This window comes from Lycium barbarum, chromosome 6 (assembly GCF_019175385.1).
Source record: "Lycium barbarum isolate Lr01 chromosome 6, ASM1917538v2, whole genome shotgun sequence".
Lineage (NCBI taxonomy): Eukaryota > Viridiplantae > Streptophyta > Magnoliopsida > Solanales > Solanaceae > Lycium > Lycium barbarum.
The window spans coordinates 20493420-20565508 of NC_083342.1; the positions used below are offsets into that span (position 1 = coordinate 20493420).

General features: G+C 36.0%; 2 protein-coding genes across 2 annotated transcripts; one reads left to right on the plus strand and one right to left on the minus strand.

Annotated features, from left to right (window-relative positions):
• Window positions 1-14429: 14429 nt before the first annotated feature.
• On the minus strand, window positions 14430-17876 carry LOC132643579 (chaperonin-like RbcX protein 2, chloroplastic). The gene is made up of 5 exons (XM_060360040.1): window positions 17274-17876; window positions 15345-15436; window positions 15103-15160; window positions 14860-14925; window positions 14430-14740 (listed from the first exon to the last, which is right to left on the minus strand). Exons 1-5 carry the CDS (start codon window positions 17547-17549, stop codon window positions 14618-14620), a joined length of 615 nt encoding a protein of 204 aa, XP_060216023.1. The 5' UTR covers window positions 17550-17876; the 3' UTR covers window positions 14430-14617.
• Window positions 17877-46745: 28869 nt separating this feature from the next.
• On the plus strand, window positions 46746-58762 carry LOC132643580 (uncharacterized). Its single transcript, XM_060360041.1, has 3 exons — window positions 46746-46904; window positions 47793-48563; window positions 58214-58762. The coding sequence occupies exons 1-3, from the start codon at window positions 46819-46821 to the stop codon at window positions 58527-58529; spliced, it is 1173 nt and encodes a 390-aa protein (XP_060216024.1). The 5' UTR covers window positions 46746-46818; the 3' UTR covers window positions 58530-58762.
• Window positions 58763-72089: the final 13327 nt, after the last annotated feature.

The following is a 72089-nucleotide window of genomic DNA, read 5'->3' on the forward strand; positions in this document are numbered from 1 at the left end:
CAAATTTGAAGAATTGAAGCGACACGACTCTTTAGTTTACATGCGCTTTTTTCCCGGAATAAAAACCTCAGATATCTCAATTTTGCTGAAATCCTAAAAAGGACATTCAAATTATCCCTCCTGTATCCCAAGATTTTAATGTGCACCTAAATTACATCAGATGCACTTACCATAACTTATGTTATGTTTTTACCTTTTTTTTTTTTTTTTTTTGGAGCAAACCAAAAAAAATTAGTTTTAGATTCCATTGAGTGCAATCCGTTTTTTAGATTTACAGTCTTTTTTATGTAAATTTTGAATGCAAGTGAACCTTTAAGGTGACTGCACCACTTGCGCATTTTTAACCACATGCTCGAGTGATAACTTAATGTTGCATTCTTCAATTGCATTTGTTTTCACGATTGAATCACCAACGCTAATGATAATAGTAACTACACTTCAATTACAAGCAAGTTGGGATCGGCTAGAATCACCAAGATCAATGTTAAAATGAAAAATTACCAAGGCAAACAGAAATGGGCTAAGAGTTGAACCCTAGTACAACCCCATCACAACTGGGAAGTGTTTCGAGTCTCCTCCCGCTATATTTACCCGGTTCTTGGCTCATCATATATGTCTTTGTTCGTCTTAGTGTCCGCCACACGTACACCTCTAGCCTCTAAGCATCCCCATAGAACCTCGACTTTGTCATATGCCTTTTCTAAGTTGAGGAACACCATGTGTAAGTCATTCTTCCTCCCCATATATTGCTTCACCAGTCTCTTTACAAGATTAATTGTCACACCCCAATCCTGATAGGGCATGATGGGCACCCGACCCTTACTTAGGGCCGAGCGAACCCGCTGGTTCTCGTTATACTCATAATCTCACATGACTCTTAAGTCATGAAATGAAGCGCATAATGGAAGCTTTTCGAACACATTCTTTTCGTCTTTCTCGAATCAAATAAAATTTGTAATCATATGAATCTGTAAAGTAATGCATACTGATACATCGGCTTAAATAGCCGCTTACAAGACTGGCATACTGTATACATGACTCTGTCTGCAAAGTCTCTAACATAAATCAATATACCGTAACATAGATACTCTGACTCGGCAACACTCCGGAAAGAAATGGAGCTCGCCAATCCAGCTGGAACATCTTCTAGCAATATCCTCTACTCATCTGTATACACCTGCGTGGCATGAAACGCAGTGCCCACAAGAAGGGGCGCCAGTACGAATAATGTACGGAGTATGTAAGGCATGAGTAACAACATAACATAAATATGAAAAGTAACAAGGAATAAGAGAGATAACCTGTACATCTGAATGCCTCGTAAGGCGGATGTCATGCATTCTTAGCCTTTAAAAAAAACATTTCTATACATATACATAGTACCATGCCCGGCCATTAAGGCTCGGTGTCATATATATAGTATCATGCCCGGCCATTAAGGCTCGGTGTTATCATCATTAGCCCGCGTCCGGGGCAATATCATAACATGCCCACTGTAGTGGTGTGCACATCTACGTGCCATGCCCGGCCGACTATAGCACGGCGCGGTGTGAGAAAATACATACGTATATATAAAGCATGCATGAGAGCCAAATAAAAGCTGTGAGTACATCGGAGTGACGTAAGGTCGGTAACCTCCGATTATATTATGGAATAATCATCGTCGCTTTGTCTCACCTTGAAGGAACAATTATTATAAGGTGAGACTATCAATAAAGAATAGCATTAAGAGAAAACATAGAATAAGATCATAAATCTCATAAGGCATCAATTTATATACTTTTGGAATCTTAAAAAAAAAAAAATAGTCATCGTCCATGAATAAAATTGAGACATCAAGAAATAGTTCAACATTCTTATATCGTCATTGAAATCATAAACTTGGAACCTTTACACATGAAATTATTCTCATCATAGTCATCATAGAAATATTCTCACCCTTGACATCATCGTCGTCATTGTAAAACATATCCATGGTTGTTGTCATAAAAGCTTACGGAGTCATAAACCTCTGGTTTAGGAAATACGAACATTTTGGAAACATTCATGAATTATTAGGAAAGGGGTTATGCCTTGGAATCATGAACATCTAAATTTTGGAAATACGGAGGCTATGAAAACATTTATGGAATTATAATCATAGGAATCATGCCTTTGAAAGAAAGGGACGAGCCTTAACATACCTGGAAGATAATTTCTCGGCTTCCAACTTACTTCCTGTCTTGCAATTCACTTAAGATTATTCGTCGCCTCGTAATCTACATATATAACCATTCATACCATTGTTAGGCTCGTCATCATGCTCGTCTCAAAACTTTAATTAAAATCCTTCTAAATTCTGTCGAAATTCAGGCAGCATCTCCCCTGTTTATATGCCTAGCCCGAAATCATAATATCAACAACCAATCAACAACAACAATACCAACATCATCAATACCATTATCCATGCCAATATATCTCCTAAAACATCCCACACGATGTTTTCTAAATTTCTCAACTAACCAACTTGTGATACGACTATTTAATAACTTTATTTCCGTAAAGAAGCCGAAATTAATACCAATAATAACAACAACAATATCCTCAACATTCTACAAGATAATTATATATTTTCATCCAAATTCTCTTCAAACTCAATCCATAAATCAACAACATCAACACAACAAACTATAACCTTTATTCTTGTAAATATTCCTTAATCAATGTTAATAAGGAAAGAGATTCAATGATTCATACCTTATGTTTACTAAAGTGGCAAGATCTCCAATATCCACTTGTTTCCAAGCTCACTCCAACACCAATTGAAATTATAATCGCGTCTACACGTCGCCCGGACTTCGATTAGCATTTCGTAGCTTGAATTTCACTCAAAATCCTCACTTTTATGTGAGATTTAAGACCCCTTTTTGGCTGCTGAATTTTCTGGAAATTTTGAGAGGTTTTTGATGAAAAAAAATGGGATTTTAATCCCTTTTATAGTGGCTAAGTCGGCATCACTGTAGCAGTACTGTGCAGCCCTGTTTCTGCTTTGACAGCTCAGTTTGTAACGCTCATAATTCTCTACTCCGATGTCCTATCAATGAGAGGTTTATTGCATTACAAACTAGACTCGACGAACTTCATTTTAGACTTTTGTTTCACCTTAAAACTCCTAATATACTAGGAGATATTCCCCTCCAAAGTTGATTAAAAACCTACCCAACATTTCTCAAATTTCGTCAAACTTATTTTCTTCAATTTGCTTGATCTCGAAATCTTCCGAAACTCTCCATACATGATATTTATCATTTATTATACTTGATAATGACCATTTTCTTGTGTTTCAAAATAGTCTTTCCCGATTACGACTTACGAGATCATAATCATCCTTTACTTAAACAATATACTTAATAATGTCTCGTTCCTCATACTCCAAAGTTGTTTTACCTAGTCGTACTTGACATACTTACATTCAAATTTAACCAGTGCTTCTTTGAGGTACGGGGTGTAACATTAATGGCTTCCTAGTTGAGCATCCAGACATGAATCTGAACTGGTTTTCGAAAATAGACACGCCGCTCCTCCCCTCATCTCCACCACCCTCTCCCAAACTTTCATAGCGTGGCTTAGTAGCTTGATACCTCTATAGTTGTTACAATTCTGAGTGTCACACTTGTTCTTGTACGATGAAATTATTGTACTCCACCTTCATTCTTCGGGTATTTTAGCCGTTTTAAAAACGACATTAAACAACCCAGTCAACCACTCCATAGTTGTCTTGCCTGCGCTCTTTCAAAATTTCACCGGATCTCATCTGGCCCAGTTGCTCTTCCATTGAGCGTCCTACTCTTCAACCTTAATACACCTATATATAATACGCAAAATCACGAAACCTCCATGAGTGTTCCAAATCAGCAGCACAATGTTTTTGTCCCCCTCCTTATTCAAGAGTTTATAAAGGTATGACTGCTATCTCCGTCTAATGAATGTCTCTTCCCCTAGTACTTTACCAACTTCATCCTTAATGCACTTCACTTGGTCCAGGTCACAGGACTGCCTCTCTCTAGCCTTGGCTAGGCTATATAACTTCTTATACCCGCATTTGTCCTCTACTTTTACACACATGTGTTCAAAAGCTGTCGTTTTTGTTGTCGCAACCGCTAACTTTGTCTCCTTCTTCACCATCTTATACCTCTTCTTATTCGTTCACTTTTCCTCCCCGTCCTTAGTTTCCACGAACTTCGGATACTCTACCTTCTTTTCCTCCACCTTCCCATGAACTTCTCCATCCCATCGCTGGTCCCTTCGATGGCCACCAAATCCCTCAGCATCTCGCTAGCCACTTCCCTAATATAACTAAAAAACCTATCCCATATATTGTTCGTATTCCCACTACTCACCTAAGCCCCCATAGCCATTAACTTCTCCTTCATGCCCTAAGCACTGGCTATTATCAAGCTACCCTATTTAGTCCTCGACTGGTCATCCACAACCCTCTTCTTCCTCTTCCTTTTGATCACTAAATCCATGCTTATGTTGAGTCGTAAGATTCTCACTCGGGATAATATTGCATTATACAAAGACTTTGATCATCCTTGTTAGGCTGCACAACCTACTTCTTATCCTATGCAGTATCCAATTTTCGCCTATAGGATGAAACACGCTACTTTACTTGTTCTATGCTTGCGTCTTACAGAATATAAATTACAGGTAAGTAAAGAACACAATGATTTTAACGTGGAAACCACCTGGCTCACAAGGACGATAAAAATCACAACCTGCACCCCCGTAGAATTTACCCCAAACTCCACTACAACGGTGAGCCTCTGTAAATTCAAGTTACAGACTCTATAACTTAGGAACTAACCTCTAATTTATATCTCACTAATCTCCCTAGACTAGTAAGAAACCTTCACGTCGATCCCCAACTTGAAGTTGAATTTACAAAGTTTTTGTATCTTACTGTAATGCCTTCTAATAAAGTGGATAAAGATACAACTCGATAGCCCAACCTAATACAAGTTTTCAGGACTCAAGAACTATAAAACATAATTCTATTCTACAACTTCTTCAATCTGCTTCTCGTACTAGGGACGCAGGCCTAGATTCTGAATATTCTTGATATATTCGTTGATTGCTCAATATTCTGAAATCTCTCTTTGTGGGTGCGCAAACCTTCTTCTTGGTAAGACTTGGATATATATAGCATTCAGTGCACAGCAGGTCGGCAAACATGATGTTCGGCCAAAAATGCATATATTTAGTCATTGTTGCCTCTCATTTTACTACATTTAATCGTCATTGAGTATAATTATACAACTTTGTGCTTAATATTATATTTTTATTATGTAAGAATAAAGCGTTGTGAAGCTGAATAAACTTGGAGCAAAATTGAATAAATTGTGGAAGAAAAAGAAAGAAGAAAAGGAGGGAGACAAAGGGGGGACACCATTTGGTGTTTGTCCTCCAAAATAAAGACAAGAAAAAAGGAAAGAAAGAAGTAACGAATTGAAAATGGAGAAAAACTTACCCGGTAGTGATATAAATTGAGAAGCGTCAATTTTGGAAGCCACGATTGAAAGCAAAGAAAGTTGACAAGGTGGACTGAATTCTTTTGGGCGAAAATAATATACTTCCCAATTTGTTTTGGATTTAATAATTTTATTTGGCTCTTTTTCTATATCTATAAATAGTGCAAAAGACAGGGTTTTCAGAGAACTTTGGACTTAGAGAGAGCTAGGAGTCGCCGTGGAGGCTGGAGTTACAGGATTTTATCTTCTCTTCTCTTTAACACTTATTTTTACGTTTTTTTTTTTTATTTAGATGGTTTATTTTTCCTCCATGTCTATGTGGAGCTAAACTCTTTAGTTCTAGGATTGTGGCAAGACATGAAAGTTGTAGTTTGATAATTGATTCTATCTATTGATTTTCATCTTTTGGGTTGCTTATTTATTCTTGTGCTTAGTTGTTTAATTACTTGATAACTAATTAGACACTATCTGTGGTGCGTGAATTGGACTCGAAAGACCGAATTCACGTACATAATAAGAATAAATAAAGTTTGTTCGATTAATCGTTTCGCTACTGAAGATAGAAATACACCTTTAGCCCTACTTAGTTGGTTATGGAAATATAAATGCGTTCTTGTTATTTCTGGCGATCATAGAAATATAGGCGTTAAAAATAACATCTACAAGTTTGTGAGTAGTTCGAAAGAATTTCATAAAGTTAACAAAAACCCGTCAACTAGTAACTTGGGAAATAAAATAGATGTACAATTAGACGACTCAACTGGATTGTTAGTGGTCATATCCCTAGATTTATCTCTTCTCCGATAAAAATATGTTCTTTCTTGGTTGAAGTTCATTATTTGCTTTCTTTTATTTTTAGTTAGTTTATAAATATAACTTCGGATTTTATTTCCTGTTTAGATAATTAGCATTAGTTTAATTTAGTAAATAGTTAATCATAAGTCTCTGTGGGTACTATATCTGGACTTTAATTCTATATTACTTGTATGACCGCGAATACCTGCGTGTGCGTTTGGGAGCAACAAAACACAAAACCCTCTCCAAGTAGGCCCATGATATATATTGGGGTTTGTGTTGAATTAGGATTCTTGCCTTTTGGATCGACTTTATTGTCCTTGTAGGATTCTGAAGAATCTTGATTAATTATGGCAAGGAATCCTATAACTTGACCGCCAAGTCTTTGCCGTAAATCTGCAAATCCTAGTTGTTGTAGGACTTGCGCTGGAACAAGTTAACGAACTTGTTTCATCCACCTGGTCCGTCCGCCTCTAAATCTCTGCACTGTCGGAGATTGAACATGTTTATGAACTTGTTTCATTATCCCTTTCTCGTTCATTCCGCTGACTCTATCTTGAGCCTGTTTTGCGATGGATGATGGAACATGTTGACAGACCTGTTTCATAGCATCATGCTATTAGCTCTGTGTCTGTATTCTTCACTTGGATTTATTCATTGTTGTAATAAATCATTTCTTCAGCCTTGTCTAGCTCTGTGACTCTGATCACGTTCTTGCTCTGTGTTGGAACATGTTCACAGACCTGGTTCATGTGCTTTATCTGGAACTCTCTTTATTTGAACAAATTACTTTTGAGTCATCTTTGTTACACCCCGTTTTAACCGGGTTAAATTAGAGTGCAACATATTGGAGATTCCTATTTTGCTTATTTTTTAAGGAGTCGCCACCTAATTAATTTAACGGTGAATTAGGACACCTAGATGTTAACTAAGGTAAAGTTAAAGCTAAACCTCCGTTAATAGTCTGCTTAACCACTGTGATTTCAGGTAAGGGCTCTATATTATCCTAAAGGGAAGGGGTTAGGCATCCTTTAGAATCCGCTAACTACGGTTATCCGACCAAACTTAGGTTAATTAATTTAGATTAAATATAATGCTTAAATTTTAAGAAAATGGGTTGCAAATGTTATTAAGGTTTTAAAAGGAAAACATAGTAATGTTATTTAGACTAACTTGAAGAAGCACATGGTAGTCCACTCAAAAATAAAACTTATAAATGTTGTTAAGCTTTAAATGATAATTTTATTTTAAAAATGAGACTTGCAAAATATAGTGATTTGTATATAGATAGAAGCTTTTTAAGAGAAATCTAGACTTATCTTTTTAATAAAAATGCAAAAGGTAACGAGTTTTCTTCCTCTTTTTATTATTTCTCATTAATTATGCTTAGCTAAAATATGCATGATTGATTCAAACTTGAAGAGTTATTTATAACATATACTTGAGTTTATACTTGCATATTAGTGACGTTTTGAAATGTTTAGGATAAAAGGATATGATTCCCTTTTACTTAAAATGCATAGTCATGCCATTTTGCAAATCAATTATTCCAAATAATAAATACTATGAATAATTTTAATATAAAAGAAAATGAAATTTATGGTATTAATTGAGTTTCTCTCTTAAATTTAATACCTATTATACTAAAGCTAACCCACTAAATTCGCTAAAGTTCACCTAAATAAAACAAAAAAATAAAAGTTAGTCACATAATACAAGTTAAATGCAACAACATAAAACAAATGTGTAAAAAGAAAAAGAAAGGTAACGAGATGGGCTTAGCCCATTTTGGGGCTGCTGTGAACAGTGGCGCAGCCCATTTTGGACTGCTGAGAACTGTTCATTCTATTGGGCCTTGGCCCAGAATTTCCGTTCCTTTTTGTTTTGTTGCGGATAAAGGCTGACAAGGCTGACTCGAGAGAATTACGCTGGGCTGCCTCGGACTCGTATGCGATGGTCATGCACAAAAACGAAAGAAAAGGATTAGCATACACTCAACGAATAAGGTAAAACATGTAAAATATACACTCAAAATAGATCAGTAGATGATACATAATGTGTATTTTAAGTATACTTCATGTATACACAGTTATATGACTTCATTGCTTCAACAACATTAGAGTGTTTATAACATAATAATGTACGCAATTTGCCCAGCTGTGCAGTGGGCATCTCAAGAAACAACTACACAATACACCAAGGCAAATAGCATCTACACAGCGATAACAGTTAACTTCACAAAACTACCTAACACAACATATGCTAAGGTATAGAAATCTGCCCAGCAGTGGCAGTGAACTTCGCAAGCTGACCATAAAAAAATGCTTAAGACATAAAATCAGTATAGCCAGGACAGTAGCAAGGGTCTGCAGATTATGGGTAATTTCTGAATCATGCAGTACCACACGCGAGCATACAAACAACGAAAAACGAGGCGGGATGTTAAATTCCTTGGATAACCAGTCACATAAAGTTAAGCAAAAATGAAACTAAATTGTATTCATGTGTGATAGAATCAGCAAGCTCAATGTTTCCAACAACCTCAATTATATATGATAAGGCATTCAAATAAAGCCACAATTTCCTAACTTGAAACAGGGCAAACATTTAGCACATAAGACTCCGATGTTTTAGCCTCAAATAAACTGCCGAAGAGTCAAAACAAGTATAAAGTAGTTCAAACAACACGTAGGAGCAAACCACACCTTCAACTACCATTGATGTATCATAAACCATGAAGACATCAAATAAGTGCACAAATGTTAATTAATCGTTTGAATTTGAGGCAGTTTTATGCTTAACTCCAGATTGACATAAGATAAGGGATATAGAATGTTTTGTTAAGAGACTAAGGCATATTATCTTATTATGAAACAACTCAATGCAATTTATATATCAAATTGGATGAACATAAGCTTGAATAATCATACTAGAGTCTTAAATGCCAACTCAAATTCATTTTTTACGTGTAAGAACTTCATGCTACTAATTTGAAACCTTATCAGCCCCTTTAAGCATGCCTCTGCTCAAATGCCTAAATCATTTAGCATACAAATGACGAATTATACCACACAACCTCATTCATGATTTCTTTAGGTCAACGGAACAAAGTGTGTAAAGGCCTTATTTTCATGAACCGAATAGAAAATTGAATGTCTCAACCCAAACTCTAATACATGACATTGAAACAAAACCCAAAACTGACTTGATTATCACATTTCTCATGGGACAGAACTGAAACCAAAGACGAAAGGGAAGGAAATCTGAACTGCGCACCAGGGAATAAGGGGAAACACACTCATATAGACATTGCCTATTCCCCATACAATTAAATCATGCAGCATGATCTTATGTTTAAATATTCCGGAAGACATATCTCTAACTACATGAAAGTTCCAAATAACAAATTAACAGAGAATCCATATCCGCGATACAGCATTCGATTACAGGGAAATATTCAAAACAGTTCAAGCCAAATGACTGCTAAATAAGTCCAGCTATTCAAACATCAATGAAGATTCTGTAAGAACTTAGGCAGACTCATTACAGATATGTAAACAGGTGAACATTTAAACTAAGTAATTTAGCCTTAATGAAAGCCTCGACACAAGTAGGAAAGACAAAGTAGACATAAATCCCCTATGATGAAGTAACCACATACTCAAAACTCATTTTAGTTCCTCAAATCCAGCACTTACTAATTCAGGCTATGATACAAGCTTCTCATTTAAACCAGATTTAAAGAAAAAGAAAGAAAACAGTGCTCTCCTAGGATCCTACAGAGTATTTAAAGCAACATATAAGTTAACAGAATAAGGAAGCATAAGCAAAGGTAGGGGAAACTGGCAGCAGACAGATTGTATATTTAATGACCATAGGAAGTCTGTTTCATCAATTTATATCACCCATATACATAGTTATAGCTGTAGATTATCTAGCTTCCAAGATGCTTAAGAATTGTTGAAGCCTAAGGCAAACACATAACCACCTTGACACAGCTCAGTCAATTCCTAGTTCAGGCCAACAAAGTGACTCTGGAAACATACAGGTTGTACACAAACACAGACCTACACCAATGATAATCTACTCATTTTTTACTTTGAACTATCATGGAACTATCTCCATTTTCCTTTAGCAAAATCAAATCCAATCTATGTGAATTATCAATCATGTGCCTACCTAACATTAACCCTTAAATATGCAGCAACAGTCACTAGTAGTGGATTAAAACACACATGAAGTCTAACAGGGGAGATATTACTACTAACATCATATTCTCAACATAGCCGGGGATTGAATCATTAAAAAAAATGACAGAGAAATGCAGCTAACCGAGACTTTAAACTAATTGATATATGAAACATGAGCTAAAAAAGGGCATAGTGCTGATTAAACTAATCATTTAGCATGCTTAAATCCCAAGAAACCTAAACTGATATTAGCATGTAAGTAGGAATTAAAATGTTCTTTAACACGACTAAAGTTAGCAATTAGGACAACATAACCAAACAAGACTAACACTTAACATATATCTGCCCGATTTGCACTAACATTTGTCATAACCAATTAACTTAGTACGGATAAACAAAAACAATTAAAATGCTAAAAATACACTAAAGAAGGAAGTATGCTGACCTTCTTCGAGTGCAGCGAAGTGAGGCGAAGGTTTCGATATCTATTCGAACACTACCAACTCCGAGCTCGCGATGCTCGGATTCGAATCGATTGCAGGAACCAAAAGGGAACCAGAATAATTTTTCTCTTTCGAATGAATATTGAAACAAGATCAAAACTGATGAAGACTTAGCAATTTTCCACGGGAATTTGAAGCAATCAAAAGAACTTAAATTTTTTAGGGGATTTCTGCTACTGAAAAGAAAACCCAGTTCTTGGGGAATTTCATGAATCCAAAAATCCTCGGTTCTTGGGGAGTTTCACCAATCAAAAATCCTCTCCCTAAAATGGATTTGAAGCAAATATTTATAGGGGGTAGAAACACCTAGGGTTTCGTTTGTGACGAAGAGAGTGAGGAGCGGGGGACAAGAGGGAATGGGGGTGGCAGTGAGCGTGGGGAACAGGGGAAAGTGGAAGTGGCAGTGGCGTGGGGGGGACAGGAGAAACTGGAGGCGACGAGAGAAAGAGAGAGGAGAAGAGAGAGAGGAGCGGGCGTGGAGGCGTGGATCTGTTAGGGTTAAGTTGGGTTGAGGGAATAAAACGTGAAGTGGGCTGGTCGGGTCGGGTTGGGTAGTGTTTAGGTGACGGGTATTGGGCTGGGCAAATTAAAAAAATGGGTTGGTCCGAAATGTTGGATAATTGGGCTCAGATTTGGATTCCAAATTAAATAAAAGCCCCTTTTTCAATTAATGTATGCTAAATGTTATTTAGTACGTATTTGTTAGTGCTCGGATAAAATAAGATCATATGATAGTCGTGCAATAATATCTTGAAAATTCAACAATAAATAAACGCTACTATTTAATCGCGCAAAATAAATGCTATGCATGAGCGTAAGATGGTAAAATGATTATAATGCGAATTGCAATGATACCGGTAATAATAATAATGATAAATGATAATAATAATAATAATAATAATAATAATAATAATAATAATAATAATAATAATAATAATAATAATAATAATAATTATAATAATAATAATAATGATAATAGAAATTACAATAGCTGGTGAATGCAATGGAATAATGAAACGCCCATATTGATAAGAGGCTAATAATTATAGTAAAATATAAATATATTTTTTAATTTGCCAAAAATATTAGAAGCGTAAATAGGTATTTCGGAGGAGAGACGGGACAAAATTAGGTGTCAACAATCTTCACCCTTTCACCTCATGGTCTCCTCTCTCATAATTCATTCATCAATTGCTCCTGATGACTCTTTGTGATACATGCTTGTTTTATTCTTCAATGAACTGCTCTGTGACCGAGTCATCTTCATCTCATTTGCTATGCGTCTGTCTTTGTGATAGATTATGTATGTAGATGGTTCACTCTCTCTCTGATATGATCATTGCACTATGCATTGGCACACATGTTTGCAATATGAGTTAATGTGTATGCTGTTTTCTATAGCTTCTTTGCAATGGAACATGTTTATGGACCTATTCTAACCATCCTGTGCTGCTTGCTTTTTAAGACCTTTTACATTGTCTAGAACCTCTGCTTTATCTCAATCACTGTCTAGCTTTGCTTAATTGCCTTGTCAATTATCTCTCGTATCTAGGCTTGGTGTCTTTTCATTGTAGGCTCACTTTGTCATCATCAAAATTTCACACATGGCTTTACGCCAACAATCCTTTCTAAGGAACAAATAGTTTATCAGAGTCTTAGCCACTGTATGAATGATAAAACTTAATTAAAATAAATTTTGTGCGCGTTATCGATTATGTCTTTTTGAACTGTCTACAAAAAGAAAAAGAAAAAAAGAAAAGAGAATAAATAATAATTAATTTTAAAAATGAATGTAACATGTCGCATAGATACTATTTTTGACCTATTTTCTAGCTACCACGTATTGCAAAGAGATTGAAACCACTCTCCATGCCACTTGGCATGGAGAGTGGTTTTAAAATAATTAATTTTAAAAATGTCGGATAAATACTCTTTTTGACATATTTTTTAGTTATCACACACTACAAAAAGATTGAAACCACTCTCCATGTCACTTGGCAGTGCAGATGGTTTTAAATAGGAAATGTTGTAGGTCAATGAGGGGTAACAACAACTCATGGTTAACCAGTCAGTTTGCTTTTTCACTTTCTACCGTGAGATCTTACTCTTAACAATTACTTCCATGCCTATGTTTGTGGGATTTGGCTCTCTCCGTTATACGTTCTCTCCATTTTCTCAAATACATATATAGATGATTGACACTTGTCTATTTTAGATTTTAAAGGCTTGAATTAAATTAACTTAAGCAAACATCTTAACCATACTGAATAAGATAAATTTTAGGAATGCACTCCTAACTTTGGTAAGAAAATTCCCAACTCCCTCAAATTTTGGAAACCGTTACTTTTCTTTTTATTTTATTTATTATCAGTTCTGTCATTTATATCGTTTATATTAAGAATATGATATTATTCAATAAGATGGAACTATGCATCCAATATTAGCTAAACGAATAAACTTCTCGTGCAATCCTGTTAATTAATGATTTTTACTTACATTCTAAATCTTTTGTTCTTTTTGTCAATTCAACATTTAAAATTAGTAAATGCTCCTCAAATAACTATCCTTTAATTTCAAATTACAGAGGTAGATTGGAGGAAAAAAACTGTGGAGATAATATCATTTTTATGGTTAAAAAGGCATAAAAGGTATATATCTACTCTTTACGTACATAAGAATCTCATTTACTGAGATGAATCTTCTATTTAAATATAAGTATAATGATATTAATGGGTTCCTAAATTAGTGGAAGTTGAGATTTGTATGGAGAGTAATTTTTCAAAGTAAATCATTAACCGCAGTTAAGATAGTATTTGTTAAGTTAACTTAATCCTCGCCTTCAAAACCTAAAATAGACAAGTGTCAATCATCTAAGTATGAACTTGAAAAAATTGATAAAAAAATGTAATGGAAAGGAGCCAAATCCGTGTTTGTGTATCCCTCATATCGGCATATCTTTTTCCAGTCTCTTCAATTACCCTGATCTGAAAGAATGAAGATATTGTCATTTAGGAGTGTTCGTGATACAATACACTTTTCAAAACTTTGATTGGTAATTTCAATTTCCGATTTCTTTTAATACTATATCATTACCGTGCCAAATTAATTTGGTACGATTCTATATTTGTGCAGTACCGTAAATCGGTAACTACAATTTCTTCGACTTTGACTTGCATGCTGTAGATAATTATGACTTTGACAATGGTGAAATTGTATAGTCATTGACCAGAAACGATACATCTTTTGCTTAACTGGTAACACATTGTAACACTGCAAAATAGTATAGCTTCGGCACATCTATTTCTTCAAGATTACCTCTCAATACACACACGCACACACACAGAGGAAAGAGAACCCATATATGTCGTAAGATAAAGAAACTGCAGTTTCAAAGACTCCAAGCTGGTATATCCTTTCTATAAGAGGTCAACTAATTCTAAAATGATACTGAATATGATATACAAAGTCCCTGTTATATACAATTTAAGTTCAAGAACCCCCATGACTCTGGGAAGAATACAACATCAACTTTACTGGGAATATTCAGTGAAAAAGCTAATAGAAACAGAATTCAAAAGAGAAAAGTGAAGTGAAATCAACAGCATGCAATGAGGTTCTTTCACCCAACCATCTCTGTGTTTGTGTCATCCGATGGCCAAATCACGGTCTCCATGAGCCGCTCACGCATCACTTCCACATTTTGATCAGATATTCGGTTGTAAATCTCGTCGTGATCGCATTTCTAGTGGCAAAAAAAAAAAAAAAGATAAATAAGTATAACTGTTCCATGTCCAACATGACTATATACTTCCATAACCTTTTGAAGCAAAAAATTAAAAAAAAAAAAAAACCAATTCATACTTTTATCCATTTCGCATATAGACTGAGCCGTGTTACCATCACCTTTTCAGCGAGTTCTTGCTTCTCCTGTCAAGAATATGGTAAAAAGGTGTCAAAAAGTTGTGTGTGTGATTTCTTTTCTCTTTTCAATTGTGTATTCCAGAGCTCAGAGATGATCCATCCAAAGATGCAATGTCCGTCATTGCATTAATTTATGACTCGATATGTCCGTAAATGGAGGTCAAGTTTTTACATAAGACTAACCTTTGCAAGGTTACGAATGAAACGCTTTCCATCCTTAGGCTTATTTGCTGCAACATAACTGTTGAATAATAGATAGTCAAGAAACAAAGTGAACAAGCTCAAACGAATGACAATATCTTGCTGAGGCATATAACTCTAGATTTAGGCATTTGTTAAAGCCAATCAAATAATGTTACAATAGACCATAAGGTACACTCTTATCTGTAAAAGATAAAAAATTTGGAATGAAACTATGTACTTACTCATTGAACCATTGATATTGTGGAGGGTTCATTTCATTAAGCTCGTTCAAAATAGTCCTCACTGCTTTATACGTGAAGTAGTTAAGTATTTGCTGCAGAAAAGATGCAAGTGTTTCAGATATTGTTAAGCAACAAAGTATTAGAGTACAAATAAATTGGCGTCAATAGGCAGGATGTAAAAGAAACGTAAACATTTAGATGAGTATTTCAGAATCAACTAACGAAAATGTCATTGGAAGGTAAATTCCAAAAATGTACCAATTAATTCCTTATGCCAGAGACTATCTGTAACATAACAAAAAAATTGGTATACATGAAAGTATCTTAAAAAGTTGTGCACATCCATTGGAGTGGAATAATGAGTAAGACTAATGAAGGCCTACTATTTGACCAAGTTATAAACCAAGCAGATTGAGCGTCCTTTCTTTTTTCATTTTTTCAAGATGACAATACTAGAAAAGGTCATTGCTACTAGCATAATCATCAAAGTTGGTTTCAACATGACATATACCGATGCCTTAATTTATCTAGAACGAGGAATTCAAATAGCAAGAAATTCAAGAAAGAAATAGCTCTCCATGATACCAAAGCAGAAATATTAAGATGTGTCTTAGGTAGCTTACCACATCTTTCTTCTCCAGAAAAATTAACTAGCATTTGAAGGAAGTAAAATGAGAATGCCAAAAGTTATGGGATTTGTAAGCGTGAAGAGACTCCAGAAAGGAAATCATAACATTTAAAAGATCTTCACATCAAAGAGTTACATCTTTAGCAGAAGATGAAGTATTTGCTAGAAACTTTTTATCAGATGATCATTCTACACATGGTTTATTCAGAAGCACAGTTAACGAGAAGCTCACATTGCCTAATCCAATAAAAACTTTTCCAAAGATTTTACCAATCTTGTTAAAGGATAGAAAGTGCTTAGAGGCGGATTCAGGATTTAAACTATATGAGTTCAATCTTAAGGTTCTTAAATTGAACTTGTTTTATTAACAATAAAAATAAAAAGATTGAACTCGTTATACTATTGAAATTATGGGTTCAGAACCAACTGCCAAAATGCTGCATCTGCCTAGGGAAGTGCAGGGTGATACTATGATAGAATGTACTATGGTAGAATGTGTTATGATACATTTGATCCAGATAATTGATACAATGAAAATATTAATAGCACAACAAATAGGTCAAACAGCTTAAATTCACCACTAAAGAAAGATAAAAAAAACAAAAAAACAAAACTTGGGAGTTCACAAGAAAAGAATTCAGACAGCCAATAAACTACTGTCCTCCTTTCTGAATGCTACAATTGGTTGGGGTGAAAAGAGCAAGAGTAGGAGAAATGGAAGTAAAAGAGGACGGTTAGGCGCTTTTTTTCCTCGAGAAAGAAAGTAACAGAGGAGCACAAGTAAAATTGGATAGGTTCAATAGTCCTCCACCTAGCTTTTTTAGCCCTTGAACTGTTGGAATAACAGGAACTAGATGTTTACTTTTTTCCTCCCATTGAAGGAAGTACATGATGATTTTCTCACTGTTTTACTGCTCCTTTCCCCCTTCTTGGAATCAATAATGGTGATATTAATCTTCTAAATATCCCAGCTTACAAGTACCATCTATGTGTAGTTTCAACTTATAGACCGTATTTGGTGTTTGTAAACACAATTTGTACCATTGAGGAAAGAGGGGAAACAAATATAACTCTTGTTTAATAATCTACCTGATGAATTATGTGAGGAAGCACACTTTTAATTACTATATTATATTACGTCTCAAGATTAGTTGCTGTAGATTCTCAACAATTAGTGACCAATCACACATGCAAATCAGAAGGATGTAAACAAATGCGCAAAACATAGATCTGATAACCCAATTTAAACAACTAAACCTCTATCTCAAAAATGAGTTGAAGAAATGTTAGAGGTTTCTTACCGTTTTAATATCATTAAAGCTGTCTTCATATTGCCCACCTAAATCACTCACAATCCTAAGGTTCTTCCTACCCTTTGTCTGCTTCTTGTAATTACCCTTATAACATTTTGCTGAAAACTTCAAATCCACAAAAGAACTGCTCAATTGCAATTGCTTCCTACCAAGTGATGATGATGATGATGATGAACTCTTATGCAAAACTGAATCCAAACACAAACAAGGACTAGAATGGGAATCCACAACTGATGAACCCACAAAAGACAAAGCTCCCACCATTTTCTTGATTATTTAGAACCAAATAATCAAGAAACTAAGAGATACCAAGATGAAAACAAGAAGAAAACTGAAATGGGATTCCAAGAAAATTGGAGATTGACAAGTGAAGTCAAAGATTCATGCACTTAGACAAAGAGACAGACAGGTATAAATTGAATTTTCAAGAAATGATGTAAAAAGAAAGGAAATGTAAAATAAAGTTTCTTGAAAACGTTTATCAGAAATGGGATATTTTTTGAGGTCCAAAATGTTCCAACCACATGACATAAGATTTTTCAACATTAGGATGAAGAGATTCAAAAAAGAAAGGTGTGTATAACTTTCTTGGTTCACCTTTCTTGATTCCCTACACACACCTGTACGGTTTGATTCCTTAACAACGTGTAGGGACCAATAACTTAGTTGGCCGTTATTAACTAACGTGTTCAATTTTTTTGTAAGTTTTCCAACCTTGGTGCATATGTTACTTGTGGGGGAAAGTAGAAACCTAACTACGTTTCTGATAGAAAAGTTTTACTAGTACACGAAAAGAAAATATTAGTAATGTTGACGGTAGGGGTGCCCATGGTACTGTGGATGTTGATTATCATATCGAAATCTAAATTTTTTATATCGTAATTTTAGTATTATGATGTTTGGTGTGATATTTGGTATGCATTTTATAAAATTTTGGTATTCAGTACGGTATTCGGTAGTTATAAAAAACATACCAAAGTATACAGTTACATAGACAATTCATATATATTATTAGGTTGAAGTGGTTAAAACATCCTTAAACTTGACACAGATTGCAACTTCAGTCCCCAAACTATTGCTAGTCTTCAAGACATGCCTAAACTTGGCTAAGTGAATTCTAATACACCCCCGAGCTGCCATATGGCGCAACTAGTGTTGTCAAACTCCCCCCCCCCCTCCCCACGAGCGTGAGAGGTACCACATCAGCAGTCAAACGATTAAAAAAAAATCTTTTTACATTTCCGTTTATGTTATAAAATAAAGACTAAACTACAATTACAAGGCAAAAGTTACAAAGAGGGAGAAGGCTAACTGAAGTACTATTATTGTTTCTAATAATAACGTTTGTTCTATATTGCTTCTTTCTCTGCTTTACAATACATACGAACTCCTATATATAATATCAAAAATACTTGCTGGCCAAGTCATAATAATTTGTGGCCAAATTAACTTTGCAGGCAAGATATCTACTTGGTGGCCAAGTTATCAACTTGATCTCCAAGTAAACCAAAATAGACATACATAAATATAATATTTACAACACTCCCCCTTGGATGTCCATTAATAGATGATGTGCCTCATTAAGACCTTATTAGGAAAAAAAACCCTATGGGAAAAAGTCCTAATGAAGGAAAAAGAGTACACATATCTAGCAATACGCTTTGAGAGCTGCCTCATTAAAAATCTTACCAAGAAAACCCAATGGGACAAAACCTTGGTTAAGGGAAAAAGAGTACAACACGTCTTTCACTCCCCCCAACGAAGACCAAAATTCAGATGTCGGAGTCTTCGCATTCCAATCTTGAATATCATCTTTTCAAGAGTTGATGTTGGCAAAGATTTGGTGAACAAATCTGCAGGAACAAATTTGCAGGATTGTCACTTGAACGAATTTGTTGTACATCAATATCACCATTCTTCTGGAAATCATGTGTGAAGAATAACTTCGGTGAAATGTGCTTCGTTCTATCTCCTTTTATGAAGCCTCCTTTTAATTGACTATGCATGCAACATTGTCTTCATATAATATCGTGGATATTTTTGCATCACACTTCAAGCCACATATTTCTCTGATGAAATGTATCACTTATCTCAACCACACGAATTCTCTACTTGCTTCATGGATAGCTATTATCTCAACATGATTCAAAGAAGTAGCAGCAATGGACTGCTTTGTAGATAGCCATGATATAGCAGCACCTCCGCATGTAAACAGATAGCCTGTTTGAGATCGAGCTTTATGTGGATCAGATAAATAACCTGCATCCGCATAACCAACAAGATTTGCACTACAATTGTTAGCATAAAACAGACCCATATCACTAGTTCCCTTCAGATATGACAATATATACTTAACTCCGTTCCAATGTCTTCGTGTAGGATGAGAGCTATATCTTGCAAGCAAATTAACAGAGAACGCTATTTCAGGTCTTGTAGCGTTAGCAAGATACATCAGTGCACCAATTTCACTAAGATATGGTACTTCAGGACCAAAAAGCTTTTCATTTTCTTCTTAAGGTCGGAACGGATCTTTACTCACTTCAAGTGAGCGAACAACCATTGGAGTACTTAAAGGATGTGTATTGTCCATGTAAAATCGTTTTAAAACTTTTTCGATATAAGCAGATTGATGGATAAAGATCCCGTCTGTTAAATGTTCAACTTGCAAACCAAGACAAAGTTTTGTTTTTCCGAGATCTTTCATCTCAAATTCTTTCTTTAAATACTCAATTTCCTTTTGGAGCTCTTCTGGAGTTCCAATTAGGTTTATGTCATCAACATAAACAGCAAGTATAACGAACCCTGATTTTGTATTCTTAATAAAAACGCATGGACAAATGGCATCATTTATATATCCTTCATTTATCAAGTACTCACTTAGGCGATTATACCACATGCGCCCTGATTGTTTTAAACCATATAATGATCTTTGTAATCTGATTAAATGTATCTTCCGAGACTTTGAACTAATTGCTTCAGGCATTTTAAATCCTTCAGGAATTTTCATATAGATTTCATTATCAAGTGAGCCATAAGGGTAAGCTGCAACCACATCCATCAGATGTATTTCAAGGTTTTCATGTACAGCTAAATTGATGAGATATCAAAATGTTATGCCATCCATAACGGGTGAATATGTTTCTTCATAGTCGATACCGGGTATTTGAGAGAATCCTTGTGCAACAAGGCAGGCCTTGTATCTCACAATTTAATTTCTCTCATGCCTTTTCCGCACAAAGACCCATTTATGGCCAACTGGTTTTACACCATTAGGCGTTTGGACTACTGGTCCAAAAACCTTACGTTTGACAAGTGAATTCAATTCTGATTGAACTGCCTCTTGCCATTTTGGCCAATCATATCTTCGTCGACATTCTTCAACAGATTGAGTTTCCTGATCCTCAATGTCTTTCATAATATTTAGTGCAACATTATATGCAAAAACATTATCCACCATAATCTTCGATCGATTCAAATCTATCCCATCATCAGAAGAACTTAATGATAGTTCTTTACTCACTTGTGTCTCGGATCCCCTGATATCTTCAGGAGTATTAGGATTAATCAGATCTTGAATATCTTCATGATATTCTTTCATAGTGTCATTCTGATCATTTTTCGTGTTTTTTTTCTAGGATTTTTATCCTTGGAACCCAATGGCCTACCACGCTTCAGGCGTGTATGAGATTAAGAGGCTATGACACTAGTAGATTGTCCCTTTGGGACATCAATTCGGATAAGCACATTCTCTGCAGGGATATATGACTTAGTTAGTCTTTTCAAATCAGTAAATGCGTCTGGCCTTTGATTTGCTATTTTTTGCAAGTGAATGATCTTCTGGATCTCCTGTTCACATATAGGGGCACGTGGATCAAAATGAGATAGTGATGAAACTTTCCACGCAATTTCTCTTTTAATTTTTTTTCCGTCTCCCCCTAATTGTGGGAAGTTTGTTTCATCAAATCTACAATATGCAAATCGAGCAGTGAATAAATCTCCCCTTAAGGGCTCAAGATAGCGAATAATAGAGGGTGATTCAAACCCAACATATATTCCTAACCTTCTTTGGGGGCCCATCTTAGTGCGCTGTGGTGGTGCTACCGGCACATATACAGCACAACCAAAGATTCAGAGATGAGCAATATTTGGTTCATGACCAAATACTAATTGTGACCGGGAGTGTTTATTATAATGAGTCGGTTTGAGACGAATAAGAGATGCTGCATGTAAGATAGCATGACCCCAAATGGTAGTTGGCAACCGTGTTTTCATAAGTAGTGGTCTTGCTATCAATTGTAGTCGTTTAATAAATGACTCAACAAGGCCACTTTGCGTATGAACATGAGCTACAGGATAGTCAACTTTTATCCCAACTGACAAAAAATAATCATCAAAAGATTGAGACGTAAATTCTCCATTATCGAGGCGTTGATGTGCCGTGAATTTCGGCACATTTTATGCCTTTGTAACTAGAAGTGTTGCTTGTTTTTAAGTGTTTTTACATTGTTTCTTATGTTATTTTTGTGTTTTATAGGGTTGGTTAACTAAGAATTGGAAATGAGATGAAATGCTAAAAATGGACAAATTGGAGCTAAATGACGGTCCGTAACTCATATTACGGACCGTAACTGGATCCGTAACTCATGTTACGGTCCGTAACATTGAACTGTAACAGGAGCCAAATTTCCAGAAAGTTTTCATGGAAACATCAGTGTTACGATGTCGTGTTACGGTCCGTAACTCATGATACGGTCTGTAACATCTCACCGTAACATCAGCCAAAATTCCAGAGAGTTGCCAAGTAAATGTCACAAGTTACGCTTCAGAAGGACGGACCGTAACACAGGTTACGGTCCGTCGCATGGTGGTCGTAACAACAAGTGGACAAATGACGAAACGAAGGACGGACCGTAACCTGAGTTACGGTCCGTAACTATGCCGCGTAAGGGCACTTTTATCCAGAAACTTGGCGCGATTTTTGGCTCTATAAATACTTAATGTAGGGTTTTAATTCAGCAGCCAGATATATTTTTGAGAGCATAAACTCTAGGTTTTTCATATTAGAAGTTTTTGGAGCATTTAAAGTAAACTACTTCACTTCCATTCCACCTTGTAATTGCATTGTAAGTATATTATGTCAACTTTTAAGCTTTCTTTGCTAGTCAAGATTATGAGTAACTAATTTTAAAGCTAAGGTTGTGAGTCCCATGATGGATATTATGTGAATGAGTTTCTATTATTGATATATGCATAATGGTTGTTGGTATTCATTCAGTTTTTGTGATTTAGCGTTGGGTGATGATTGCAAGCATTATCCTAAGCCATTATATTAACTTTTCTTGGGAAAGAAAGTTAGTCTTGGTAAGATTGAATGACAATGACTCGAGGCGTTAACCCTCGTTTAATAGACTAACTTAGGGATGAGAACAAGTTTAAATTGGCATTTTTGGTCATTCTTCGATTGCAAGTCTTTTACATTCGGAAGAATCATAAAGAGGAAATACGACTTAACTGTTGAAAAACATTAAGAAGTTCTTAAGAGATCAAGTGCATATTCATAGAACAACCATTAGAAGTATATCACATTGAAACCTGAAGCATAATATCTAATCAAATTGGGGAACACAACCTTAGTCTCTATTTCGCATTAAATACAATTTCAGTCAAAATACTTAATTACATTATTCAACAACTATTTCAAACTATCAGGAATATGATTAAAGCTTTTAAAGACTAGTATCGCATACGATTAGTACTCTTTTCTCTCCATATTCCCTGTGGGATTCGACCCCAACTTTGTTGGGTTACTATATTTGACAGTGTCCGCTTTACATCATTAATAGGTGTAATTTGACCGTATCAAATTTTGGCATTAATGGGATAATTCAGAAACTGTGCCCTTAAGCGTATTAGTTGTGCCAATAATTTTGCAAACGCCAGGTTGCGAGACGATAAGAGGCACACATGAGACCATCTTAAAAATGCATCTATTAGGACCATAAAATATCTGAATGACCCACAAGGTGGATGAATAGGTCCACATATATCCCCATGTATACGCTCTAGAAAGGCAGGGGATTTAATGTCAGCTTTCATTGGAGATGGCTTAGCTATCAATTTACCCTGATAACAAGCGGCACATAAAATTCACCACTTTCAAGAATCTTCAAGTTCTTAAATGGATGCCCATTTGAATTTTCAATAATTCGTCTCATCATTATTGATTCAGGGTGACCTATTCGGTCATGCCAATGCACAAAAGTACTTGTATCATTAATCTTCTGGTATACGATCGGGTGTGCTTCAATTGTACTAATTTCTACATAATATAATCCAAAAGACAAAGTTGGTAATTTCTCCAAAACATATTGTTACACCTCTTATTTTCATATGTTGAGTTTCGCCGAATGCGAATTGTCCTAGCCTTGGGAAGTAAGATAAAATTTTCAAGGTCACTGGGATAGACATGTTCATCTTGAGTATATAATGGAGAAAACCCATGTTTAGTAAGCTTCGGGAAGGTTTAAGACTCGTCGGATCATCGGAGTTAGGTTTCGGAGAGAGTTTGGCAAAAATATCACATTCTGGCGTACTTTGCGGCGCAACATGCGTCCAGCAAACACGACATGCGGCCACGCAGTTGCGCAGCAAAGTGTGCCAGTGAAATTTTAAGGTTTGGCATGGTTTGCGACACAACATGCGCTTAGCAAAGCACGCTTTGCGTCTAGCAAAGTGTGCCGCAAGTTGTGTCGGTCTAGAATTTTCTGGACCACTTTAAATAGACCAAACTCGATCCACAACTCATATTTTCACCATTTTTGGTCAAGAAACTCTAGAATATTCTCTCTAACATTCATCCACAAGAAAAATCAAAAGAAATCCAAGATCAACCACTTCAAATCCATGAAAACAAGTGTGTGAAACTTAGTAAAAGTTCATCTATCTCAAGAAAACCCAAAGGAAGGGAAGTAAGGTTTTGGTGCTAGAAGAGTATTTCCATTCAAGGCTTGTTTCTACGCTATCTAAGGTAAGTTTCATGGTATTTTCATGATGTTTGAAGTATTGATAAGTTGAAACACTTGGATTGTAGAAGAGTATAGAAAATGGGTCATAAAGGAGTGAATAGTGTCATTATTGAACAATAGTTGGATTGAATTACTAATATTGGTAAGTTGAGATTGTAAGCATGTTATGAATGACCTATAGAACACGGAATGAGTATTGTATATGAGAAAACACGATAGTGAACTATAACCACAATTATGGGGAAATTGAAGAAGAATTATGAAATGCGGATAATGTAGATGAATGATGATTATTGTCTATTATATTGTGAATGTTGTTAGAAACGTTTGGGAGTTGATATAGAATGTGGGGAAAGTAGTATAAACAAAGGAAATGCTGCCCAATTTTCGTTAGCCCTATTCGCTTTATTTCAGGCTTAGGTATACCTTCAACAATCTAACCTTCGTACGAACCCCTTTGTATGTAGAATTGTAAGCCGGAAGGAGAGCTTTTAGTCGACATCGTTAAGGAGATACAAAGGTATGTAAGGCTATCCCTTTTCTTCAAGGCACGATTCCTATTTTTGGTTCCATACTCGACATCCATGATATCCTTACTCCTAGAAATGCCGGAAGTCTATAGTTTCTGAAGAATCTTACAATAACTCCAATCCTAGAGATTTTTAAGCCCAAGGTTTTGGATGATCTCATGACGTGACTGAGCGTGCTATGTAATATATCATATGGCCTCAGCTTAGATCTGAGTGTGCTATCTAATATATGGCCTCAGTTTATGTCATGGACCATTCAAAGTAAGACCTAACGATGATGATGACGCCATAATGTACTCGAAGGTTTACGACCTTACGTCACTTCGATAAAGCGCACTTTATTTGGACTCGCATGCGTGTTACGTATATTATGTACGTATATGATATGTATATGTATATAGGGGATATGGGGAAAGGTGAGGCGCTATAGACGCATAGCCACCTGATCAGTTGGTATCAAAGCCGGTGGTGGGGCAAACCCAGTGGTGGGGCAAACCTCAGCAAGAACGCTGAGTCCCAAAGGGAGGTGAGTGTAAGGCTTGCCTTAGGCGAATCTCACATTGGTTTAGGCGAATCCCACATCGGTAAATATCATCCCGGACGCGCAATGCCCGGACGCGGGACATATGTGGTTAAATGGGTCGGAGCCGACGCCTCGGCAATATGATATGCTCAATTTTCTATATATATATATATATATATATATGAAAAAGAAATGTTTTTCAAAGGAAAGCTAAGCATGCATGGCATCCGCCCTAAGAGGCACTCATATGTACAGGTTACTCTTTTACCTTATGATATGCTCTATATTTCCATTCTATTATTATCCATACTTGTGTCCCTTATTGTAGTATCGTTCATGCCTTACATACTCGGTACATTACTCGTACTGACGTCCATTTTCCTTAGACGTTGTGTTCATGCCCACAGGTAGACAGGGAGGTGCTCCTGATCCAGACTCATAGGAGCTAGCAGCGGATGTGACAAGCACTCCATTGTCCAGAGGTGCTTATGATTGTTCTTTTGGTATATATGTGTACGTATGTTTTGGGCACGACGGGGTCATGTCCCGTTCATATGTCTAGCATCCAGTAGAGGCTCGTAGATACGTAGATGTGGGTAGTATGGTCTCACGAGGTTGCTATTGCATATATATTATTATTATTTTGAAAGCCGAAGGGCTTATGTATATAAAGACAATTATGTTTCAAAATGAAAAATGGTTCTTCTATGATTTGGGTATAGAATTAATGAATGCACGCTTAATGAGTATGACGAGTAATAGAATGAGTGGTGCTCGGTGGTTAGCCCCCGGGTACCCGTCAAGGCCCCTAGTTGGGTCGTGACACATATTTCTGGCCGGAGACATTCTTTGTAATTACAAGATATTTATCATTTATTTCGTTTAATGTCTCAACGTGATACCCATTACAACGGATATCTTTGAAACTTAACAAGTTTCTTGGGGATTTAGAAGATAATAATGCATCTTATATAACAAGTTTCGCCCCCTTAGGCAGAAATATAGTAACTCTTCCGAAGCCTTCAATCAATTTCGAATTCCTAGAAATTGTATTAACATTTCCCTTTTTCCTAAGCAAGTGATAAAACTATTTCTCATCTTTGAATATAGCATGCATTGTTCCACTATCAATCACACAAATATCTTCATGACTGGTCATTGATCCAAACAAAATTTGAGGAATTTCCATATATTCTTCAAAATGAAAGAATAGACAAAGTAAACATTGAAGTAGATAATATTATTAAACAAAGCATTACCCAAACTTTATTTACATAACTATGGAAACATAACTATATTAGCTAATACAAACAACATGGATGAAAATATCTAAGTTATTACAAATCCTTCATCGATCAGATGATCTATTTTCCCTTTCGGGTTTTCAAAGAAATCTCTCACATCTAGATGCATGAGCTCAACATTATCATCAGAAATGAAATTTGCTTCGGCATTATTTTTTGCCTTTTTGAGAGAAGCTTGATACAACTCAACTAGGTGCTTTGGCGTACGACAGGTACGTGAGCAGTGCCCCTTTCCTCCACATCGGAAGCATTTATTTTTTGAATTTTTCTTTTGCACAGCTTCATGCTTTTCATCCTTCTTTTTACATTGGTGGTGGTGAAGGGTATTATATGGTGCAAGACGAGAATCATGATTAAAATTCCTTCCTCGACCATGGCCATGACCACGACTGGGGCCACGACCTCTTCCACGCCTAGAATGGTGAAAGTTTGCCTCATTCACTTCAGGGAATGGAGCAGTACCAGTAGGTCGACTTTCATGATTTTTCATTAATAGTTCATTATGTTTCTCAGCCACTAGAAGATGTGAAATTAGTTCAGAATATTTCTTGAACTTCATCTCTCTATATTGCTGCTGCAGGAGCATACTCGAGGCGGGAAAAGTGGAAAATGTTTTCTCCAGCATATCATGCTCAGTAATATTTTCACCACATAATTTCAACTGAGAAATAATTTTAAAAATTACAGAATTATATGAATAAATAAATTTAAAATCTTGTAGCCTTAAATGGAGCCAATCAAAACGTGCTTGTGGAAGTACGATCATCTTCAGGTGGTCATACCTATCTTTTAAATTATTCCACAGAGTAAGAGGATCTTTAATAGTGAGATATTACATTTTCAATCCCTCATCAAGGTGGTGGCAGAGGACTATCATTGCCTTTGCTCGGTCTTGATTTGATGCCTGATTTTCATCTTTGATGGTGTCTGCCAGACCCATCGCATCAAGGTGAATCTCGACATCGAGAACCCCAGACAGATAGCTATTGCTGGATATATCCAAGACTACAAATTCACGTTTAGAAAGATTCGCCATTAATTAAGAAAAAAAAGTAAGTCAATACCTTCGAGGCTTTTAAAGTATTTGCTCGAGATGACAGAGTCTCGTGCTGATAACGTGTTATAAAATAAAGACTAAACTAAAATTACAAGGCAAAAGTTACAAAGAGGGAGTAGGCTAACTGAAGTGTTATTATTGTTTCTAATAATAACGTTTGTTGTATATTGCTTCTTTATGTGCTTTACAATACATACGAACTCCTATATATAATATCAAAAATACTTGCTGGCCAAGTCATAATAATTTGTGGCCAAATTTACTTTATGGGCAAGATATCTACTTGGTGGCCAAGTTATCAACTTGGTCTCCAAATAAACCAAAATGGACATACATAAATATAATATTTACAACATTTTATATTTTTTCCTATTCCAACGGCTAAAATTATCCCCTTTCTCCTCAATTAAACCCTCCTCCATTAAAATACACCTCAACTTGAATTCAAGATTTTTCTCCTCCTTCTTTTTCAATTGTTAAAGTTTTTCTCTCAATTGTATTCATGAATAGAGTTTATAGATGTGGATTTTCGACGGTGGTGAGGATTTCATGGTCCGATGACAATCCGGGAAGGAGATTTTGGGGTTATCAAAACTACGAGGTATGTAATTTTATTTTCGGTATGTCAATTTTAGTATAATTTTCCTAGTTTTGTTCTTTTTAGTCACTGATTTGCATCTAATTTTACGGGTTTGTCACTGGTTTTCGTTCACTTTGTATAGGTGAGAGGTCGATGTTCTTGCAAATTTTTCTAGTGGTATGAACCACCATATTGGGAGCAAGCTAATATTTTTGTTTGAAATTTGTTGAAGAATAAAAATAAATATGAGCAAGAGTTGAAGTGGTCAAGAACATTGAAGATTAGCCTATGTATCAGTGTGCTATTTAATTTGATGTTTTATCTTGGAACACAATTTGGTTCTGGTTGAAGTAGTACCATTTTGGTTGAAGTTCTATTTATGTATTAATTAGGTTTAAGAAAGAATGATGATTAACAATGTAATCTGATTTTGATACAAATGAAATTATCGGGTCGGGTATTTATCCGAACGTAATTTCCCTTTATTATTTGGCGTTACGATTATACACGTGGATGTCACATTAGCTCGAAATTCCAGATGGATCCGCGAGTGACTATACTCACTAGAGTTTATGAGCTCGGGGATGTATTAAAATTCACTTAGTCGAGCTTAGGGGTGTCTTTAAGACTAGCCATAGTTTGGGGACTAAAGTTGCAATTCGTGTCAAGTTTAAGGGTGTTTTAACCACTTCAGCCTATACAGTCAGACCTCTCTATAACGACACCCGCATATAACAGCACCTTTCTATAACAACCAAGTTTTTTCAGAACCAGTTTTTTATGTTATATTTTACTTCCTATAACAACATTTCACCTATAACAGGAACAACCAACTTTATAACAGTACGCTCTTTGTAAAATTACGCCCCATATAACAGCTATCTTCTTTTTTTAGTAATATAATAATTAACCATCTTTATAAAATAGAATATCTATGATTACCAATAATAAGTGTATAGATTTTGACCAAATATTTGATCATTTAATACACTATTTATGACAAAAAATATCATATGAATATATATATATTCATTATTAAACGATTTTCCTTCATTGTACAAAGTGTGATTAAGCTTAGAATTTGACAATTAAAATTGAAATTAGATTTTATGCATCTTTTTTGCCTATAACAGCGAAGTATTATTTGAATGTCAATGTTGTTATAGGTTGTAACGACCCGTTTGGTCGTTATAGTTCTTTCGGCGTTTTCGCCCATTCCCTAGGATTGATTAGCTTGCTTTTGACCCGAGGGGACCGTTGACACGCTTCCCGGGGTTTCTAGGCCGGAGTCGGGCAATTTTGGTGAAAATATAGGCTTTAAAGTGAAAGTGGTTGACTTAAAGTTGACTTTTGGGCAAACAAACCTTTTTTCGAGATTCCGTCAATTCCGAGAGGTCCGGACAGTGGTTTAGAACTTGTGTGTGCATTTGGTTCCGTTCCCAATGCATTCGTGTCACGACCCAACCGGAGGGCCGCGACTAGCACCCGGTGCTAGCCCACCTGGGCACCCCTTAACGTACCTTTACACTTACATCTAGGTGAACCACATAATAAACATATATTTCTATTCATCTATCACGCTAGTCCCATTGGACAACAATAGTTTTATATCATCATTGGCATCTATGCCATATCAGTGTACATAAGCCGACAAGGCGGACAAAATGATATACAAAATATATGCCGACAAGGCCAGATATATATAATTATATACACTTGTCTACGAGCCTCTAAGGAGAGTATATCGTATCATATAGGCGGGAGAGGACCCCGCTATGCCTATAATTATGTACACAAAAGAATCAATACCGAAAGCTATAGCTCCGAATGAAATGAAGCTCCTCTATGTAGTCCCTGAGAATGTAGCTATGGATCAAGTCTGTTTCCCTGTGCACCTGCGGGCATGACGCAGCGTCCACAAACAAAAGGACGTCAGTACGAAGAATGTACTGAGTATGTAAAGCATGATCAATATCAATGTTATACCCCATTTTAACCGGGTTGAAGCGAAGTACAACATATTGGAGATTCCTATTTTATTTTATTTAAGAAGTCGCCACCTAATTAATTTAACGGTGAATTAGGACACCTAGATGTTAACTAAGGTAAAGTTAAAACTAAACCTCCGTTAATAGTCTGCTTAACCAATGTGATTCTACGTAAGGGCTCTATATTATCCTAAAGGGAAGGGGTTAGGCATCCTTTAGAATCCGCTAGCTACGGTTGTCCGGCCAAACTTAGGTTAATTAATTCAGATTAAATATAATACTTAACTCTTAAGAAAAATAGGTTGTAAATGTTATTGAGGTTTTAAAGGGAAACATAATGATGCTATTAAACTGACTTGAAGAAATGCATAGTAGTCCACTTAAATAAACTTATAAGTATTGTTAAGCTTAAAAATAATAATTTTATTGTAAAAATGGGACTGGCAAAATACAATGATTTGTATATAAATAGAATACTTTTAAGAGTAAACCTAGCCAATGTGGCATTATATCAGTATAATAGTGTAAGAAATCTAGACTTGTTTTAAAAAAATAGAATGCAAAAATGATGAATTTCTTTCTCTTTTTTACTGATTTATTTAATTATACTCGGCTAAAAAATAGACATGACTGATTCAAACTTGAAGAGTTATTTATAAAATAATACTTGAGTTTATACTTGCGTATTAGTGACGTTTTTTAAACGTTTATGAAAGAAACATGATTCCCTTTACTTAAAATATATAGTCATGCCGTTTTGCAAATCAATTATCCCAAATAAAAAATGACACATGAAAAAGAATGGTATAAATTATGGAATTAATTGTTAATCTTCCTTAAACTCACTACCCATTACTAAAACTAAATCTACTAAATCATTAGGATTCATCTAAGTTAATAAAAATAAGATAAGGTTAGTCGTACAAGGCAAATAACAAAATACACAACAATAAAATAAGGAAGAGAGAGAAGGAAAAAGATGAAATGGATCTGGCCCATTTTAAGGCCCAATTGTTGGAACTGTGCACATGATTGGGCTTAGGCCCAGTTTGGATTGTTGCGATCCATAGCTGCTATTGGGCTTGAGCCCAGAATTGTTTTAGCTTCCTATTTTGACTGCGGACAGGGGCTGATCTGGAGACGACTCGAGAAGATTTTGTTGGGCTTTAGCCCAACAACGAATGCAGGAGAAGCCCGAGTCTCTCGGACTCGTATGCGATGATCATGCATAAAATGAAAGAAAAAGGATTAGTACCCAATTGACAAATAAGGCTAAACACACACAATGTAAATAAAATGGATCAGTGGAGTATACTTGCAATATACAAACGCCTATTAAATGTAAAGAGGTATACTGGCCATATCATTTGTTCACCAAAACCACCACAGATCCCACATAACTAGCGATATACACTAGACAAACAGATCACTTGAAGAAAATTAGGAGTCTTTAGAGACATGGGTACTCTGACTCAAACACTTATTCATACACAAGCAGTTCCCTGTACACAAACTCCTAGACTTCTAATTCATTAAGATATAGCCGCTTTCATCAGACAAAACAATTCCTAATCATGAGTCATTTTAACAAAACACCTTACCATATACCATAAATCAAACCAACATATATATACCAAGTTCAACATTATTCTTTAATCATTATTCAAGCACTCCGACAAGATTAACCGATTAAACTGAAATATGCATAACAGATCGACTTAAAAGAGAGTAAAATCATCATAATAGATCATACATCAATAGAGCAGTCCTCGGGGCTTATCTATTTCATGATTTGTTTAACATGATGTTATCACAAAGCATTTATGCAGGTTCATAATATTCAGGTAAAGTCTCGAAAAGAAATCACCAAGGACATGAGGGAGAAAAGGAGAGTTCTAGTTTAAGGAAAAGAAGGAACTAGTTTTAAAACATATTTCGCCTCATCTTAAACACTGAGCTGGAAGAACACCTTTTACACATGGAACATAGCCAAACTAAATTCTATAGTCTGTTAGAAGTTCCAGAAATGATTATTAAGTTAAGCTACTTCATTAAACAGCAGTCAAACTACACAAATGCTGATGCCCTAACAAACAGGAATCAAACCCAATACAGCAAAGAAACACATATGAAACATACTAATAACCTAAAGCTATCTGGATAAACATATTTGAACAGGACATGGACATAACTTGAACATGCTTATAATAATCTTAATAGGCACATAAATTAGCTATTAGCATAATCTATTCAAGCCACAAAGCATGTTGATACTAGACCAATTATACAATTTGAGCAGTATGGAATGTTATAGACACGCTGATGACTACAATAGAACTACCAGCAAGTTAACGACTAGGCTAATATAACCCATACTTAATCCAATAGCAGTTGAACTAAATCAAACTAAGTAACCTACTGACAACTGAGCCACCCGAACCAACATGGCATTCTCAAACTACTCCAATATCAAACAAGAAACAATGGGTTGTACCGGCAACAGGCCAAATCAAAGCGTAACCAGAGTAAACTTGTTTAAGCTAACTGATCGTAAGGCTAATGCATACGAACAGGATAGACAGACTAGTTAATTTAAATCAACACATGATTAATCCAATGACATACCAGTCGACAAATGTAAACTTAAAGCACCAGATTAATCTAAACTTGCGTATAAAGTTAACACCATCACAGAACTGAACTAAACAGGGCCTAAATATGTTTAATACGACTAAAATAACTGCTAACGAAATTGAAATACAACTAGGCAAACAAACCACATAAAACAGTTTCAAACGCTCAAACGAATACTAAGATATCTTAAAGGAAAGAAGATACCTTCTCCGAGTGCAGCGAAGTGGGACGAAGGTTTCGATATCTACCTCGAAGACTACCGAATCCGAGCTTGCGAGGCTCGGATTCACAACAACAACAAAGCAGACGAGAAAAACAACAAATTTGTTTTAGCATTTCGACTCGATTTTTGAACTATCACAACCACTGCAAATTGATATTCTTTTTTGAAAACTTTGGGATTTTTCAACTTTAATTTCTAGGGGATTTCTGCGGCTAAAACAAAATTTTATTCTTAGGGGGATTTCTTGAACCGAAAAAAAAATCTGTTCTTGGGGAATTTCATGAAACTGAAAAAAATCATCCGGGTTCTTGGGGGGAGTTTTTCTAATCCAAAAAATCCCCATTTTATGACTTCAAAAACGATTATTTATAGGGCGATTGTTAAGGTTTTCATTTTTACTAGAAGAGAGAGATGAGCGTAGGGGGACAGAGTGAAGTGGAATGACAGTGAGCATGGGGGTGGCAGAAGCATGGGGGACAGGGCATGGTGGAGGCGTGGGAGAGAGAAGCAGTGGGGTGGCGATGGGGGCGAAGGGAGAGAAAGAGGAAAGGGGGAAAGGGAGGCGCGGCGGAAGAAGTGGGAAATGAGGGAAACCCTAAAAGGGTTTCCTTTGTTAAATGAAAATCCGGGTCGGGTCGGGTAAATTCGGGTAGTGGGCTGAATATTGGGTTAAAATAATGGGCTGGTGGTTTGAAGATGTGGGCTAGGAATAAATGTGGGTTGGGCTGAATTAAAAGGATGGGCTGATTGAATTAAAATGTGGCCAGGTAAATTAAAAATGTGGACTGTTTTTTGTGAATTGGTCCGAAAATAGTATGAGTTGATTGGGTTACTACATTTAAATAAAAGACCTATTTAAATAACTTGTGTTAAAATATTACTCAATATAAAATATGTAATTATTAGTGCTCAGATAATAAAAAATGGCGTTGTAATAGCCGTGCAATAATATTTCGAAAATCCACAGTAAATAAACACTATTATTTAATTATGCAAAGATAACTGCGATGCGTGTGCGTAAGCTGGTAAAATGCCAAAATGATAAAAATTGTGAATTATAATAATAATAACGATAATAATAATAATAATAATGATATTAATAATAATAATGACGGCTAGTAACTGTAATAGAATAATGAAACGCCGGTATTGATAAGAGGCTAGTAATTATAGTAAAATATAATATATTTTTTTTTAAATTTTCCAAAAATATTAGAAGCGTAAATAGGTATTTTGGAGGAGAGACGGGACAAAATTGGGTGTCAACAATCAACATAGAAGCATAATATACAACATAAGAAATAGCATAGGATGGGAGATAGTAATATCATCGTCATAAGCACTTACTTGCCTTTTATAGGAACTTTCCATTTCTAATTTGTATTTGTGTACATACATCCATATCCGTATCCGTACTCATATCCGTAACCATTTACGTTGCGTTCATCGCCGTATTCATATACATAGTCTTATTCATACTCGTATCGTATTCGTATTCATACTAATATCTACATCATATACATAACCATATCATATACATAGCATTTGCATAGCATACCCGACTATAAAGGATCGGTGTTTCATACTTACTTGGCCAACCAAGGTTCAAGGTTACACAAACCTGGCCCTACCAAGGCTTCAGGGTTACATCTACCTGGCCCTACCAATGCTTCAGGGTTATCCATACCCTCTGCAGAGGTGTGCGCGCATTACGTAAATAGATACATGTACTACCCGGCCTCATAAGCTCGGGGTTCCATAATAGTCATACATAGATACACATACATAATAGCTCATAAGCATCTTACTATTATCATCACTATCATTGTCATCATCGTTATCGTCATTGCCATTATCATCGTTATCATTATCGTTGTCACTATCGTCGTCGTTCATTACATCTATCCTTATAGGATCACTCGTCGTATGAGGAACTTAGTACAATCGTAATACGTATCGAGAATCATAAGCTTAGTAGCTTTGAAGATAGAATCATTTGGAATACGTCATAGACTTATAGAAGATTTAGATGATTGGACAAAGAACCATGCCTTATGAAAGAAAGGGTAGTCTTACATACCTTTCCGTTCAACTATTCTATCACTTGCACGTGCTTCTTCAATGCTCACATTTCTACCTTCATTAGAGTGCATACTAATATTAGGAAAATCGAGGACTTAACATACATAACGAAAATTAGAGAAAATCGGACAACATCTCCTTTATTTATACGACATTCCTCCATATCGCAAATCAACTCCCAAACGTCAACAATACATTCACAATATCATAACAATAGTCTTTATTTAACTACATAATCCTTACTTCTCCATTCACTCCAATTCCTCCATATTCATGGTCATATCACACAATTTCGTTCGTTCATAAACAAGGTCTATTCCATGCTCTCAATGTCATTTATAACGTGATTATAATCATAATGTATCAAGAATCATAACTCAATCCGAACATTTACTCAAAAATGACACTATTCCCACATTCATGACCCATTCCCTATTTCCTCATATAATCCAAGTGTTTCAACCTTCAAATACCTTAAACAACAAGGAAATGTGATAAAACTTACCTTAGATAGCGTAGGAATGAACCTTGGGTGCAAACACTTCACTTGAGAAAAACCCTAGTTTTACCTTCACTTGGATTTCTTGTTTTGGATGAACTTAATGGGTTTCTTACACTTGATTCACTTAGCTTGATGTAGAAGATCACTAATACCTCTTGAATTTGTGTGGGAGAAATGTTCTAGAGAGTTCTAGAGAGAAGGAGTGAAATGTGGAAATGAAATAATGAACTTGGTCCCCTTTTTAATAACCCAAAAAAAATCTGATCTGTCGGGACATTATACGGTCAGTTATATGGTCCGTATAAACTTATACGGTCCATATAAGTGACCGTGAAATGGACCTTTCATTCACTCGTCTCTGTGACCATTATACGGTCCATTATACGAGCCGTATAAATTTATACGGTCCGTATAACTGACCGTATAATCCCACCAGTGAGTGGTCTTAATTGTGAGGGTTCTGCGATCCATTATACGGTCCGTATAACATTATACGGTCCGTATAATGAGCGTATAACCCATCAGTCCACTGAACTTGTTCTCGCTACTTTGTTTGATCTCCAATCCTTATGAGATCTTCTTAACACTTGTCCAACACTTCATTAACAATCTAAGGGACGTTATAACTCTTCCCCAAAACATCATTAAGCCGTCATCAACTTGTTACTCAAAATTCTCGTCTGATACCTATCTATGCCTTGCCTTCTCTTGGCAACTTTCTTGTCTTACATCGGATGTCTTTGAAATATTACTTAGGGTCATCAAATGTCATTATTTACTCATTGGAATACCATACACTTCGTGCTCTTCGTTAGCCCATTCACTGTGCATCAACAGGAATTTTCCGAGGTGTAACAATTCAAATGCATTTTGGGACATTGGATGGGAATTGGGAATTAAGGCATCGGTGGTTTACTCGGTCAACGAGACCTCCGTTGGAAATTTAGAGGCCATAGGCGCGTTCGTAGCCCTTTTTTATATAGGACTAGGTATCTAGTATGTGAGCAGATGGCCTCGAGAATTAGTCGAAAAATCGGATCGAAACTAAAAGGCTTGGCCAAATTTTGGTGTCTGGTGCCCGCTTTGGCAGCACCATCACCGCAGCAGCGGCACCGCTGGGGCGGTAGGCCTGTCGCTAGGGGTGGGCGTTTGGTATTTCTAAATTTCGGGTTCGGTAATTCGGCAATCGGTAATTAAAAATAGATACCAAATACCGAACCAAAAAAGTTCGGTTCGGTTCGGTTAATCAAACTTCGGTCCGGTAAATTCTGGTACGGTATTCGAGATTTACCATTCAAAAGAAAATGATCAATAATCTACTATACTAATTTAAAATGAACTGTCCAATGCTACATGAAAAAAGCAATTCAATGCTTCGTACAAAGTTTTGGAAGCAAAATATGTCATGCAAAAGTGCAGTGCTATCAAATGTAGCATGTCAAAGTACCACATCTCTTTAACAGCAGTAACTTACAGGGATAACACCCAACACCCCTACTTCAACGATACCAAAAACATTTCATTCCTGTATGGGCCTGTGGCTTTGGTAGACTTACAGTCATGATCAAGTTGTTCTGCAGCAACCATATCTACCCTTTGGTCTATGGGAAACACTGTGAACTGATGGGAGGCCTAGCCTATTGGGCTTGAGTTGGACAAGTAATTTAATACAGTGGGCCTTTAGGCTTTATTGATATTTATTTCGGTATTTATCGAATTACCGGACGGTGTAATTGTAAATACCGAATACCGAAACCGAAATACCGAATTTTATACTTTCAGTCCCGAAAACTGAATTATCGAATATCGAAATACCTAAATAGCTGGTTTGGTTCAGTAATTCGGTTTTCGATATTTTATGCCCAGCCCTACCTATCGCTGAAGTGGTCCTAGACATTTTGGCTTGACCGCTGAAGCGGTCAGGTTGCCGCTGGGGCGGTCACAGAACCGCTGTAGCGGGTAACGAGCAGTTAAATCCATTAAATGAGTCTTAGACCCTCATTATCTCATATCTCGATATTTGAGCTTAGGGATACTATTCTTGGAGTAAAATTGAAGAAATTCTTGGAGGTAAAACCTTGTCTAACCCTTTACTCCTCTTTAATCATTATCATCTTAGAATTTCCCCTTCCCTTTCCTATCCCTTAGAAATGGAATTTGAAGGAGGGTTTTGGGAGACCTTGCCGTAGGCTTGTAATTGATAAATTGATGATGTTGATGCCAAAATATGATGAATCTAAGCTTAGTAACCCCATATCTTCCACTATTAACGTTGAATTTCGGATTTGGAGAATTAGGGTTCATGCCCAATTTGGGGGTTTTTACTTGAAATCAGATTTAGACCAATTCTTGAGTTAAATCAATAATTAATGGTTGGGTTATGATCATCTAAGGCTTAATTTGGTGTTTTGCCTTCAAATTTTCCATTTTGCCCTTGTGGGCCTATTTCCCCAATTTCTAGGGTTAAAATGGACCTAATTGATATCATAGCAATATTAGTATCATTCTTCATGATTTCTAATATAGAATTCGATTATGCTTAGACTACTTTGGTTCTGAGCTTCAGAGGAAGGGCAAGGCAAAAGAGTGACTTGTTGGTGTTGCGGTTCGGCAGTCCAGGTAGGTTATGATTTACCTTTGGTGAGACTTAGTATAGTGAATCACATATTTAGATTATGATGTCGGAGACAACATGTGAACCTTCGAGTGTGAAGTCGGGATGGATAATGCCTTAGGTTGGGCCCTGATGTGTGTTGTTACTAGCCACCCAATTATATGTGTTGATTATTCAATTGTGTTGGCGTGATGCCATGTGTAGTTGGTAGATAGCAATTGTTGCTTGTTGTCCTGATTTGGATAGGATTGGCATACCGTTGTTGGTATTTGTACTCGATATATTATTGGCGTACCCATTGTTGGTACTTGAGATTATTGATACATTATTAGCGTACCTGTTGTTGGTACTTGATTTATATATGTTGGCATACCCACTGTTGGTATTGTGATGTGATGCATTATTGGTGTACCCCGTTGAGGTACTTGTGATATTGAACTTGCATATGGGTGATTGACATATGCATTGCACGCATTCCTCATATTTATCATACATGGCCGATACCACGTAATGATCCAGTGTCATTGATTGAGTGGAACTGATATTTGATAAACTCTTTTACTTAAGTGATTGTGAAAAGGTCAATGTCCGAAGATCCATTCCGGAAATCATTGTTGATATGAAACTGACACTTGATAAACTCTTTTACTTGAGCGATTGTGAGGAGGCCGATATCCGAGGTTCAATTCCGGAATCGTTGATTTGTGAAACTGATATTTGACAGACTCTTTTGAGTGATTGTAAGGAGGCCGATACCCGATGGTTATATTCGGGCATCGTTGTTGCATGACCGATTCCGATGTTATTCCGGAATCGTTATTAGTGCATGGATTCCGCGGGTCCTCCAGGGTGGTGCCGGTGAGACTCCCCCTGTGAACAATTAGCCAGGGTCCCGTCTGTCTATTGGGCAAAGATCCGGGACGGGTGACACTTAGACTTCGCGAGTCACGCTGGGTTGTGCTACTGAGACGTCGATATTTCCGTCCGGAGTGCATGTGTACACCTCATTTGCATGGCATGGCATCACATTCATACCATTATTGCACTGCATTGCATTATGACTTGAGTGAGATGTTATGATGACTGGATTGTGGTAATTGTGTGGTGATGATTAGAGTGTGATGATTCTATCGTGGTGATTGGTTCGAATCGGATGTACTCAGACTTATTATATTGGGGTTTAGATGCTTACCTAGGTGATGACGGATACTCGGTTACGATTATATTGTCTCATGCTTGGTTGGTTTATTTGCTTATCTACCTTATTTTTTGAATTGTGTTAACTATGCTTAGTCGGCCGATGATGCCTACCAGTACTGTTGTTTGTACTGGCCTGCACTTGCTGCATTCTTTTATGAATGCAGAGTACCAGGTCGGATCTACTTCTCTGACTCGTGGTTGATCGACTCCTCAGCTTCTACTTGAGTTTTCCAGGGTGAGCATGGCGTCCGCTAACCTCGAAGACTCTTCTACTGCTTATGTCTTACTTTTCGTTCAAGACATGATTTGAGACCATTTATGTATTATTATTTAGACCTTAGTATTCGGATTTAGATGCTCTTGTATGACTAGACTAGATACTGAGGTAGATTCATTTACTTCCACACTTATCTATATTATATTATGAGACTTATATCATTTTACTTCTTCCGCTATTATTTTATTGATTGTGAATGTTGAGTTAAGGGTTCGCCTACCGAGGTGTAAAAGTAGGTGCCCGCATGACCTAGGCTAAAATGGGTCGTGACATAGGTGTATAACAGCCATTCTCTATAACAGCTGAAAAATCTCGGACCCAACAATGTTGTTATAGAGAGGTTTGACTGTATATTAATATTATAATATTGTACTTACAAATATATAAATTAGTCTTAGTACAAGACTAATTGTTTAGACATTGAAACTTTGACTAATCTATCTTGATTAAAATGTCTTGTTTGTGTACAGTTACCAATTTTTATTTTAAATGTCTTGTCTGTGTAACTGATTTACGAAGGGAATTTCTTGTACTTTCTTTTGAATTTTTTTATATGTGTAAGGTGTTAGTACAATATAATTGAGACGTTTCTCAAACAGTCAAAGTCATAATTATCTATTATATGAGTATATGTAAGTCGAAGTTGAAATTGAACAAACTATGATTACCGATTTACAGTATCGCAGAATACCAAAATCGAACTTAAAATACCAAATCATACCGAATTAATTTGGTATGGTAATGGTATAGTATTTTTAAAACTCAAGAACCAAGAACCAAAATTACCGTACCGAAGTTTCCAAAAACATAGCATATTGTACCATGCCCACCCCTAGTTGAAACTTTGAAGGTATTAATTAACACATAGCAAAAATCACACACATTAAGAAATCAATAAACATAATGTAAAGTTTACTAAACTACCCCTAATAAATAAAAATAAATTATTATTTTTCTCTTGAGTAATATGCATGAGTAATCATTTTGACGCTGGGAAATGTCAAAATTCTTGATAGATTCCAACAATATCAAGTTATTATGTGGCTTTTTAAATCATCAATTAGATGTTATCTTCGGCAAGACAAAAGTTTCATTTTCGACAAGAATATCGGCTGATAGAAGAACTTTGACCTACCAAAATTTCAACTAGAAATATCGCAGCCAAAGTTCCATTCAATTTTTAAATGTTAATTTGAATTTTGTGTTCATCTTAGACAAAATATTTAACATTTCCCACAAAAAATGTCCTATAAAAGAAAGGTTAATCTATTTTAAATGTTAAACTAAAATTGGCTACAAGAAAAATCGTCAAATTTCAAATCTCCAAATAGATTTAAACCAATCTCCTTCTGATAATGATCATATTCATGATCCCAATCTTCAATCAACATATATAATTGTTGATGAGACATCTTCAATTAATCATTTTTTATTCGATTTAAATGCCATAAAATCCCATCTAAGCGAAGAAAATAAAAAAGCTCATCTTAGATTTTGCATATCAATGCATTGAAGGTGGTAGTCAGGCAATTTTCAAAAACATGTTTAACATCGTCCATATTGATAAAAAATGATTTTACTTGACAAAAAAGTCGCAGTGCTACTACCTGCTACAAGATGAAGATGAGCCACTTCAAACTTGTAAGAGCAAACATTTTATCACAAAAGTCATATTTTTAGTTGCTTTAGCTCGTCAAGGTTTGACGATTAAGGAAATTAATTGTTCTCTGAGAAAATTGGTTTATTCTTATCTGTCACGCGAGAATCAGCTATAAGAGCAAGTGTAAATAGACCTGCAGGCACAATGAAGACAAAAGCAACATTTCATGATCATACTTGATCGAGAAGGTCATTCCTTCCATCAAAGCGAAATAACCAAGAGAGATAGGTTTATTCAACAAGATAATGCGAGAAACACACATTTGTCTTGATAATGCGAGAAACACACATTTGTCTTGAGGATGAAGAATATCATCAAGTAGCCATTAAAGACGGGTTTGATATTCGTTTAATGTGTCAACCTCCAACTTCTCCCGATTTAAATATTTTGGACATTGAATTTTTCAGAGCCATTAAATCCTTCCAACACAAGGAGGCACCTAAAACAATTGATGAGCTTATCGATGCTGTTGTGAAGAGACTTATGACTTCTAGCAATCAAGTTCAATCACATCTTTTTAACATTACAATCATGCATGTTATAGATCAATGAGAGAAAAAGGTTTAAACAAGTACCATCTTCCACATATGAAGGAAGAAATATTGGAGAAGGAAGATTAACTTCCCATTCCACTGAAGAGTGATCCAGATTCAGTAAAAGAAACTTTCAGATATTTAGGTTTAGTTTAGTTTATAGCTCGTACCATGGTTATTAGGATGTGATCATTTACATGTTGTTGTTATCCGAATGTCAAGTATTTTCATTGGTCAAATTAAATTATCGAAATAGTTTTTTCGGAATTGTTTGTTTTAGTTACCTTGCTTCAATTTGATTGATACTGATTTTCTACCAATTACTCCCTCTATATTCTAAAGAAATTCACTGGAATTTATTGCGTATTATACATCTCTTACGAAGCTAAGAAAATCTTCATCAACTGGTAGTCCTGATCTACTTGCAGAAAGAAACAAACAAATGGATAGCCAAGTACTATAGAAATTCAGAATAAATAACCTGGTGCATGAAGCATCTCGTGTTCACGTAGTGTTTAGAGAATTATCGCATCCCAAGGGGGTATAATATAAACTTTTATTATAACCCAAGAGAAAATCAGTATCGATCAGACCGAAGCATATTTCAGCAAAGTAAAAGTAGAAGACAACAATGGTGGAAATATATGTTTTAATACTAAACGACTAGAAAGGAGCCGAACAATACTAATATGATTATCTGAACAAAAACAGACATAAACATTGTAAATATAATTTCAACTACAAAAGCAATAAAAAAGCCACCAACATCAACATGATTATCTTAATAAAATTTAGGGAATATTTTTTGACAATATCACAAATAATCTTTGTTCTCGAAAGCTTCATCTCCATCTTCAGGAAATTTGTTCAAATCAAATTGACGATGTAGACGTATTTCTATTGAATCTTCAACTTTAACATCTGCTAAGTCTCGTTCTTTTTTGGTCCCTTCTTTTCTATTGAGTCTTCAACTTTACCTTGATTTTTAAACTCTCTCTCCACTTTTAACAATTTGAGTAAATCTCGTTCAAGATTTTGCTAGAGTAGAAGACACAACTTATAGGATGGAATAAATAATTGAATACTGAAAAAAGAAATTTCTTATAGTGTAAATGTTGTTGGATCTCCAAGTAGTTGTTATAATTTCAATACTTTGACTAATAAATATTTCTTGAAAATTGAACACTATCAAGAAAAAGTAGTATAAGGGTATTGAAAAAAATACTAATTTTTGTCTGTAATTTCTAAAGTGATACTTATTTTGGGACAAATTATTTTTGTTAAGTTGACACTTATTTTGAGACAGAGGGAGTATATCACTAATAATTAAATGTATGTATATATCTTTAATGTTGGCATACCGACACAGCCCGGATCGTCCAGTATAAAGTCCGTTGAGGAAATTCGAAGAACGAACAATAGCAAAGTTAAGTTATGATATTCGATGTTAATATACATCAATGAGAACTTCACGAAATGATCGATGAATTAGTTGATGTTAGGAATATCGTATTAGATAATGCATATGTTTGTACTTAAAGTTTAAATGTAAGATTTTTTTAGTTATGATAGGATAGATATCTCTCTCTTTATCTTATTCTCTAGTCTTACATAGCAACTACGACTCTAAACCCTAGGGAATGTATAATATGTATATATTGAGAACTTACCCACAAAAGGAATACATGCTTCTTTTCATCTTAATATCAAATTCTTGCATGGTATTAGAGCCATGAAGGACTCAAGTTGAATTCCATGGCTTCCTCCTTCTTAATCAATGTTTCAAAAAACAACCCCACCCTTAATTCTTGATGGGAAGAACCAACACCCAATGCTTAATTTTAACCGAGCTGACCACCTTTACATGCACTCATACTTGAAACACATATGTATTGCGAAAGAGAAAACACTCTTTAAAATATTTGATCTTTTAGTGAATGTGAAATCATAAGTCCAAAAATAATGGTATTCATGAAAGCCATAAAATGCTACACTTGAAATGACAAAATAAAATGTAACATGATGATTGTATGTCTACGGAGCATCTATGGCTATCATGAATAAAGAAATATCGGGATAAGGCTCCGAATGTACCCATAAAATTACTTAAGTTCATATTTTTCAACAAAGACCCCTAACATCGAATGAGGCTCACCGTAAAAGAAGGACTGTGAAGTGTGCCTAGTGAGGATTCACGCTGCTTAGAATAATTGTACCTGCATCCACAATAGAGATGTAGTGTCTCGACAAAAGGACATGAGTGCCTATCAAATGGTACTCCCATGAAAATAAATATTCGTACATGAATAAGGGTAAAGCACTATAAATAAAATATTTTGCAAGACATTCAACGAAATGCAGAGCAGAAAGGACTGGTTCTGCAAACTGGATAACATTATCAAGGTTCCGCAAATCTCTAAAACATGTGATCCAAATAAGAGAGAAATTTGCGGTCCCTTTTGTGAATTGCAGAACGATTATGCGAAACGACAGATTGTGTTTGCGAACAACTTAAGCTTTTCACCTTTTCCCTTGATTATTTCAACTTTTCCTGACGAAGTCCAAACACGTCGACACTCATCATTGGTGTTATTTTGCTGTCATCTAGATTTTGAAATAATTAGGTTTAACAACGATGCAAGAAGGAAATTGCGGAATAATAAATCAACCCAAGTATTTTCATGTGGAAAACTTCTTCCTCAAGAGAGGCAAAAATCACGACCTATCTCCAATAGGATTCCCCCAATTCCCCACTATAACTCGAGCAACGTTTAAGGCTACAACACTTTGTATACCTTGGGAACTGACTCTAATAGTGTTACTCCAATCCTCAACAATTTCCCTAATTATTGGTACCTTCTCTAACTCCTTCAAAGATTCTACCTAGTCTATGAAACTCTTTACAATACAAAACCAACACCTAATACAGATCACTATGAATGTAAATAAGTGTATAATTATCGACCACAAGAATTTAACTATTAAAACTCAAAAATAGTATGAATAACACCTGATAGATACGTGTTCTTCTCGTTATTGTAGTTGATTCTTCTTTAAGACTCTCTCGTGTAAACTTTGCTCTAACTAGATCTGTATTCTCTCTTCTCTCTCTCTCTCTCTCTCTCTCTCTCTCTCTCTCTCTCTCTCTCTCTCTCTCTATATATATATATATATATATATATCCATCTATCTCTCTTTGATAATGGTCAATATCCAAAACCGCTTGTAGTTTTCCTAATCCAACCAAGACTTGGTTCAATTAATTCAAGAAATCAAATTTCGTTTGGCTTGAATTTATAACACGCGCACATAGCCAAGCTTTTTCCTAATCCCAAGCTAATTCCATGAGTTCAATTATGGTACTGTTTTCGTGTCTTGAATTCTTATTCCTTGCAGAATTGGATCATGCCTTGATCCCAATTCTCCAAGGTTTCCTTTATGCACGTGGAACAACTTCTTCTGTGTAGACCAAACATTTTCCAGTTCTTGTTTGAAGGACCTTGTTCTCTCAACAATTCTGCAGTTCACTAGTTTCTTTTGGAGATCTGTTAAAAATCGGTTCTTGTACATCCATCCTTCTGATACACAGATTGTCACTTGTACAATGTTTGTCAATCATCAAAACTGTATAAGATCCTGAATTAATATTCATATCAAAGCAACGCAATAAATTCCCCCCCCCCCCCCCCCCCCCTTTTTTTTTATGATGACAAACCCATAACAACTCCATACCTCTTCATGTGCACCCTATCAGCTACATAATTCTTCATATGCTCTTTATGTGCATCTTTCCCCTTAGGAACAACTTCTATGTTGACAACCTTTCCCTTAAGAACCAGCTGCATATTGATCTAGCTGACTTAGTAAGATATTGACGATCTCACATAATTAGTCTTTGTAGGGCCTTACCTTCTATTCATTGCAGCCCGGATGACTAGGTGTAAGAACCCGATCATAACCATATGAATCTTCTTTAAAACACCTACACTCATAATTAGTATAAGGACAAGGTTCTAGCTTCAAGAGGATTCAACTTTTTTCTTCTGCGCAGCTCTCATTTTTTGCTCTCTTCTTCGTAAACTAGTGAAACCTGAAGAAGAAAAAAGCAGATATGCATAAAGGTCTCACATTATTTTTTGTTAGATAGATTAATAGTTAGTGCATTCAAGCACAGCTTAGTGACTTTAGACTCGGGTATGTTTAGTTTGCGTTCCACATAAAATTCAAAAACTTTTTAAACATGATACAATTTTGTAATTTAATAAAAGAAGCTCTTTTTTTTAAAGTAGAGCCCAATATATTAGGTCAATATCACAGAATCAAACCAAATCATACCGAATAAGAAAACAGTTTGTTGAACGAACAATATTTCGATATACGATATAATACTATCGAGAAACCAAAAATCAAAATATCGAACGTCCAATCCTAAAGAAAGATGACTATTAATGCTCCACGTGAAAAGTATGTTTTATTTTGAGTCTCAAGCCAAAGAATATGACTTCCAAAGATGTGGTCTAGTGGTCAATAAAGTGGATTGAGCATCATGAGATCTCAGGTTCAATTCCCAATTCAAATAAAAGATTAGGTGATTTCTTTCCATCTGTTCACCACAATTATCAACCAAAAAATAAAACAGCCAAAGAATATTATTTGTTTTTTTTTTTTCATCTATCTATGCAACCAACACCCCACGAAAAAATAAAATATCTTTATTGAAAAAAAGAAGAAGAAAGCGAACGACGCCGTTTGTAGCGTGCGGCTTAACACATAAGGCAGAAGCCGGTTAAAGAAGTCCCAAATGAAAGAACCCTACACTTGTCCCAAAAACCCCGTAGAGCACTTGACACATATCGAGAGATCCATCGCAAATATGTATTACAGAGGGTAACTAACCTCCATCCTTTTCTTCTTTCTTTAATCCCTTACAAACTTGCTTGTTTTCTTGTAATGTTCCTTTTTTGTTTGTTTGTTTGTTTGGGGGGTCTCTATAATTTGCTTGCAATTTCTGTTATAGGTTGTATTTTATTTGTTTTCTCTTAGTGGGTTGAAAGTATACGAACATTCAAGTAAATGAAGGGCAATCATGCTCAATTATTGTATTTCTGTGCACAGATGAGGCTTATTGAGATACCCACTTACAAATTTGCTTGTTTTTTTTTTGTGAATTTACGCTGACATAGTTGGCCAAAATTGAAATTGATGCTTACCGACCAAAGGAACTTCTTACTAATTTTCTAGTGTTTGGTAAATAAGCAAAAAAAAAATGATTATCCCAAAAACATTTATATGTAATCTAGCAATTTGTGGGTGGGATGGGGTGGGAGTGGGGTTCGAGGGTGGGGGGTGGGAGTGGGGTTCAAAGGTGGGGGGGGGATGGGTTGGGAGTGGAGTTTGAGGGTGGGGAGTGGGATGGTCAAGGGGTGGGTTGGGAGGAAACAATGAACTTGGAATGCCACCATAAGTTGTTTTCCCTACTTTCATTAGGGAAGTCATTTTCCTCATTTTGAAGGAACTTGTTTTCGTAGAAAAAACATTTTCCGAAACATTTTGACCAACCAAACATGGAAAAATTAGAAAACATTTTGTGGAAATGTTTTTCTCCCTACCAAACGCACCCATAATCTTGTAAATTTTGTTTGACTCGTTCTTTGGTCTATCTGCTCTGTTCATTAGTCTATCTTTTCTTCGTAAACTGGATAAGATAATGCATGTTTTCTTGATTGTGAGTTGGATACTGACAAAGAGGTTTGCTTTCATTTTGATAAAATGAAGAAACTACATTGACAGTGGAGATGCTCGTGAAATGGGCTTCAAAAGGCAACGCATAATGGATCAAGGTTCCTCATATTATGCAACTCCTCCAGGGTCAAGTTATCTGTACAATCCTCCTCCTCCTCCTCCTCCACCTGCCCCGGCATACTCTTACCATGGCCAGCCTCCACCGTTCCCTGTTGTTCGACTCCGTGGCCTCCCCTTTGATTGCTCAGAGACTGAGATTGCTGATTTCTTGCATGGTTTGGATGTAGTTGATGTGCTTTTGGTTCACAAAGGTGGCAGATTTACAGGGGAAGCATACTGTGTTTTAGGGTACCCTCTTCAAGTTGATTTTGCTCTTCAGAGAAACAGGCAGAATATCGGGAGAAGGTATGTTGAGGTTTTCAGAAGCAAGAAGGAGGAATACTATAAGGCTATAGCCAATGAAGTTTTTGATTCTCGTGGCGGTTCAGTTCCGAGGGGTAGATCTTTAGATGATAGCAAAGATTCAGCAGAACACACTGGTGTATTATGGCTGAGGGGATTGCCATTCTCAGCTAGCAAGGAAGATATTATGGATTTCTTCAAAGATTTTGAACTTGAGGAAAAATCAATCCATATAACAGCTACTTTCGAGGGTAGACCCACAGGGGAAGCATTTGTTGAATTTGCTAGTGCAGATGATTCAAGAGCTGCAATGGCCAAGGATAGGATGACAATAGGGAATCGCTACATAGAGCTTTTCCCTTCATCGCCTGAAGAGTTGGAGGAAGCAGTTTCTAGGGGCAGGTGAGTACTCAATTTATCATTTTAGATCAGTATTTGATATGTTGTCTCGTCTCTGATCTTTGAATATCGTGTCTATTACCTAATATTATTGGTTTAGTAGCGAGATTCCTCTCCCTGGTAGGAAAAGTAGAGCAAGACTCATTGTTCTACCATGTGATATTGTGAATAGGCCAATTGTGTGGGGATCCAAACCTCCACATCCCTTTTGCTTTATTTCTCAATGTGCTAAGTAAAGTTTCTCTACCATGAGATGAAATGGTAATCACAATTTTACACGTGACGACAGGTGTTTCCTTAAACTTTGTTGAATGTCAAGAACGTTGTCAGTTGCATATTTCTTGAAATATTCACAGTAAAGTAAGCTAATAGGATTTTTTTTTTTTTTTAATAAGAGCTAATAGGAAAACTTTATTGCACGTCATTGTCTGAGTGAAAGTGAAAGTTAAATAAAAGACATCATTTTCCTTCAAATTTTCTGCACGCTTTGTTGGACCTGTTTTTAAGCAAAGTCGTCGTTGGCGGGAAATGGAACCGTCTTCTTCCAGAATTCTCTAACTTTCTAAAAAGCAGAAACAATTACGTGGAAGTTAACTGTTTGTATTTTCCTATTAAATGGTGCCAAATTCAATCTTTTTAGTTGTTCTATCTGGAATATTATTTTATAAAGGAATAATGGATTGAGAAATCCATGAGGATGCTGGAACAGTACATCTAGATCACTCCATGATTTTATATGACACACTTTCCTTTTTGCTTGAACCTCCTAAATGCTCATGGAACTAAGAAAATCTGAAAGATTTACTGGACTATTAACATATGAATAATTACTCCCAAGCAAAAAGGTTTAGTGAACATCCAGATTTAAGATTGCTACCTTTCTGTTAACCAACTTTTAGAAACTCTGTCCATTTTAACATTCTCATTTTATGCTTAATGCCATACTTCTGTATGAATGACTTGTTATGTGGAAGAACACAAGATTATAATGGTACACTAGGTATGCTCAATATATTTTTAGCTTATATGTTGAAATTCTTTCTTTATTTTGCACCATCATATAAGATGAACCAGGGGGGGGGGGGGTACAGATTGTGCTTTTAAACTTTGAGTACCTTTGTCCTTTACTTGTCACTTCACCTGGTCAGTTGTACACTGTTCTACCATAAGGAAAGATATATACTCCACACAACGAGTGAATTGTCCAGTAGTTCTTTCTCATAATTACTAATTTCCTGGATGTCGACCTTTTACATTTCGTCTTTTTAGATAATCAAGTATCAGCTGGTACATGATTCAAAATAAGGTGGATAATGGGTCCGTCCTATTCCTCTCCACTTAAATACCTATCTTGTCTGTTGCGTGTTCTAACTCGTGACATGCCTGGACTTACACATCACGCTCTGTGCTCTTATTCTAGATCAAAGCACCGGGGGCTACCTTTTACCACTTTCCTATTAGTGCAAGTCTCAGAAATTAAAAAAGAATGTTCCTGATAGTTAGAATGAGTATACTTTTTGTGTCTTGAAAGTTTGTTTCCTGATAGAGGACCAAGTAAATGAGGCACACAAGTGTAAGCTGTAAGCATAGGGTCAATGCTCAACAATAGACTAGTCAAGTAATTGATTGCAGTTACCAGCAGACCATATGTTGAGCTAAAACTTTTTGTATCTCTTTGTTGATTAATGTCTCATTGGACCTAATGTGGCATTTTTGGAGACTATATCAGTATATAGTAGTGAATTCATACCAATCTACAAATTTAGCATATTGCAAATGTAATAACTAATTTATGTTACCTTCTCAAAAAAAAAAAAAAATGTAATAACTAATTTACACTTCTCATGTTCCAAAATTCTAATGTCGATCCAACTCATCAAAATTGAGATTCAAAGAACCTGTTGCTTTTCGTTTGGATCACTTTTTGCATCCTTATTTGGAAGACGCTCTTGAAGTGCACCAGTCCACTCATGAAGTGGTAACCCCTTGTTTCGCATGGCTTCATCGCCTTATGCAATGAAAATGATAGCTTTTAATAACACTGTTCTCAAGGGCATAATTTTTTGTAGAATCATTCTAAGGACTCCAAAGCCAAGTGTGTAAAGCGTTATTTTTCTTGATTAACTATAATGCACTATGAGTACTCTATAGCGGTGTTACTAGTATCAATCAATAAATTGAATGGCAAGCCCACTGGTCCTCTTCTACTATTTCTTCTTCTGTTGAGATGAGCAAAAGAAGTAAGAGTCTCTTGATTTGGCAATGAAAGAGACCTTACTTCATAGGCCTGCTGTATTGAATGATATTGAATTACCCGCAAGGGTGGCCGAGTTGGTTGAGCAGGTGATCTCACAATGGGGGGTCTCAGGTTCGAAACCCCTACATCCTCGAGCTCATCACACAGGGCTTGCCTAGTGCGGTTTACTTCTATGTGGTTTGCGGGCTATTACACTGGAGCGAGGTTTACCTTGTGCGCACCCGAAGAGAAGCCGTTGCTAGTTCCCTTGTCAACAAAAAGTTGAATGATATTGAATTAACCTTTTCCCAGTTCACATGTTTTATTCACGAATAAAGACTAAGTGCAATGCAAGTTACATCAACTGAGGAACAACATTTTGTCTATACTTCTCTGGCTACTTTTCTATGAAGAAATGGGTGTTTTGTTGTTGTTGATTTTCTACTTTTTTTTGGGGAGAGGGGTTAAGCTGCTCCCCAAACCCCTTAGGTGCCATATGTGCGTTTCCCTCTTTTCCCCTGTTACTGACTCGAATGCCCAATCTTAGGGAAGCAATAGCAGAGTTCTTGCCACTACAACAACTCTCTCTTGTCAGCGATTTATTCAATCTTCAACAACTTAAATATCTAAAACTTGATTTCCTATTGGTAGTCCTGGTATTTCACTGCAACATTGCTTTGCTGTAGAGGATTCTGGTTGATGCACAAACCTTGTCAGTTCAAAGAATTGATTGCTGAGTGGTGAATGATCGAGCTAATTACTGATCCGAAATTCAACTTTCCTTCCATCAGCAACTTTGAAGAAAGTCTGTTTAAAATTAATGGGTCCGTCCTATCCTTCTCGACTTAAATACCTGTCTTTTGTCAGTTTAAAAATAAAATAAAATATCAGTTTCAAACAAATACCTGTCTTTGGTCTGTTTCGTGTTCGAACTCGTGACATGCCTGGACTTAAACATCACACTCTGCACTCTTACTTCCAGATCAAAGCCCTGGGGGCCTACCTTTTAAAGCTTTTCTATTAGGGCAAGTCTCAGAAATTGAAAAAGAATGTACCTCATAGTTAGAATGAGTGTATTTTTTGTGTCTTGGAAGTTTGTGTCCTGATAGAGGACCAAGTAAATGAGGTAAACAAGTTTAAGCATAGGGTCAATGGCATCCTCAACAATGGAATAGTCAAGTACTCCCTCCGTCCCAAAAAGATTATCTTCCTTTTCTTTTTAGTCTGTCCCAAAAAGATTGGCACCTTTCTATATTTAGAAACAATTTAACTTTATGAGATGATTTACAGCCACACAAATATCTAAGGCTTGTTTTGGACCACACATTTCAAAAGTCCTCCTTTATTTCTTAAACTCTGTGCCAAGTCAAACTAAGACAATCATTTTGGGACGGAGGGAGTAATTGATTGCAGTTACCAGCGGACCATATATTGAGCTAAAACTTTTTGTATATCTTTGTTGATTAATGTCTCCTTGGACCTAATGTGACATTTTACGGAGACTATACCAATATATAGCAGTGAATTCATACAAATTTAGCATATTGCAAGTGTAATAACTAATTTAAACTTCTCATATTCCGAAATTCTAATATTAATTCAACTCCTCAAAATTGAGATTCAAAGAACCGGTTGCTTTTCGTTGGGATCACGTTTTGCATTGTTATTTGGAAGGCACACTCTTTGAAGTGCAAGATTCTCCACTCATGAAGTGGTAACCCCTTGTTTCACATAGCTTCCTCGCTTCAAGCATGAAATGATAGCTTTAATAACACTGTTCTCAAGGGAATAATTTTTTGTAGAATCATTCTGAGGACTCCAAAGCCAAGTGAATAAAGTTTTATATTTCTTGATAAGTATAAGAATGCATTATGAGCGGTGTTACTTTTTTTTTGAAAATGTAACATTGGTATGTATTGACTTGATCAGTGCATAGTTTGCACTGGAACCATATTTACAGCAAAAGTGAGAAAGCTGATCCAAAACTCTGAAAATCTAACAAGAGCCTAGGATTTCAATTATGGATTCAGTCTCCTCAAGGTAAATCTGTTTGCACCAAAAACAAAAAAGTTTGACGCAATTTAGCTTGATCTTTTGTACATCACTACTACTGTCTTCAAAGCACCGTGAATTTCTCTCTTTCCATATTGTCCACCAAATGCAAGCTGGGACAATCCTCCATCTATCTTTGTCTGAGGCTCCTATTCCTGCCTCCTCCCAAATATGGAGTAGATTAGTAATCCTATTTGGCATTACCCAGACAATGCCCCTGAGATTCACAAAGATCCTCCAAAGCTGTATTGTGATCCGACAATGTAAAAATAGATGGCTGACTGTCTCGCTCTCTTCACCACACAAGTAACATCTGGGACAATCCTCCATCTATCTCTGTCTGAGGCTCCTATTCCTGCCTCCTCCCAAATATGGAGTAGATTAGTAATCCTATTTGGCATTACCCAGAACAAAGAGAGAATTTTCTCTATAACGGTGTTACTAGTATCAAGCAATAAATCAAATTGCAAGCGCACTAGTTCTCTTCTACTATTTCTTCCATCTGCTGGGATGAGTGAATGAAGTAAGAGCTTCTTGACATTAGCAGTGAAAGAGACCTTACTTCATAGGCCTGCTGTATTGAATGATATTTGCTTAACTTTTTAACGGTTCACATGTTTTATCCAAACGAAGGCCAAGGAAGTGCAATGCAAAGTACATCCTCCAAGGAGCTCAACAAAAAGAATACTCGTATCTATCTTTTCTTTTATAATCTCATACTTAAACCATAAATGCAGAATATTAAACAAGAGGATATATATATTTTTTTTTATTTTTTTTGAAACTGGTAATTGTGTATTCCTCAGCATTAAGGACATGCTGGAGACCTTCAAAAAGTGTTACAGCAGAAATATAAAGAAGGAAATAGAAATACTTACAGGGATTTTAATAAATCTATAAACTGATCTATATCTTCTAATCCTATTTCTTTACACCAAAAGTAGAAACATACTATACAATTCCATTTAACTTTCTGAATGGAATTGGATCTATCTTCTAAACATCTCCATTCCTCTCCCTCCACACAAGAGGAATTTGTCTAGTCAATGACTCAATGGCTGCTTGTCCTTTAAAGAATCTTCTATTTCTTTCCTTCCACAACGTCTAAGTATACACTTCAGGTTAGCTGCATAAAAAACAATTCGTTTCTTGTTGATGGAAATCATATCCCAAACAGGAGAAGCTCTACTGATTATGAATTGACTCATTTTACTCAACATAGGAACAAGATTTTGTATATTACTTCTCTGACTACTTTTCTATGAAGAAATAGGTTTTTTCGTTGTTGTTGTTGCTTTTTTTGGGCTGGGTGTTTAAAGAAGTGTACCCACTAGCTTGTTATTTGTTTCTAATTAATGTACTGTTTTCCCATCTAACCAAGTAATATTTTTTTTTTTTTGAAACTGGTAACTATATCTATATTTCATCTGAGCAAAACAGTACATGGGTTGTACTGAAACCATATTTACATAAGAACTCCATTACTCTACTGTCCTGTTCCTATATTGAATCTAAAACATCAATGATGGAAACAGTCTCATTTGAGTAAACCTGATTACACCAAAAGCATAAGATCAAAAGACAATTCAGCTTGATCTTTTGCATTCTAGTCTCTACATTCTCAAAACATCTGGAATTCCTCTCCTTCCAAATAGTCCACCAAATACTTGCTGGGACAATTCTCCATCTACCTCTGTTCTTTGCCTGCAAACCTGCTTCCTCCCAACACTGAAGTGCTTCTGTAATCTTTACAGGCATAGTCCATGAAATGCCTTTGAGATTTAAGAATAGTCTCCAAAGCCGTCCTCTAATCTTGCAGTGTAGAAATAAATGGTTAACTGTCTCTGCATCTTCACCACAAAAGAAACATCTGGAACATAAAGGCACCCCCCTTCTCATCAGATTGTCTTGTGTCAATACTGCTTCCTTAGCCAGCAACCATACAAAGCAAGCAACTTTGTGTGGGATTTTTGTTTTTCAGATTTGTTTCCAGGGCCAATTGTATAGCTGTATATTGGACTGATTCATTCTTCTGTAGGTTAAACGCACCTTGAAAGATCCCCTGCTACTATTCTGCCGCCATAACACATCTTGACCTGCTTCCAATCCACTAAATTGTTCTATTGTGCTGAAAAATTCAGCAATTCGTGGAATTTCCCAATCATTTAGTTGTCTTCTGAAAATAAAACTCCATCCTTGAGGTGTCCAAAGTTCTGCTATAGTCCTCTGCTGATGTAGGACTAGATTATGAATGTCTGGAAAGAGTACTCTCATGTTGCCTGCTTCATGCCAATCATCTTTCCAGAGGTCCGTCTTTTCCCCATTGCACACTTTAATTTTAGTTTCAAGCTTGAATTCATCCCATAAAACTCTGATGGACCTCCACAAGCTTACACCATATGGTGTAGTAACAGTCTTTATCATCCAATTGTTCTCCTTCTCATACTTAGCTCTGATGACATTCCCCCATAAAAGTTGATTTTCATTGTTGTACTTCCATAACCATTTCATTCTAAGGGCCTTGCTATGTATCTCCAGGTTCTTGATTCCCAGTCCCCCATATCTCTTTCCAACTAACAGTGATTTCCATTTTACCAAGTGGTATCCTTTCCTTTCTTTATTCCCCTGCCATAGGAAATTCCTTCTGATACTATCCAGCCTCTTGATAATCCCTGCTGGAATTGGGAACAGAGACATCATGTATGTTGGAAGGGCATCAAGGACAGAGTTAATGAGAGCCAACCTACCCCCAAAAGACAAATATTGAGACTTCCACCTTGCCAGTTTCTTTTCACACTTCTCAATCACATTATTCCAATTTCCTGTGGATTAGACTTGGCTCCCAAAGGCATTCCAAGATAGGTGGTTGGTAGAGCACCAACTTCACCTCCTAGGATTGCATTTAACAGCTCCATGTTTGGTACTTCATTGATAGGATACAAGAAACTTTTCCTCCAATTGATGTGGAGGCTAGATAAACCTTCCAAAAGAACCAGAATCACCCTCAAAATTTTGAGTTGTTCTTCTTCTGCATCACAGAATATAAGGGTATCATTTGCATATTGGAGATGAGTTATCTCCAAGCTTTCCCTACCTGCTCTAGAAACATCAAAACCTCTTATCCAACCATTGACATTTGCTGTTTTAACCATCTTGTTGAGACCCTCTTAGGCTCTTACCTCTGGTTGATGCCAAAGAGGAAGATACCTCATTGCCATATGGTTTATCCCTCCATCTTTCATAAAGAAATTGCTCTTTATTTGCCATATGTTTCCCCAGTTAGACGGAAAGGGAAAGAAAACCAAAAATATTGTGGGAACTCATCTTGATAGTTAATTTGGGTATTTGCACATTTACATCATGTTAGTTGTTTGAGGCGAGTCTCTCAAGTTTGGTTAAATATTAGGGTTTAGTTCTTAAATTTCCCTAGTAACTAATGTGATGAAGCGGGTCGAAATGGAGCAGAGTGGATATAGAGTATTCGTGTTACCGATTTCAACTAGTTTAGGATTGAGCATTATTGTCGTAGTTGTTGGTAACAGTGCCTCCGCCCAAATCTTTCGCAAGGGCCAATAGTGGCTATCCCCCACTTGCCATCTCGATCACTCGAAGTCCTAATGGCTGGAGTTAGAAGGGTCCTTTCCACTAGGTTCTCTCTCTCTCTTCTCTTGGTGCCATTTTGTTATTTATTTTTATTTTAACTATCTTTGGGTGGACAAGAGAGATTTACAAAGCTATGTGATGAACTCTTTTAGTTTATGTTTCGGATAGGGGTTATCATCAAGCCTTCCCTCTCTGTATTTACAGTTAGCGCATGCTTTATGCAATCCCCAACTTGTTTGGGACTGAGGTGTAGTTGTTTGCATGCTTTATGCAGACAATTTCTGAAGTTTCAATGATACATATTCCAGTAGTGATAAACCATCTTGTTCATGGTCAAAACTTATGGTATGTATGTATAATTCCACTGAAATAGTTGATAATTTTGTTGAAACCCTTGTAAAAAGAGGATTAACCATGTTAATTTCGTTGTTTATCATCGGTGTAAACATGTACATGTCTTCTATGATCTTCTTAGCTGTTTGCTTTCCTTGACGAAAGCACATCTTGCCATGGAACTCCTTATGGAGAGAACCCCAGAAGTGAATATCATGCCAAAGAGGAAGATACCTCTTAGGCTCTTACCTCTGGTTGATGCGGATATGGGTTTCTGTAAACTTGGTAGACTGTAGCAACTAGCCATCACCTATTGAGCTCTTTAGGTTGTATAATCTTCCTAGTTGTGAATATATCTCTTAAGCTGCTGCATTGCAACAGTGAGGACATGTCTATTTGCTATGTGTCTACGACTTTGGAGGTCACTTTTCTAGAGAAACTAGGCAATGGAAATTGTGTATGTATGAACTTAGAAAATTTAGTAGCATCTATCTGCGTTTTTACTGGCTTCAAGAAATTGCTAACAACTTTGAAGGTAAGGCCCCCTTGACCAAATCTATCTGTACCACAATAGTGAGGAAGGAAAAGGAAATGGATTTACTGAGAGCGGTTGGTGGATGATGCCCACATTCCCCCCAAACCCCCTTTTGTACGATGTGGTGGTTTTGCACGTGGAAGCAAAGCAGACTAATTTCCTCTTTGGAGCTCATTAATGAGGATTGAGGAGAATACAGTCAACATGCTTGAACCTCTTTTTGGTTTGATCTTGTCTTGCATTTTGCTGTTCTCTACTCTTAGAATTCCTGGAAGTGAATAAGTTTATTGAGGAAAAAACAGTCAACATGCTTGAACCTCCTCTTTCTGGTTTGATTTTGTCTTGCATTTTGCTGTTCTCTACTCTTAGAATTCCTGGAAGTGAATAAGTTTACTTTTATCCGATCGTCATTTCTGGGTTACACCCCTTCAATGCACATTGATTTTGAAAATTGGTCTTGGGTTCTATTAAATTATTTATTCAATTTTGATCATATTTTGGGTCTCTCCTGCTTATTTGTTCCCTAAGTGATACACTTGCTTGCTCTGAACTTCCAAAAATGTAGTATGTGATTTCCAGAGTATGCCCATGTAATCTCTACAAACATCTTAAGGCATTATCTGTTTGCACACTAGCAGAATCGATACCAATAGATTTAAATGAAAAAAAATCAGGAATGCTAATTGACTCTAAAAGGCAGAAGCTCACAAGTTTTGAGATATAGGGATCAGAGTTGACTCAGCCAGCCTGTCAACTTTCCTAGTCCTTGCCTTTATTGTACCTAGCCTTCCCCATGCATTCACCATTATGTTCAAGCATACTTCTTGGTGGTTTTACTGATGTTGTGCCTCTTGTAACATGAAAATGTATTGATATGACCTATGTGTTTATCAGAGTACTGGATAAACCAGTGGACGGGAGAGACCCAAATGAAGTCACGTCTATTTTGCGGATGAGGGGTTTGCCATTTTCTGCTGGCAAGGATGATATCATGGATTTCTTCAAAGAATTTGTGTTGTCAGAGGATGCAATTCATGTCACTTTTCTTTCTGATGGAAGGCCAACTGGAGAAGCTTTCGTAGAGTTTGCAAGCACCGACGATGCCAAAGCAGCACTGGCGAAGGACAGGATGACACTTGGAAGCCGTTACGTTGAGCTTTTCCCATCATCAATCGAGGATATGAATTACGCCACATCAAGGGGGCGGTGATAAGTTTTGTTTTTCGTTGGTTAAATAATCTTAATGTTGTAACTTGGGAATTTGGTGGTAGTTTCCTGCGAGATTTGATTATTATTATTTTTCGCTGCATGAGATAGAAATGACTTTAGCAACTGCTGCAGTTATATGTTTGCTTTTAGTTTCATGAGTTCATGGTGTCACTATTTCTGTGAAAAGTACTGCATTTTGTCATTAAACCTTTAACAAGACTATGTTGCTTGATACTCCTGATTTCTGTTCATCCACATATACTCATGTAACTATTCTTCCTGAAATACTGTGATTAGTCATTACCCATGTTGTTCGGACTCTTAAAAAATGTAGCTGGGTACGTGTCGGATCTTCTAAATATAGTGAATATTTTGAAGAGTGCCAGCAACATTGGTCATTACACCTTTAACAAGAATATGTCGCTGGAAAAATCAAATTGTTAGTTGTTATTTTGCGGATGCTGTTGGAAAGTGTGAAATTCAAAACATGCTAAAATCTTGGACCTAGTTTTGAACTTTTCAAGTGCCTATTGTGCAACTTTAGGAAGCGTTCGGGATTGTTATTGAATGCGCTGCAAACCTTTAAACAATCATTCTCTGAAAATGCTTCTAGAAAATCAGTAGCAGCATACTAAGACTACTAACATGTTGCCTAAGTTTACAATAAGGTCAGTTTATACCTTTTTAGAATATTAGTAGTCTCTGTATGCTAGTACTAACATTTTGCCTAAAAGGAGGATACCACTTTAGGCATATTGACCCGGATGTAGCTCGCCATTTTATTTTGTTTGGCTCTTTTCTTTTTCTTTTTCCTCGCTGTTTCTTTGATTCATTTTTTTTTTTTTTGACCAACGTCTATGAAGACGGAAACAAGAAATTAGAGCATCTCGTAATTATACTTGAGACAAACTATCAGAACTCTTTCCCGTACACAGATGGTACTTTGTCAAGTTCTGATGCTTCAACAGGAATCGCACAAGGGTAGATTAGAAATCTCTGGTAAATGCCGGCCCGTAACCCAGCAGATAAAGTATATTATGTTGTTCGGGGATTAGCGATTTACTCATTTAGTGACTGGCAATGGACGTTCCCAAAATGGGAACTATCGAGTAAATTCAATCTAATAGACACTTGTTGGCATTCCATTCTTCCTTCTGCTTTCAGGGCCTGTCAAGTTTAGACATTTGCCCACTATCAAGTTTGGAGGTAGTAAAAGGCCTATTATCAAGTTTGAAGATAGTAGGTACTCCGTGAAGTTAATTTGAAGTGTCCATAAGTTGAGTCGAATATCGTGATTATATATAAAAAAAATAATTTATACCTTGATAGTGTTGAAGAAAAACATTGGTAAGTTATCATTGTAGTCTAAAGTGGGGATCGTCACTAAACTATCGGGCAAAATTTTAGGCAAACTTACAAATATAATACAAGACACTCAGAAGCCAGGAAAAATATGTAAGAAAAATAATGTTGTTAACTGGGTTCAAACCTGGGTGGAAAGGGGCAGAGCCACGCCCAATAACCACTTCATCCACTCCAACTTGTTGATACATATGATGAAATACACTTAAATACACTCAAAATAGAAGGAGAAGAAGCTAGGAAAAATATATAAGAAAAATAATGTTGATGGTTGGGTTCGAACTTGAGTTAAACCACTCCAACTTGATGTATTTTGATATAGCTACGAATAGTAATTTATAAAATCATTGTAGCTACTAAATATAAATAAATTAAAAGGTAGTTATTATCAATAATTACCTCTTAGAAGAAGCTACACCAAGTAAAAATTCCAAAATTTTATTCGTATCTGGTGGTTGTAATAAACCAAAGATAATTAAACCTTATAATGCAAACAAAAGTAGAATATATATCAACTAATTATGATTAAATGATAAAATTTATTTAAAAATAGTATATATATACCATACATTTATTGGTTTGATGCAAGTGCTGAGTTAACAAAAATCTTCCAGTATACAACAACCATTTGTCTCATATTATGTCAATATTAATCGACTCTATTAAGGACACATAAGGTTAATATAACACTTCTCTCTTGTCCAAAATGAAAAATATTGGAAGTTCTAGTTTTTTTCCCCTCGAACTTCTCAAAAACCATCTAGTTTTTTCATAAATAATTTTAAGGAAAATGCCTAGCTTATTTTTTTATTTATATATAGGCATAGAAAACTAGCTATAATTAGCACATATTGACAACCAATTACTTGTCTCTATAGTAGATGTTTTAAATAGTCATAAACATGGACTAATGTTTACCCAGCTAAATGGACGAAGTAGAATTAGGTGATCATCATACATCTAAAGATTAAATTAACAAGCAAATAAGCAGTACATGTTCTTTTTTCTAAAAAACAATATCTCCAACATCAAGGAAATAGATTTTATTAGCTAAAGTGACATTTGTTTAATCAATATATCTTCCAACAGGAAGTTTATAAAATTATCCCATTGTAAAGGATTATTGTGCAATTCATTTTTATAACAATAATGTCCGTACGAACTTGCACACACCTCTATTATTTCACGAAATATTGCATAAGCTTCGAGTAACTTTGCTCACAGCAATTTATACATATGGGAAGCAATTCACTTATCGTTTTTTTTTTTTTTTTTTCTACTGAAATTTGAATCCTATTTTTTTCTATAAGTTTTACCCGAGCCGTTCTCTGAACATCCTCGGATTCTATTTGACAATTCATTCTTATAAAAAGCTAAATATATTTAGAATTTCTCTGTTAGCATAAAGACAATGAAATCTAACCATCTGCAGGTCATGCTTGTGTCCAGTGGAAAAAACAAAAGCATCAGACATAGAGTGGTATCAATTTAATTAAACTTAGTATTCCTAAGTTCAAAGAATTCTGTGAAATGCACGTGTGCCTACATTAGAACTAACCTAACCTTTACTAAGATTAGCCTGACATTAAGGGGTATCCTAAGTTCAATATGTCCTTTCTAAAAGATAAAATAATTTAAATAGTGGCTGACTAAGTGGATTTTTAATTAATTACTAGATTTATAAAATGAAAAAATGCTTCCAAATTTCACCGACAAAGATAGTTACCGCCACTTTGGGCTACATTATGATATTTTCATTATTTTCTTATATTAAAATGTTTTGTCTTTTGTGTTATCAATTTCTATTGTATTATTGTAATCGCTAAGGATATGAATTGCCAGCAACTGTCCTCCAGAAAATTGGACACACTTGTCAGTGATCTTATCAATATCATAGGGACTTTGTTCCATGGATATGAACAAAAGAATTTTGAAAAATGTCTTTCCAATTTTTAATATATGTCAAAATAGAATGGTTCATTTTCACAACAGTTATGCTTAAATGAACCCTCTCGTTGTTTTAAGAAAATAGACAATATACAAAACAGGCAATAAAAGTTTGCTTTTACCAATGAAATAAAAGATAATTGTGACAAAGTGATGAGATGATCTCAACAAAAACAAAACTTGGTCATAACTTCCACGATTATTTTGAATTACAAGATATCTAAAAAATATTCAAGTGTTTGGTGGGGCAATGATCCAATATAACCCAATACCCTTCATGTTTTCCTTTGTACTTGGTTTCATGGTAGATTATTAGAACAGATTATTATTAATAAGAACATTTAAATCTTAACAAACAATAACAACATACCCAATGTAATTCCACAAGTGAGATCTGGGGAGGGTAGGAAATATGTAGACCTTACCCCTATCTTTGTGGGGTATAGAGAGGTTATTTCCAATAGACCATCGGCTCAAAAGAAAAGAAATCGAAGCATGTTTGCAAGGAAAAAAAAATATGACAACACAATAGCAAGCTACAAAGCAACTAAAATGAGATACAAAGAAAGGCTAGAAAGAAAAAATAACGCCAAAAAAGTCGTAAGATGGACACAATCAAAGAAGCAACATGCAAGTATAAGATATTACGCAGGTACTAAACGGGAATACTGCTATAAGGAGAAAAAGGGAAGAGAAGACTAGCCCCTGTCTCTCCCACATAAAGGTGCCACACGCTTGGCTACCTACTAACCTTTTACCCTAATTCTCGACCTCCAAACCTCCTATCTAGGGTTATATCCTCAGTAAGCCAGAGGTGCCATGTCCCACCGAATCACCTACCCCAGTTCTTCTTCGGCCTACCTCTACCTCTCTTGAAATCCACTATAGCCAACTCCTCACACCTCCTAACTACTGCATACGCACACCTCCTCTTCACGTGCACGAACCATCTCAGTCTCACTTCCCTCATCTTGTCCTCCACGGAGGTCACTCCCACCTTGTCTTGAATGGCTTCGTTCCTAATCCTATATCTCCTAGTATGCCTACACTTCCATCTGAGCATCCTCATCTCTGCTACTTTCATCTTCTGAACATGTGCTTTCTTGACTGCTCAACACTCTGCCCCATAAAACAATGCAGGTCTAACCACTGCTCTCATATATAACTTACCCTTAAGCCTTGGTGCCACATTCTTATCACATGACACTAGAAGCGAGCCCCCACTTCACCCACTCGCTCTAATACGGTGCGCGACATCCTCCTTAATCTCCAAATTACCTATTGTATTATGGACTCAAGATACTTGAAACTGCTTCTCCTGAGTACAGCTTGTGTATCAATCTTCACTTCCACCTCTGCCTCATGTGCTATGTCACTAAACTTGCACTCTAGGTACTCAATCTTAGTCATGCTTAATGTAAAACCTTTAGACTCTAAGGTTTTTCTCCAGATTTCCAGCCCCTCGTTAACTCCCCCCACCCTCCTCTCGTGTCTCGTCAATCAATAATATGTCATCTGTGGAAAAAAAAAACACTGCGCCACCTTCTTGTGTGTATGCTGCGTCAATTCATCCATCACTAAGAAAAATAAAAATGGGCTAAGGACTGAACCCTGATGCAACCCCATCATGATCGGGAAGTGTTCTGAACCTCCTCCTACTGTTCTTACCCGAGTCTTGGCACCAACTTATATGTCCAACATGTGAAATCTTAAATCTTGGCTAATAGATGCAACAGGTTCCCTAAAATGAGTTAAATAGGTTGTGTAGTGTTATGAGGTCTGGAGCTTGAACCCCGGAATTAAAGAAACAATTATGGTAGGGAGCGCTTTCCCTTTAAAAAAATCTTACTAAATGCGAATTTGAATTAATCGAGCTCCAATACAGATACTAAGTTAAAAAAAAAAAAAAAAAAGGCCAAATCTCCAAACAGGTCAAGTTAATTAAAAGAAATTTTGCACTACTAAATTCTAAAAACTTATATATAAGTAATTGTTTATAGTAAATCGAATTAGAAACCAAAAAACGAAGCAAAAACTGTTGATACTGTCAATATATATAAATATAACTTAAAGCTTTCTTTTTTAACCTAGAAATCAGGAAGAGAATTTAAAAGGAGTTGGTCATGGGATCATGGGCGTTAATTGAAGACTTCTGTATGCACTGTTTCAGAGAAGTAATGAAACTAACGAGGAAGAGATAAAATGAATTAAATTCGAACAATCATAGTTTGAGCTAAATCAATGACCTTTTGATTAAAGTATGTATACTTAACCGTTTGACTCATCATTAGCAGGATTCATATATGCATATAGTAACCAAATATGTGTCTAATTAACGTTTATCTTGTTAATATCTTTCTATTTATTTTGAATCTTGAGTCAAATACATTGAACAGGATTTGACAACCACAATAAACTACAATTGTCTTTTTATATTAATTGATTAACTTAGATTGGAGTAGACAATTTGAATACTTCGTTCTTTTTTCTATTTATTTAAAAGCCTGGGTACTTAATTAGTTATGAATAGATAAAGAGAAAGAAAAAGTGTCTCCAATTTGAAATTTGCTTAATTTAAGGTTTCATAACCATCAGCAACCACCATGGGCAACGGGCAGACTGCCCGAAGATCACGTTTATTTGAAAAGTAACATTCTGTTTACGCAGGAAATTTTACTTCAAAAAATATTAAGTAGTATACTAAATATTAGTGAGTGAAAATTATTGCTAACTCATTTGAAATAGTATTTGTCTAATAAAGTTTTCTAATTTTTTCAAATTTGGTTGCACAATTTTTTTTTAAAAGTATTTTCCTTATAGAAACAAGTTCCTTAAAAATAATTTAAAAAAAAACAATTTTTATAAGTGTCATTTCACTTCTCCCCACTCTCCAACACAACCCATAACTCTCGTGTGCACCCCCACATACCCCTACCCCATCTGCACACCCGCCCATAGTATTTGCTTAAATTATCGATAAATAAATATTTTTGGGATAATATTTGTTGATTACTTACCAAACACTAGAAAATAAATAAGAAGGTTGCCTTTTTTTCGGAAAACATTTTTCGTACAACATACCAAACACGCCTTTGATAATCAATCACCACCTTGGGCAACGGGCAGGCTGCCCGAATCTTTCCATAATCAATATATAAAACCCTAATCAAAATCACATGTAAATGACTTAAATTCCTTTTTCTCCTACCTAGCTATCTCTCCTTTTTCTACATCTCCTCATTAGGGTTTATTCTTCTCTAATTTCTTCAAAGCTTCTCTCCTAGCATTTTTCTTTCTATTAGGCTTGTGGTATTTGTTTTTTTTCTTTTAAACCTTTTCAATAATATAGATACTTACTTACTAGACATAAATTTGATCTCATCAAACACAAGTAGTGCAGTTTCCTTTTTTGCTGTTCTTTCCTTTTCTTGAGTACTTGGTGTTCCTGAAAAAGATTATTTCCTTCCAAAGAGGTATCCACTAGTCTTTTCTTTACTTTTTCAGTCAAATTTTTAAGGGCCTCTTTATAAAGTAGTCTTCCCAAGTTTTCTAGAAATATATATTGCTAGCTAGTGGTGGTAGTTGTGGTCTAGCTAAAGCACTAGTACTGACTGTAGAGTACTTCTCCTGGCCAAACTCTTGTACAAATTCAGTCAAAATCAACTCATCATATTTAGTCCCGAGCAATCTACGTTTGTGATCTCATATATTTCTCTTCTCCGATATCTTACTGAATTTTCCCCTCATCATTTTGCACCTATTCAAACTTAGTCTACATTTGTAATCTCGTATATTTTGCTTCTCCAACATCTTACTGAGTTTCCCCTCTTCGTTTTTCACCTATCTAAAATTCCAAGATTATCATTTTCATCCAAATTTCCAAGGTTACTTTAATTACACCCTCTAATGGGTCCTTCTAGTACTAGAAGAAGAACAAGAAGTTCAAGAACAACAACAACTACTACTATACAAAAGAAGAAGATGAAACAACCATTGATGAAGAAAAATAAAAAAGAGAAATCATCAGCTATTGTTAATTCTCCTTGCAAATCTCCATGTAAAGAAGATTCATTGAAGAGATCATCAAATGAAATGGAATTGGAAAATAATAGTTGTTCAACTCCAAAAGCTGAGAGATTTAGAATTCCAGAAATCAAGACTTGTCCACCAGCACCAAAAAAGAGAAGAATAATTTCATCACCATCATCATCAAGTAATTGTCATTCATTGAGAAGAAGTCCAATTACTTTTTTTGCTCCACCAGATTTAGACCTCTTCTTCTTCTTAGCACTTGGTGATATCCCAGTTTGAAATAAAGTTTGTGTAATCAATACTTATAATATGGAAAGAAAGATATCAACTTTGTTGATTTCTTTTAGCTTTTTTGGATTGTTTTATTTTTATTTTCTTTCTTTCACTTTTTGGTTTTCATGGTTTTAGAAGTATGTAACTTTGGTTGCTCTTTATAGGGGTTACAACTATGGTGAGAATTTTGGATTTTTAATTATTTGAGTGACTTTAGGTAGCTAGCACCTAGGTTTTTTAATTTTAACCCTTTGTGCTAATTATCAGTTTGGTATTGTTTTATTTCCTTTTTGTAATGTAAGGCATGCTAATTAATAGTCAAATATAGTTATGGTTGTACTACCTTAATTTGTTAATTTCTTTGTTCTTGAATGTATTGCTGACTTTTTTTTTGGGTGCTAATTATCAGTTGGGTATTGGTATTGTTCCCTTTTGTAATGCAAGACATGCTATAATTAATAGTCAAATATGTAGTTCTGGTTGTAGTACCTTTATTTGTTAAATTCTTTGTTCTTGAATGTGTATTGCTGACTTTTTTTTAGGGGTTTTAGTTAGTGGAATTGGAATTCTTTGTCTATGAATATATTCTTGCTAGAAGCCTAGGATTCTCCACTTTTTGTCGTATAAAGTCAACCAATAACACAAAGGGTTTACCCTTGCCAATTTTTTATATATATAAATAGTTGTAGTTTTTAAAATGTTGAAAGTCAAGTTACATGTTACTCATTGAAATACTGCCAGTAAAAGTTCTTTAATTGTAGTGTTTGTAAATATATAAGTTGAATTCATATCATAATATTGTATTTTGTTCCTACATTTATATACCACTAAAATTGACTTTTCAATTATAAAATTTTATCTTCTGGCCTCAGCTTCTAGGTGCAAAAAACTAAAATAAAAAACAAGATTGGGGGTATTAGGACAGCAATGACCAAAGAAGAATATTGCTACAATTAAAGTCTGTCCAAAAGCCACTATTTCTTCTGTGAATTTCATCATCGTCTTTTTGAAGTACGTACTCCTCGAAAGATCCATTGTACCCTATGACACACGCACGATTTTTAGTTGTCAGTTTCAATTTAGCATCACAACTCGATTTGTATTTGATAAGTTTTGGCGAAGATTATAAGGTATTACGTGTCTCCAAATTGATGTTTACTTTACGTTATTTTCGAACAGTACTATTGACTCATTATCTGTGTGGCTATGTCGGATAGTTTTCTTTCGAATCGAGAATCTATCGTAAATAATCTCTCTACCTTATAAAGATAGGAATAAAGTCTGCGTACATCATATCCTTACTAAATCCACTTATAGGATCACACTGAGTTTGTTGTCGTTACTATTGACTCATTACATGTACAAATTCTTTTTCGAAAAATGTCATTCAGTAAACGTTTTTGGTACTGAAGCAATGTCATTATAACACGGCTAGTAGAAGCACTACTAAAAAAAACCGGATTATCTGACCTCAAAAAACCGACCTCATGAGGTCGGTAAAGTCGTAATATTTATTTTTTAATTTTTTTTAAAATAAACCGACCTCGTGAGGTCGGTAATAATGTACCAAAATTTGAAAAAAATAATGTACCGACCTCACTAGGTCGGAAATTTATTTGATGCTAAATATATTATAATTTTATTTTTAATTTAAAAGCATACCGACCTCACGAGGTCGGTATTATGTTAAATTAAAAATAAAATTATTAAATATACGGACCTCATGAGGTCAGTATAATTACTCAGTCTAATAAAATCAAGACAGACTCAGTTAAACCCGTCTCTTTCCCATTTCTATCTCTTTTCCTCTCACCTTCTCTGCCGTCCCCCCCCCCCCCCCCCCCCCCCTCTAATCCTAATAACTCCGGCGACGTCACCATCATTCCTGCCAGTCACCGCCGCCGCCGTCCCTACCCAGCTGAAAAAAGCTTGTTTCAGATATGACATTGAAAAAGAGTTTGCCTAATTGACTACTTCTTCCAAATCTCTCCCCCATTTTCTACGCTCTCACACTTTCTTGACTTCATTTTCCCCATATCTCACGCGCTTCTCTTCTTCCAGTGCTTTCTACCTTCATTTTCCATCTTCTAGGTAAGCCCTAATTTCTCCTTTGATTCACTAATTTCCTCTTTTGTTTTAATTCCCAAAGTTACTTCCCCTTTTTTTGTTACTCTAACTAAAATGTTTGAATCTTGGAGAGAATTGACCCAATCTTCCCTTTTCTTTTCTCAGTTGTTTGTGCTTGATTTAGGAGATCATTGTGCTGCCTCTATTGACAACTTTGACGATCAGTAGACAACATCCTTAATCTTTCTGGTATGTATTTTCCTATCTCAAAATGTGCTTTCTCTATTTTAATTGTTGAATTGATGCTTAATGTAATTTGGAATTAGAAACCCCGTAATTGTTATCTTGCTGTCTTTTGTCTTCCATTGTTTTGTACAACTTTATTTGGGGCCTGATGGCATCATTAACTGGCCAAAACAGTAGACCATTTTGTCATATTAGTAAAGTTCGTGTAGGACTTTGACAAAAAAAGAAATATAAAAAGATTATACTTACATATTTTCTTTACATGTTTGAAATTAGTAACCGATTGTTTACTTCTGTCACGACCCAGCCCCGTGGGCCGCGACTGGCACCCTACTTGGGTACCCAGACCAAATTACATATTCATTGCCAAATCCAAACTTATTTCAGAATTCATAAAAGTCATATCAAACATAGTTTATATCAAAATATGTCTTAAGCGGTCGCACAAATCAAAATGTCATATCGGATCCAAACTGAGTGGCGGAATAGACATCGCCGGTCAAAAATGCAAATATCAGCATAAGGGCCATTCAGGGCCATCAAAACAAACGGACAGCTTTAAGACCAGAAAACAAAATCAGACAAACATATATAGGACCCTCGCCCCACATATATGACTACAGGCCTCTACGAACTCAAAACAAAGACATATGGCGAGACAGGGCCCCGCCGTACCCAAATAGTCAAATGTACAGAATATACATAGCAAAAGGGAGTCTGTACCAAAAGTGGACTCCGAGTCAAGAAGGAGTACTCTGAAGTAGCAAAGAGTGAAGCCTACAGTGGAGGATCACCAATATCTGCACCTGCGGGCATGAAACGCAGCCCCCGAAGAAAGGGGGTCAGTACGAAATATGTACTGAGTATGTAAAGCACGGAGTACAGAAATATGGGCCAAAATCGAAAGCAAATCAGATGACAAAGTGGAGTACAAATCAGTATGTCAAAATCCGTATCAAAATCATATACGTATACATAATGCAAACGAAATCATGCAAACGCTTAAGAACGTGGTCGCCACTCCGACGCTGGCGCCACACACAGCATAACACCAGAAGGTTTCAAATATCCGTACATCCCCGAACACAAACACAACATAGGTGAGCGTATCGCATCACGAGCCATATCACAGCATAACTCCAAACGGAACCCGGCCCTATGGCGAGGCCTCGGGAACCGGAACACAGCATACGACCGAATTATTATAAGGCGCACGAATCATAACCGGCCCGGGAACCGGTGAACGAAGTCATAATAGGGCACGAGCGGAGTCGTGAGCAAACAAATGCAATACAGATTTCAAAATAGCCTTTCAAAACATAATGAGTTCATATATCCCTTCATAAACCAAAAATAGTCAAATCGTTAGTTGGTACGAATGTTCATTCCACAAAACGTTTTCAAAGTAGTGCATATAACTCAAAAGCGTAATTTAACATATCATAGTAATCGAAGCATATCTCATAGAGGAACGTTTCGAAATCAAAGGGGTCATATCAAACTTTATTCAAAAGGAGAGTCCGATAGGACAATTAGGGCGTCTCGGGGTTAGCGGGCCCACCTCGAGTCAAATTGAGGTGGCGAACATAGTCTACGAACATTTATAGGCCAAAAGGTCATACATAATCATTATCAAGTGACCCGATTACATTTTGATAGGTTTCGGACGATTGGTGGCATTCTAGCCAAAATAGAGCCCTTAGGCTTCAATTGAATTGAATGAATAGTAACTTTTCTGTGGATCGGGTTTCGAGGAGCAGAAATGCTCCGGAGGTTCCAATATTCACCTAACATACTAAGACATGCCAAACGAAGAAGTGGGAAGCTTTACATACCTTACTGACGTCTTATGCTCTCCCAAAAGTCAAGTCCCGTTTCGTCCGAAATCTGTAAATGGTCAAAGTTACCAATTTGAGATTCTTAGGCTTAAAAAAAAAAAAAATGCCATTAACTTCATTTTTGCCTACCGAAATTTCGGCAGCATTTCCCCTATAAATCTAACACCCCCGAGACTTAGCTCGGCTCAAAATACATCAACAACAACAGCCCACACATCATCAAACAACACAAATCATATTCAAACCATACTAACTTCAAAATTCTACCTTATTACATAAGTTGGCAACTTTTCATTCAAGCTTCAAAATTCCAAATCTATATCCACATTATTGTATTCATTCAATCATTCAAGATTATTCAATCACATCCCAAATATATTCCAAACCATATACGAAAGTTCCCGAAATTCATTATTTTCCATATTTCATTCAAAACATCAAAAGTCACGACGAACATTCTAACTTGCGTCGCTTCATTCCGAATTCCTTAACATCAACCATAAATCATATTTAAGGTCTTTAGCACCCTAGATATACAATGATATACACAAATATACTAAAGGTGTATACTTTCCGATAACGTTCCGAAATCATTTTCCAATGCCAAATCAATTCATTAACTAATCATTTACGTCCTAAATGTCACAACGACGCTACGAACCAACTAAACAAGATCAATTCACATTTATTTCTCCTTCCTAAAGGCACACGACCACTTTGCAAAATATACACACACCCACGGCTTCATTCATACATCAAAGTTACGGGATTCTCGTCTATTCTCAATCCTTAACATATTCATATCAATTCCATAACATTAAAGTGTAAGAATTCTCACCTTTTCTTGAAACCCCGACTTGTCGCAAACGTAGTTCTTGTGCCAAACTAATTATACCCCGTTGAAGAGGGTCTCGAGCACTTCACAACTATGGGAAGAACAAGAATTTTTGATCAACAACAAAGCTTGGAAATTTTTCTTTCTCTTTTTCTTTAGCTTCGGCCGAACCCCTTTTTTTTGTGGTGTCCTTGAATTTGTTTTAATCTTGATAACTCTAAGTGTGTACATCATATATATCCATATAGGAGTCATGTGCATAGCACATGACTCTTTAAAAGTGGGCTTGGACCATTCTATGGCCGGCCACTTTAAGTTTTGGGCCTCAAATTTTTGTGTTATATTTTCTTGGCCCAATTCATAAAACGTCCCGTTTTGTAATTCCCGAAACTAATTTCCGAAATTCCAAATTTACCCTCGGCCTTCCCCGATGTCTTAACATTAATGCTTCCATAATCAACATAGTCATATTCACTAAAATCAAAATATTTCCTTATAACACACAAATCTTAATTATTTCTCGATTTCCAATTATACAAAAACACGGAACATAACAACTTCCTATTTATAGGTTCTATATAGAATGGTTTAGCTTTATTACTCGGTTTTCGAATACTATCAGTGTTTTGAAGTTGGCAACTTTTACGAAATTACATTTTTGTGTGTCTTTATTCTTCCTCCTTAACCTTTTAAAAACATCCTTATGTTGATTCTTTCTCTTTTGTTTCTTTCAGATACCTCAACGAAGACATTCTTTGAGCCATTTCGACATTTTAGAGATCTGAGAGGGGTAATGCACTTGACAATCTTGACAGTGTAGTGGTACGTTTTATGAATTTTTCCCTGTTGTAGAATTTTACCTTACTAATCCTATTGAGGCAAACTAACATAACTAGCAAGCATGTAGAAAATATGAACTTGACAAAATGGTAGTGACCTGATGTACATTAGTGAATGTTAG

Excerpts from the sequence above, each read along its gene's own strand:
- LOC132643580 (XM_060360041.1), top strand. The coding sequence starts at position 46,819 with ATGAAAGAACCCTACACTTGTCCCAAAAACCCCGTAGAGCACTTGACA. Across the intron at positions 46,905-47,792 it reads GCAAATATGTATTACAGAGG|AAACTACATTGACAGTGGAG; the intron begins GTAACTAACCTC and ends GATAAAATGAAG. Across the intron at positions 48,564-58,213 it reads GAAGCAGTTTCTAGGGGCAG|AGTACTGGATAAACCAGTGG; the intron begins GTGAGTACTCAA and ends TGTGTTTATCAG.
- LOC132643579 (XM_060360040.1), bottom strand. The coding sequence starts at position 17,549 with ATGGTGGGAGCTTTGTCTTTTGTGGGTTCATCAGTTGTGGATTCCCAT. Across the intron at positions 15,437-17,273 it reads GCTTTAATGATATTAAAACG|CAAATACTTAACTACTTCAC; the intron begins GTAAGAAACCTC and ends TCTTTTCTGCAG. Across the intron at positions 15,161-15,344 it reads CAATATCAATGGTTCAATGA|TTATGTTGCAGCAAATAAGC; the intron begins GTAAGTACATAG and ends ATTATTCAACAG.